The sequence below is a fragment of the Bombina bombina genome, chromosome 3, assembly GCF_027579735.1.
Source record: "Bombina bombina isolate aBomBom1 chromosome 3, aBomBom1.pri, whole genome shotgun sequence".
Classification (NCBI taxonomy): Eukaryota; Metazoa; Chordata; class Amphibia; order Anura; family Bombinatoridae; genus Bombina; species Bombina bombina.
The window spans coordinates 764,433,603-764,505,691 of NC_069501.1; the positions used below are offsets into that span (position 1 = coordinate 764,433,603).

At 39.4% G+C, this 72,089-nt stretch overlaps 1 long non-coding RNA gene across 1 annotated transcript; it reads right to left on the minus strand.

The window, feature by feature from the left end:
* Nucleotides 1–11,696: 11,696 nt before the first annotated feature.
* Nucleotides 11,697–60,407, minus strand: LOC128653997 (uncharacterized). Its single transcript, XR_008401415.1, has 5 exons — nucleotides 60,351–60,407; nucleotides 59,874–60,025; nucleotides 45,619–45,808; nucleotides 16,795–17,098; nucleotides 11,697–12,174 (listed from the first exon to the last, which is right to left on the minus strand). It is a non-coding gene; the product is annotated as an uncharacterized LOC128653997 (long non-coding RNA).
* Nucleotides 60,408–72,089: the final 11,682 nt, after the last annotated feature.

Here is a 72,089-nt window from a genome sequence, read left to right on the forward strand (position 1 = left end):
CAGTAACACTCCTAGCAGTTTCAGTTCCCCAATTATACAGAGCTCTGTTATAAGCTATAATGAATTTTACATTTTCTTATGGAGTAGATCTGTGCAGCACAGGAGTCGCTGGGGGGCTGTGGGCACCACTGCTTGCACTTGCTCTATTGGAGCTTGTGGGGGCAATGCGGGGTATAGGGCACGGGATTGCACTATTTCTTGCTCCAGCACTAGATCTGGCTCACTATAGGGTGGTGGACTATGTGTGTCTTTCCTTTTCTTTACTCCCATGCTCGGCAATGGGAGGTTATAAGTGGGATCCTGTATCTTTGCCTTTTCCCCTTCTATCTGTTTTCTGAATCTATCCTCTAATGAGGTTTTCAGTGAGGCCAGTGGATGTTTTTCAACTTCTGCGTGCCATTTTAGATAGATATTCCATTCAGAGAGCTTGGGCTTATTCTTCTTCTGAGTGTTAAGTAACCTGTCCTGCAATGTGTGCAAATAATCTTAATTCCATCTAGCCTCAGGTAGTCAATGATGTGTTTTTCACTGTTAATATTTACCCATTTATCATGATAAGAATTAATTAATGGGCCACAATGTCGCTCCATATAGGCTGCAGGGGACCCTGAGGGCCACTTGGGTCCCTCTTCTGTTCCAGGACTACCCTTATTGTATTTCTGTCCCATCTTAATTGCTACTATAGTTTTACACACCAGAAGACCCAGTCTTCAGCTAGCACCTATTTTACGTATATGGTTTGTTTGCCACTTACAGATAGTTGCCTGGCCCAGTGTTACATGCAGAGAGGTAACATACTCATATGACAGGAGTTTTCAAACAAGATAATTAGACACAAATTAAGAATTAGCAAAAATATCCACTGTGGCCTATCTGACTGAAAAAGCCCCATTAAAAATAACCAGTTACCTCCATTATTTTACAGCAGGGACTCGATGAGCTCTGAAATTTATCATGTTACTTCAGGCTTTACCCACAGATGATTGGGTAATTTCAGGTTTACTCAGGTAATGCTAGGATTAGAAAAGGCAAAAAAGGGTAGCGGAGCACCAATCCAATATAGTAAAAAAAAATAATCTTTATTTGAAATCAGGATAAAACAGAAAAACGACAGGGTGCCATTGTCCAAAAGGAGTCAGCTCCTACAGCTGCTGACATGTTTCGGCTGTTGCCGTTATCAAAGCTGCTTGTCTGTGCAGGTGTAATCCTGCCCTTTAAAAGAAATGAACATTGACTCCTATTGGATAATGGTTAATTACACATTTGAAAATTAACCAGTTCCTTACTTCAGGATATAATGACAATAATAATGCCCTGTGACTAAGACAAATCTGAACAAAATATATATATACTACCTATAAATGCATAAGTCCCTAAATAAACATAATAGAAAAAGAACCTTAAGTGTTTAATTATGCAAATGTCTAAATGTACAATGAGCTCTATGAGACTTCTATAATGTACTGACACAAGTCTGGGAGAGTGCAGGGAAACCAAATATATAGGTAAATGTAGAAATGATAGTAAGCATCAATAACTGGGAAAGTTTCCACATACTCTTGGGTTAAACATGTCCCTGAAGATAAAATGTGGAAACACTATGTGTGCATCTATATGGCAGAGACAAAAACCAAAGCAGAAATGTACAGCAAAGAGCCTTTTATTTCTTGTTTTTAACTCTTACTATTATTGCAGAGCAGAAAGTGACTATGATTTCAGATAACTATATGATAATTCAAAGTTAACTGCAATTTCAAGCAGGAAGGAATTTATTACATTTATATTTAATTTTTTTTAAAAGTAAAAAGTTCATATGATCTGGGAAAACCAAATTAATTAAAATTTTTGTTAAATTTTAAATTTTCGAGTGAGGGGTTAATTTGAAGTAGAAAAGCTAAAGTACAGAGTCCCTCTGTGGTGAGCACAATTTATGTGCTTAATAAATTTGTATTTATAATTGTAAATGAGAGAATGTACAAATGAAAGAGTGGGAGGGGTTATTTTTCAGGTCCAATTTACTCCCAATGGTTAATTAAATCATACATGGAGTTAAGGCCTGAGGGGTATCGCAATTTAAATATCCAAAAAATCTCACGTTTGGACAAGATTTTGTCCCTGTCCACCCCTCTTGGTGATTTGGTAATTTGTTCAATGCAGGTCCAACGAAAAGTGTCAGAACTTTTACCATGTAAATTGGTAAAATGTTGGATCAAGGGGGTGGTAGCTGTGCCTGTCCTGATATTAGAGAGATGCTCTCTAATCCTTGACCTGACCTCTCTGGTCGTGAGGCCTACGTATTGTTTTGCACATGAAGTACAAGTGGCAAGGTAGATAGTATAGATGGACCTACAATTGAGACACATGTTTTTCGTGAATACCTGTCCTGTTACCGTGGAGCAAAAAGTGCTCCCTAACTCCACCTTTTCACAAGCCACACAGTCTCTGAAATGACATTTAAACATGCCCTTCTGGGTCAGCCAGGAAGACGTCTCTAGAACCCTGTTAGTGGAAATTCTGGTAGGGGCTACCATATTCCCTATGGTTTTACTGCGCCGGTATGTGAAATGGCATGATTTCACGGATAGATTGGCTAAATCCTCATCCGCCTTCAGCATGTCAAAGTGTTTTTTGATAATTTCACAAACCTGCGGGTATTGTTCAGAATGATCAGTAACAAAGAAAAGATCATCCTTTATGGCTCCCTTGTTGTTACATTTATTTTTACCTTTTGGTTTCAAAAGATTTTTCCTATCTATGGTTTTTACCTCTTCAAATGCTGAGGCTATCAGATCTTTCTTATACCCCCTGCATAAGAGTCTTTGAGAGAGTTGAGCGGCTTCCTTCTCAAAGAGTGCCGGTTCTGAACAGTTACGTTTTAAACGAATGAATTGGCCCTTGATAATGCCTCTAAATACGGCTTTGGGGTGGCAACTGTTGGCATGTAACAGGGTGTTGCCTGAAATTGGCTTTCTGTATACCGTGGTGCACACCCTCTCCCCTGCAACACCTGAAAGAGTGACATCCAGGTAGTTAATGGTTGTCCGATTGGATTCTGAGGTGAAACTCAGTCCCAAATCATTGATGTTCAGAAGCTCCACAAAATCCAACAGTTCACTATCAGTGCCCCTCCAAATGAACAGGAGGTCATCAATGAACCTCCTGTAAAAAACTATATTCGAGCAGAGGGGGTTCCCACCTCCAAATATGTGGTCCTGCTCCCACCAACCCATGAAAAGGTTGGCGTAGGAGGGGGCAAACTTGGCCCCCATTGCAGTCCCACAAATCTGGAGGTAGAACACCCCCTCAAACTCAAAATAGTTATGTGAAAGCAAGAACTCGGTCACTTGTGTCACATACTCGCAGTAATCTGGATCTTCACCAAAGTACTTGTTTAAATAGTACCTTACTGTTTGTAACCCTTTGTTGTGGGGTATAGATGAGTATAATGATTTCATGTCTACCGTGAGCCAAATATATTCCTCCCTCCACTCTAAGTCTTCCAGCAATTTTAGGACATGCATAGTGTCCCTTAGGTAGCTCCAAAGTTCTAATACCATCGGTTGTAGAATTTTATCTAACCACTCTGAGGTATGTTCAAGGAGCGAACCTATGCCGCTGACAATTGGTCGGCCAGTCACATTTTCCAAGGACTTGTGAACCTTGGGCAATAGATTGAAGACTGGAATGGTGGGGTTAGTTACTAGAAGATAATCAGCAGTATCCTCATCTATGAAACCTCCCTCAACACCATCATCCACAAGGCTCATGAGCTTTTTTTTAAAAAACACTTGCACTTCATGTGCAAAACAATACGTAGGCCTCACGACCAGAGAGGTCAGGTCAAGAATTAGAGAGCATCTCTCGAATATCAGGACAGGCACAGCTACCACCCCCTTGATCCAACATTTTACCAATTTACATGGTAAAAGTTCTGACACTTTTCGTTGGACCTGCATTGAACAAATTACCAAATCACCAAGAGGGGTGGACAGGGACAAAATCTTGTCCAAACGTGAGATTTTTTGGATATTTAAATTGCGATACCCCTCAGGCCTTAACTCCATTTATGATTTAATTAACCATTGGGAGTAAATTGGACCTGAAAAATAACCCCTCCCACTCTTTCATTTGTACATTCTCTCATTTACAATTATAAATACAAATTTATTAAGCACATAAATTGTGCTCACCACAGAGGGACTCTGTACTTTAGCTTTTCTACTTCAAATTAACCCCTCACTCGAAAATTTAAAATTTAACAAAAATTTTAATTAATTTGGTTTTCCCAGATCATATGAACTTTTTACTTTTAATTTTTTTTAAATATAAATGTAATAAATTCCTTCCTGCTTGAAATTGCAGTTAACTTTGAATTATCATATAGTTATCTGAAATCATAGTCACTTTCTGCTCTGCAATAATAGTAAGAGTTAAAAACAAGAAATAAAAGGCTCTTTGCTGTACATTTCTGCTTTGGTTTTTGTCTCTGCCATATAGATGCACACTTAGGCCTAGATTTGGAGTTCGGCGGTAGCCGTCAAAACCAGCGTTAGAGGCTCCTAACGCTGGTTTTGGCCGCCCGCTGGTATTTGGAGCCAGTCATTAAAGGGTCTAACGCTCACTTTTCAGCCGCGACTTTTCCATACCGCAGATCCCCCTACGCCATTTGCGTAGCCTATCTTTTCAATGGGATCTTTCTAACGCTGGTATTTAGAGTCGTTTCTGAAGTGAGCGTTAGAGCTCTAACGACAAGATTCCAGCCGCCTGAAAATAGCAGGAGTTAAGAGCTTTTTGGCTAACGCCGATTCATAAAGCTCTTAACTACTGTACCCTAAAGTACACTAACACCCATAAACTACCTATGTACCCCTAAACCGAGGTCCCCCCACACCGCCGCCACTCGATTAAAATTTTTAACCCCTAATCTGCCGACCGCCACCTACGTTATATTTATGTACCCCTAATCTGCTGCCCCTAACCCCGCCGACCCCTGTATTACATTTATTAACCCCTAACTTGCCCCCCACAACGTCGCCGCCAGCTACTTAAAATAATTAACCCCTAATCTTCCGACCGCAAATCGCCGCCACCTACGTTATCCCTATGTACCCCTAATCTGCTGCCCCTAACATCGCCGACCCCTATATTATATTTATTAACCCCTAATCTGCCCCCCTCAACGTCGCCGACACCTGCCTACACTTATTAACCCCTAATCTGCCGAGCGGACCTGAGCGCTACTATAATAAATGTATTAACCCCTAATCCGCCTCACTAACCCTATCATAAATAGTATTAACCCCTAATCTGCCCTCCCTAACATCGCCGACACCTAACTTCAATTATTAACCCCTAATCTGCCGACCGGAGCTCACCGCTATTCTAATAAATGTATTAACCCCTAAAGCTAAGTCTAACCCTAACACTAACACCCCCCTAAGTTAAATATAATTTAAATCTAACGAAATAAATTAACTCTTATTAAATAAATTATTCCTATTTAAAGCTAAATACTTACCTGTAAAATAAATCCTAATATAGCTACAATATAAATTATAATTATATTATAGCTATTTTAGGATTAATATTTATTTTACAGGCAACTTTGTAATTATTTTAACCAGGTACAATAGCTATTAAATAGTTAAGAACTATTTAATAGTTACCTAGTTAAAATAATAACAAATTTACCTGTAAAATAAATCCTAACCTAAGTTATAATTAAACCTAACACTACCCTATCAATAAAATAATTAAATAAACTACCTACAATTACCTACAATTAACCTAACACTACACTATCAATAAATTAATTAAACACAATTCCTACAAATAAATACAATTAAATAAACTAGCTAAAGTACAAAAAATAAAAAAGAACTAAGTTACAGAAAATAAAAAAATATTTACAAACATAAGAAAAATATTACAACAATTTTAAACTAATTACACCTACTCTAAGCCCCCTAATAAAATAACAAAGCCCCCCAAAATAAAAAATTCCCTACCCTATTCTAAATTAAAAAAGTTACAAGCTCTTTTACCTTACCAGCCCTGAACAGGGCCCTTTGCGGGGCATGCCCCAAGAATTTCAGCTCTTTTGCCTGTAAAAAAAAACATACAATACCCCCCCCCCAACATTACAACCCACCACCCACATACCCCTAATCTAACCCAAACCCCCTTAAAGAAACCTAACACTAAGCCCCTGAAGATCTTCCTACCTTGTCTTCACCATACCAGGTTCACCGATCCGTCCTGGCTCCAACATCTTCATCCAACCCAAGCGGGGGTTGGAGATCCATAATCCGGTCCAGAAGAGGCTCCAAAGTCTTCCTCCTATCCGGCAAGAAGAGGACATCCGGACCGGCAAACATCTTCTCCAAGCGGCATCTTCGATCTTCTTCCATCCGGAGCGAAGCGGCAGGATCCTGAAGACATCCAGCGCGGAACATCCATCCGGACCGACGACTGAACGACGAATGACTGTTCCTTTAAGGGACGTCATCCAAGATGGCGTCCCTCGAATTCCGATTGGCTGATAGGATTCTATCAGCCAATCGGAATTAAGGTAGGAATTTTCTGATTGGCTGATGGAATCAGCCAATCAGAATCAAGTTCAATCCGATTGGCTGATCCAATCAGCCAATCAGATTGAGCTCGCATTCTATTGGCTGTTCCGAAACGCGTAAGATTGGAGTTCACCTTGTATCCAGAAAGCCTACCTTGCAATAAAACCTTTTCCTGACACCTGGACTCAGCTCTCCTTCTTCCTCATTTTGTTTACATTTATTAACCCCTAACTTGCCCCCCACAACGTCGCCGCCAGCTACTTAAAATAATTAACCCCTAATCTTCCGACCGCAAATCGCCGCCACCTACGTTATCCCTATGTACCCCTAATCTGCTGCCCCTAACATCGCCGACCCCTATATTATATTTATTAACCCCTAATCTGCCCCCCTCAACGTCGCCGACACCTGCCTACACTTATTAACCCCTAATCTGCCGAGCGGACCTGAGCGCTACTATAATAAATGTATTAACCCCTAATCCGCCTCACTAACCCTATCATAAATAGTATTAACCCCTAATCTGCCCTCCCTAACATCGCCGACACCTAACTTCAATTATTAACCCCTAATCTGCCGACCGGAGCTCACCGCTATTCTAATAAATGTATTAACCCCTAAAGCTAAGTCTAACCCTAACACTAACACCCCCCTAAGTTAAATATAATTTAAATCTAACGAAATAAATTAACTCTTATTAAATAAATTATTCCTATTTAAAGCTAAATACTTACCTGTAAAATAAATCCTAATATAGCTACAATATAAATTATAATTATATTATAGCTATTTTAGGATTAATATTTATTTTACAGGCAACTTTGTAATTATTTTAACCAGGTACAATAGCTATTAAATAGTTAAGAACTATTTAATAGTTACCTAGTTAAAATAATAACAAATTTACCTGTAAAATAAATCCTAACCTAAGTTATAATTAAACCTAACACTACCCTATCAATAAAATAATTAAATAAACTACCTACAATTACCTACAATTAACCTAACACTACACTATCAATAAATTAATTAAACACAATTCCTACAAATAAATACAATTAAATAAACTAGCTAAAGTACAAAAAATAAAAAAGAACTAAGTTACAGAAAATAAAAAAATATTTACAAACATAAGAAAAATATTACAACAATTTTAAACTAATTACACCTACTCTAAGCCCCCTAATAAAATAACAAAGCCCCCCAAAATAAAAAATTCCCTACCCTATTCTAAATTAAAAAAGTTACAAGCTCTTTTACCTTACCAGCCCTGAACAGGGCCCTTTGCGGGGCATGCCCCAAGAATTTCAGCTCTTTTGCCTGTAAAAAAAAACATACAATACCCCTCCCCCAACATTACAACCCACCACCCACATACCCCTAATCTAACCCAAACCCCCTTAAAGAAACCTAACACTAAGCCCCTGAAGATCTTCCTACCTTGTCTTCACCATACCAGGTTCACCGATCCGTCCTGGCTCCAACATCTTCATCCAACCCAAGCGGGGGTTGGAGATCCATAATCCGGTCCAGAAGAGGCTCCAAAGTCTTCCTCCTATCCGGCAAGAAGAGGACATCCGGACCGGCAAACATCTTCTCCAAGCGGCATCTTCGATCTTCTTCCATCCGGAGCGAAGCGGCAGGATCCTGAAGACATCCAGCGCGGAACATCCATCCGGACCGACGACTGAACGACGAATGACTGTTCCTTTAAGGGACGTCATCCAAGATGGCGTCCCTCGAATTCCGATTGGCTGATAGGATTCTATCAGCCAATCGGAATTAAGGTAGGAATTTTCTGATTGGCTGATGGAATCAGCCAATCAGAATCAAGTTCAATCCGATTGGCTGATCCAATCAGCCAATCAGATTGAGCTCGCATTCTATTGGCTGTTCCGATCAGCCAATAGAATGCGAGCTCAATCTGATTGGCTGATTGGATCGGCCAATCGGATTGAACTAGATTCTGATTGGCTGATTCCATCAGCCAATCAGAAAATTCCTACCTTAATTCCGATTGGCTGATAGAATCCTATCAGCCAATCGGAATTCGAGGGACGCCATCTTGGATGACGTCCCTTAAAGGAACAGTCATTCGTCGTTCAGTCGTCGGTCCGGATGGATGTTCCGCGCTGGATGTCTTCAGGATCCTGCCGCTTCGCTCCGGATGGAAGAAGATCGAAGATGCCGCTTGGAGAAGATGTTTGCCGGTCCGGATGTCCTCTTCTTGCCGGATAGGAGGAAGACTTTGGAGCCTCTTCTGGACCGGATTATGGATCGCCAACCCCCGCTTGGGTTGGATGAAGATGTTGGAGCCAGGACGGATCGGTGAACCTGGTATGGTGAAGACAAGGTAGGAAGATCTTCAGGGGCTTAGTGTTAGGTTTCTTTAAGGGGGTTTGGGTTAGATTAGGGGTATGTGGGTGGTGGGTTGTAATGTTGGGGGGGGGGTATTGTATGTTTTTTTTTACAGGCAAAAGAGCTGAAATTCTTGGGGCATGCCCCGCAAAGGGCCCTGTTCAGGGCTGGTAAGGTAAAAGAGCTTGTAACTTTTTTAATTTAGAATAGGGTAGGGAATTTTTTATTTTGGGGGGCTTTGTTATTTTATTAGGGGGCTTAGAGTAGGTGTAATTAGTTTAAAATTGTTGTAATATTTTTCTTATGTTTGTAAATATTTTTTTATTTTCTGTAACTTAGTTCTTTTTTATTTTTTGTACTTTAGCTAGTTTATTTAATTGTATTTATTTGTAGGAATTGTGTTTAATTAATTTATTGATAGTGTAGTGTTAGGTTAATTGTAGGTAGTTTATTTAATTATTTTATTGATAGGGTAGTGTTAGGTTTAATTATAACTTAGGTTAGGATTTATTTTACAGGTAAATTTGTTATTATTTTAACTAGGTAACTATTAAATAGTTCTTAACTATTTAATAGCTATTGTACCTGGTTAAAATAATTACAAAGTTGCCTGTAAAATAAATATTAATCCTAAAATAGCTATAATATAATTATAATTTATATTGTAGCTATATTAGGGTTTATTTTACAGGTAAGTATTTAGCTTTAAATAGAAATAAGTTATTTAATAAGAGTTAATTTATTTCGTTAGATAAATATTATATTTAACTTAGGGGGGTGTTAGTGTTAGGGTTAGACTTAGCTTTAGGGGTTAATCCATTTATTAGAATAGCGGTGAGCTCTGATCGGAAGATTAGGGGTTAATAATTGAAGTTAGGTGTCGGCGATGTTAGGGAGGGCAGATTAGGGGTTAATACTATTTATGATAGGGTTAGTGAGGCGGATTAGGGGTTAATAACTTTATTATAGTAGCGCTCAGGTCCGCTCGGCAGATTAGGGGTTAATAAGTGTAGGCAGGTGTCGGCGACGTTGTGGGGGGCAGGTTAGGGGTTAATAAATATAATCTAGGGGTCGGCGGTGTTAGGGGTAGCAGATTAGGGGTACATAGGGATAACGTAGGTGGCGGCGGTTTACGGAGCGGCAGATTAGGGGTTTAAAAAAATATGCAGGGGTCAGCGATAGCGGGGGCGGCAGATTAGGGGTTAATAAGTGTAAGGTTAGGGGTGTTTAGACTCGGGGTACATGTTAGAGTGTTAGGTGCAGACGTAGGAAGTGTTTCCCCATAGGAAACAATGGGGCTGCGTTAGGAGCTGAACGCTGCTTTTTTGCAGGTGTTAGGTTTTTTTTCAGCTCAAACAGCCCCATTGTTTCCTATGGGAGAATCGTGCACGAGCACGTTTTTGAGGCCGGCCGCGTCCGTAAGCAACTCTGGTATCGAGAGTTGCATTTGCGGTAAAAATGCTCTACGCTCCTTTTTTGGAGCCTAACGCAGCATTTGTTTGAACTCTCGATACCAGAGTTAATTTTATGGTGCGGCCAGAAAAAAGCCCGCGGAGCGTTAACAGCCCTTTTACCGCCGAACTCCAAATCTAGGCCATAGTGTTTCCACATTTTATCTTCAGGGACATGTTTAACCCAAGAGTATGTGGAAACTTTCCCAGTTATTGATGCTTACTATCATGTCTACATTTACCTATATATTTGGTTTCCCTGCACTCTCCCAGACTTGTGTCAGTACATTATAGAAGTCTCATAGAGCTCATTGTACATTTAGACATTTGCATAATTAAACACTTAAGGTTCTTTTTCTATTATGTTTATTTAGGGACTTATGCATTTATAGGTAGTATATATATATTTTTTGTTCAGATTTGTCTTAGTCACAGGGCATTATTATTGTCATTATATCCTGAAGTAAGGAACTGGTTAATTTTCAAATGTGTAATTAACCATTATCCAATAGGAGTCAATGTTCATTTCTTTTAAAGGGCAGGATTACACCTGCACAGACAAGCAGCTTTGATAACGGCAACAGCCGAAACATGTCAGCAGCTGTAGGAGCTGATTCCTTTTGGATAGTGGCACCCTGTCGTTTTTCTGTTTTATCCTGATTTCAAATAAAGATTTTTTTTTTTACTATATTGGATTGGTGCTCCGCTACCCTTTTTTGCCTTTTCTGTTCTTATTGACCTACAAGCGTGGTAGCACCTCCAGAGGAGAATAATCCTCACTTTCCCTGTCTAACTGTTGCACCGGGAACTACCCGCAGCTACAATCAAGCTTCATCACTTCCTGTCCAGAGAGGACGTGTACAAGGACCACGCCCCCCTCACTCTCGAGGACGTCTGAGGAGGGTTTGTTTGGGTTTTGCAGCCTTATGCCAGGACCGGAGTAGCAGACATTGGGACTTGCACCTTCTATCTACCCGGAGAATAAGAGGGCAGGCTTGAAGCTCCCACACCCCAGGACCGGACGACTACGGCAGTGAGTGAGGGGAGACAGCACACTCCACTTGGTGGAGTTCAGCACTGAGGAGCGGGTGAGTCCGGCAGCAATAAGGTGTTGCTTACTTTGAACTTTCCATTATTTACCGTCCATGCACATTGTGGGTAACATTAGAGAGAATACCTTTTGCGCTTACATTTCATAATGCTAGGATTACCCAATTACTTACTTTGCCCACAACACCTATATCTATAACTATATATATATATATATATATATATATATATATATAAAATGAAAGCAAGATAAATTACACAAAAGCGCACTAGAAGAAAGTCTTTTTTTAGAACAAAGTATATGTCCAAGGTTGCAGTCCCACTCAGTTATATACACTTTACTGTGATCAAACTGTGAGAGAGTGATAGGTGAGAGCCAATGTATACTCAACTGTGATCAAGCCATGAGAAAGGGATGAATGAAAGCCAATATGCTTACCAAAATTAACCTCAATCCTATGAGGTAATTGTGGCATTCAGTGAGAAATCAGGACCAAAATTATGTCCCTCCCGCCGGTCTTGTCGTAGTTGCGTCTTGTCTGATGGTGAGAAGAGAGTCCCTTGTTGCAAGTCAACTCTCCCATGAGATATCTTCAGCTCCAGAAACCCACATTATTTGCTTCAACAATGTTGGACATTTACAGGTCCAGTGAGTGCGGATCCTCCTTTTACAATATGCTTATAGAGGTGTGAACGCAAGTCCCTGCTGTTTCTTCTTTTACATATCGGTATAGATATATACTCTACAAAAAAAAAATCATATATATAAAGAAATATGTATTTAAGAACAAATAGAACACATTTTGCTATGCGCAGAACACTGTAATGTTAAATATTCAAATTTCATGTTAGGTTAGCGTACATTAGTAAAATGCAATCAGGGGGTTTTTTTTTGGCTTTTTTTCCACTTTTCATATTGACCTTCTTTATTGTGCACAAGTGAAGGTATGTTAACATCACTGTGAAAGCCTCCTCAAAATGTCTGTCAAATGTAGGTTTTTTTATTTTATATTCTTACACATTTAGAGCTAGATTACAAGTGGAGCCTTAATTTAACATGCGCCTGTTAATCAATTATAAGGAGTTAAAATGAGGGGATTTGGGGTGTTAGAAAAAAAAAAGGCAGTAAAAAATGCCTTTATATAGCGGTCTATGGGGACTGTTTAAACTGAAAATATATATGTTTATGATTATAGACATTACTTATTAACCCCTAATCTGCCGCTCCGGACATCGCCGCCACCTACATTATATTTATGAACCCCTAATCTGCTGCCCCCAACATCGCCGACACCTACATTATATTTATTAACCCCTAATCTCCCTCCCCCGATGTCGCCGCAACCTACCTACATTTATTAACCCCTAATCTACCGCCCCCAATGTCACTGCCACTATACTAAATTTATTAACCCCTAAACCTAAGTATAACCCTAACTCTAACACCCCTTAAATTAAATATAATTTTAAAAAAATCTAAATACAATTACTATCATTAACTAAATTATTCCTATTTAAAACTAAATACTTACCTGTAAAATAAACCCTAAGCTAGCTACAATATAACTAATAGTTACATTGTATCTATCTTAGGGTTTATTTTTATTTTATAGGCAAGTTTGTATTTATTTTAACTAGGTAGAATAGTTACTAAATAGTTATTAACTATTTAATTGTAAATGAGAGAATGTACAAATGAAAGAGTGGGAGGGGTTATTTTTCAGGTCCAATTTACTCCCAATGGTTAATTAAATCATACATGGAGTTAAGGCCTGAGGGGTATCGCAATTTAAATATCCAAAAAATCTCACGTTTGGACAAGATTTTGTCCCTGTCCACCCCTCTTGGTGATTTGGTAATTTGTTCAATGCAGGTCCAACGAAAAGTGTCAGAACTTTTACCATGTAAATTGGTAAAATGTTGGATCAAGGGGGTGGTAGCTGTGCCTGTCCTGATATTAGAGAGATGCTCTCTAATTCTTGACCTGACCTCTCTGGTCGTGAGGCCTACGTATTGTTTTGCACATGAAGTGCAAGTGGCAAGGTAGATAGTATAGATGGACCTACAATTGAGACACATGTTTTTCGTGAATACCTGTCCTGTTACCGTGGAGCAAAAAGTGCTCCCTAACTCCACCTTTTCACAAGCCACACAGTCTCTGAAATGACATTTAAACATGCTTTTCTGGGTCAGCCAGGAAGACGTCTCTAGAACCCTGTTAGTGGAAATTCTGGTAGGGGCTACCATATTCCCTATGGTTTTACTGCGCCGGTATGTGAAATGGCATGATTTCACGGATAGATTGGCTAAATCCTTATCCGCCTTCAGCATGTCAAAGTGTTTTTTGATAATTTCACAAACCTGCGGGTATTGTTCAGAATGATGAGTAACAAAGAAAAGATCATCCTTTATGGCTCCCTTGTTGTTACATTTATTTTTACCTTTTGGTTTCAAAAGATTTTTTCTATTTATGGTTTTTACCTCTTCAAATGCTGAGGCTATCAGATCTTTCTTATACCCCCTGCATAAGAGTCTTTGAGAGAGTTGAGCGGCTTCCTTCTCAAAGAGTGCCGGTTCTGAACAGTTACGTTTTAAACGAATGAATTGGCCCTTGATAATGCCTCTAAATACGGCTTTGGGGTGGCAACTGTTGGCATGTAACAGGGTGTTGCCTGAAATTGGCTTTCTGTATACCGTGGTGCACACCCTCTCCCCTGCAACACCTGAAAGAGTGACATCCAGGTAGTTAATGGTTGTCCGATTGGATTCTGAGGTGAAACTCAGTCCCAAATCATTGATGTTCAGAAGCTCCACAAAATCCAACAGTTCACTATCAGTGCCCCTCCAAATGAACAGGAGGTCATCAATGAACCTCCTGTAAAAAACTATATTCGAGCAGAGGGGGTTCCCACCTCCAAATATGTGGTCCTGCTCCCACCAACCCATGAAAAGGTTGGCGTAGGAGGGGGCAAACTTGGCCCCCATTGCAGTCCCACAAATCTGGAGGTAGAACACCCCCTCAAACTCGAAATAGTTATGTGAAAGCAAGAACTCGGTCACTTGTGTCACATACTCGCAGTAATCTGGATCTTCACCAAAGTACTTGTTTAAATAGTACCTTACTGCTTGTAACCCTTTGTTGTGGTGTATAGATGAGTATAATGATTTCACGTCTACCGTGAGCCAAATATATTCCTCCCTCCACTCTAAGTCTTCCAGCAATTTTAGGACATGCATAGTGTCCCTTAGGTAGCTCCAAAGTTCTAATACCATCGGTTGTAGAATTTTATCTAACCACTCTGAGGTATGTTCAAGGAGCGAACCTATGCCGCTGACAATTGGTCGGCCAGTCACATTGTCCAAGGACTTGTGAACCTTGGGCAATAGATAGAAGACTGGAATGGTGGGGTTAGTTACTAGAAGATAATCAGCAGTATCCTCATCTATGAAACCTCCCTCAACACCATCATCCACAAGGCTCATGAGCTTTTTTTAAAAAAACACTTGCACTTCATGTGCAAAACAATACGTAGGCCTCACGACCAGAGAGGTCAGGTCAAGAATTAGAGAGCATCTCTCTAATATCAGGACAGGCACAGCTACCACCCCCTTGATCCAACATTTTACCAATTTACATGGTAAAAGTTCTGACACTTTTCGTTGGACCTGCATTGAACAAATTACCAAATCACCAAGAGGGGTGGACAGGGACAAAATCTTGTCCAAACGTGAGATTTTTTGGATATTTAAATTGCGATACCCCTCAGGCCTTAACTCCATGTGTGATTTAATTAACCATTGGGAGTAAATTGGACCTGAAAAATAACCCCTCCCACTATTTCATTTGTACATTCTCTCATTTACAATTATAAATACAAATTTATTAAGCACATAAATTGTGCTCACCACAGAGGGACTCTGTACTTTAGCTTTTCTACTTCAAATTAACCCCTCACTCGAAAATTTAAAATTTAACAAAAATTTTAATTAATTTGGTTTTCCCAGATCATATGAACTTTTTACTTTTAATTTTTTTTAAATATAAATGTAATAAATTCCTTCCTGCTTGAAATTGCAGTTAACTTTGAATTATCATATAGTTATCTGAAATCATAGTCACTTTCTGCTCTGCAATAATAGTAAGAGTTAAAAACAAGAAATAAAAGGCTCTTTGCTGTACATTTCTGCTTTGGTTTTTGTCTCTGCCATATAGATGCACACATAGTGTTTCCACATTTTATCTTCAGGGACATGTTTAACCCAAGAGTATGTGGAAACTTTCCCAGTTATTGATGCTTACTATCATGTCTACATTTACCTATATATTTGGTTTCCCTGCACTCTCCCAGACTTGTGTCAGTACATTATAGAAGTCTCATAGAGCTCATTGTACATTTAGACATTTGCATAATTAAACACTTAAGGTTCTTTTTCTATTATGTTTATTTAGGGACTTATGCATTTATAGGTAGTATATATATATTTTTTGTTCAGATTTGTCTTAGTCACAGGGCATTATTATTGTCATTATATCCTGAAGTAAGGAACTGGTTAATTTTCAAATGTGTAATTAACCATTATCCAATAGGAGTCAATGTTCATTTCTTTTAAAGGGCAGGATTACACCTGCACAGACAAGCAGCTTTGATAACGGCAACAGCCGAAACATGTCAGCAGCTGTAGGAGCTGACTCCTTTTGGATAATGGCACCCTGTCGTTTTTCTGTTTTATCCTGATTTCAAATAAAGATTTTTTTTTTTTTTTACTATATTGGATTGGTGCTCCGCTACCCTTTTTTGCCTTTTCTGTTCTTATTGACCTACAAGCGTGGTAGCACCTCCAGAGGAGAATAATCCTCACTTTCCCTGTCTAACTGCTGCACCGGGAACTACCCGCAGCTACAATCAAGCTTCATCACTTCCTGTCCAGAGAGGACGTGTACAAGGACCACGCCCCCCTCACTCTCGAGGACGTCTGAGGAGGGTTTGTTTGGGTTTTGCAGCCTTATGCCAGGACCGGAGTAGCAGACATTGGGACTTGCACCTTCTATCTACCCGGAGAATAAGAGGGCAGGCTTGAAGCTCCCACACCCCAGGACCGGACGACTACGGCAGTGAGTGAGGGGAGACAGCACACTCCACTTAGTGGAGTTCAGCACTGAGGAGCGGGTGAGTCCGGCAGCAATAAGGTGTTGCTTACTTTGAACTTTCCATTATTTACCGTCCATGCACATTGTGGGTAACATTAGAGAGAATACCTTTTGCGCTTACATTTCATAATGCTAGGATTACCCAATTACTTACTTTGCCCACAATACCTATATCTATAACTAGAAAGGGATGAATGAAAGCCAATATGCTTACCGAAATTAACCTCAATCCTATGAGGTAATTGTGGCATTCAGTGAGAAATCAGGACCAAAATTATGTCCCTCCCGCCGGTCTTGTCGTAGTTGCGTCTTGTCTGATGGTGAGAAGAGAGTCCCTTGTTGCAAGTCAACTCTCCCATGAGATATCTTCAGCTCCAGAAACCCACATTATTTGCTTCAACAATGTTGGACATTTACAGGTCCAGTGAGTGCGGATCCTCCTTTTACAATATGCTTATAGAGGTGTGAACGCAAGTCCCTGCTGTTTCTTCTTTTACATATCGGTATAGATATATACTCTACAAAAAAAAAATCATATATATAAAGAAATATGTATTTAAGAACAAATAGAACATATTTTGCTATGCGCAGAACACTGTAATGTTAAATATTCAAATTTCATGTTAGGTTAGCGTACATTAGTAAAATGCTATCAGGGGGGTTTTTTTTGGCTTTTTTTCCACTTTTCATATTGACCTTCTTTATTGTGCACAAGTGAAGGTATGTTAACATCACTGTGAAAGCCTCCTCAAAATGTCTGTCAAATGTAGGTTTTTTTATTTTATATTCTTACACATTTAGAGCTAGATTACAAGTGGAGCCTTAATTTAACATGCGCCTGTTAATCAATTATAAGGAGTTAAAATGAGGGGATTTGGGGTGTTAGAAAAAAAAAAAGGCAGTAAAAATGCCTTTATATAGCGGTCTATGGGGACTGTTTAAACTGAAAATATATATGTTTATGATTATAGACATTACTTATTAACCCCTAATCTGCCGCTCCGGACATCGCCGCCACCTACATTATATTTATGAACCCCTAATCTGCTGCCCCCAACATCGCCGACACCTACATTATATTTATTAACCCCTAATCTCCCTCCCCGATGTCGCCGCAACCTACCTACATTTATTAACCCCTAGTCTACCGCCCCCAATGTCACCGCCACTATACTAAATTTATTAACCCCTAAACCTAAGTATAACCCTAACTCTAACACCCCTTAAATTAAATATAATTTTAAAAAAATCTAAATACAATTACTATCATTAACTAAATTATTCCTATTTAAAACTAAATACTTACCTGTAAAATAAACCCTAAGCTAGCTACAATATAACTAATAGTTACATTGTATCTATCTTAGGGTTTATTTTTATTTTATAGGCAAGTTTGTATTTATTTTAACTAGGTAGAATAGTTACTAAATAGTTATTAACTATTTAATAACTACCTAGCTAAAATAAATACAAATTCACCTGTAAAATAAAACCTAACCTAAGTTACAATAACACCTAACACTACAGTTAATTAAATAAATTACCTAGATTAAATACAATTAAATAAATTAAATTAAATTAGCTAAATCACAAAAAACCCCCACTAAATTACAGAAAATAAAAAACAAATTACAAGATCTTTAAACTAATTACACCTAATCTAAGAGCCCTATCAAAATAAAAAAGCCCCCCCAAAATAAAAAAAAACCCTAGACTAAACTAAACTACCAATAGCCCTTAAAAAAACCTAACACTAACCCCCGAAGATTCACTTACCGGGAGAAGTCTTCATCCAAGCTGCAAAATGTCCTTAACAAAGCCGGCAGAAGTGGTCCTCCAGACGGACAGAAGTGGTCCTCCAGACGGGCAGAAGTCTTCATCCAGACGGCATCTTCTATCTTCATCCTTCCGTTGCGGAGCGGGTCCATCTTCAAGACATCCGGCGCGGAGCATCCTCTTCAAACGACGTCTTCTTCGGAATAAATATCTCTTTAAGTGATGTCATCCAAGATGCCGTCCCTTAGATTCCGATTGGCTGATAGAATTCTTTCAGCCAATAGGAATTAAGGTAGATAAAATCCTATTGGCTGATGCAATCAGCCAATAGGATTTAGCTGGCATTCTATTGGCTGTTCCAATCAGCCAATAGAATGGGAGCTCAATCCTATTGGCTGATTGGATGAAGACTTCTACCCATCTGGAGGACCACTTCTGCCGGCTTCGTTAAGGACATCTTGCCGCTTGGAGGAAGACTTCTCCCAGTAAATGAATCTTCTGGGATTAGTGTTAGGATTTTTTAAAGGTGCATTGAGTGGGTTTATTTTTTAGGTTAGGGCTTTGGCCCACAATAGAGCTAAATGCCCTTTTAAGGTCTTTTCAGGGCAATGGGGAGCTTAGGTTTTTTTAGTTAGGTTTTTATTTGGGGGGTTGGTGGGTGGTGGGTTTTACTGTTGGGGGGGTTGTTTGTATTTTTTTTTTTACAGGTAAAAGAGCTGATTTCTTTGGGGCAATGCCCCGCAAAAGGCCCTTTTAAGGGCTATTGGTAGTTTTTTGGGGGCTTTTTTATTTTGATAGGGCTCTTAGATTAGGTGTAATTAGTTTAAAGATCTTGTAATTAGTTTTTTATTTTCTGTAATTTAGTGGGGGTCTTTTGTGATTTAGCTAATTTAATTTATTTAATTGTATTTAATGTAGGGAATTTATTTAATTGCAGTGTAGTGTTAGGTGTTATTGTAACTTAGGTTAGGATTTATTTTACAGGTAAATTTGTATTTATTTTAGCTAGGTAGTTATTAAATAGTTAATAACTATTTAGTAACTATTCTACCTAGTTAAAATAAATACAAACTTGCCTGTAAAATAAAAATAAACCCTAAGATAGCTACAATGTAACTATTAGTTATATTGTAGCTATCTTAGGGTTTATTTTACAGGTAAGTATTTAGTTTTAAATAGGAATAATTTAGGTAATGATAGTAATTTTATTTAGATTTATTTCAATTATATTTAAGTTAGGGGGTGTTAGGGTTAGGACTAGACTTAGGTTTAAAGGGTTAATAAATTTAGAATAGTGGCGGCAACTTTGGGGATGGCAGATTAGGGGTTAATAAGTATAATGTAGGTTGCGGCGATGTTAGGGGTGGCAGATTAGGGGTTAATTATATTTAACTATTGTTTGCAAGGCGGGAGTGCTGCGGTTTAGGGGTTAATATGTTTATTATAGTGGCGGCGATGTCTGGAGCGGCAGATTAGGGGTTAATATTTTTATTTTAGTGTTTGCAATGCGGGAGGGCCTGGGTTTAGGGGTTAATAGGTAGTTTATGGCTGTTAGTGTACTTTTTAGCACTTTAGTTATGAGTTTTATGCTATAGTGTTGTAGTGTAAAAGTCGTAACTACTGACTTTAAAAAGCATTAGGAATCTTGACGGGGTAGTGTGTACCGCTCACTTTTTGGCCTCCCAGGACAAACTCGTAATACCAGCACTATGGAAATCCCATAGAAAAAAGGGTTTACGAACTTTACGTAAGTTGGTTTGCGGTAAGGCGAAAAAAGTGTGCGGTGCCCCTAAATAGCAGCGGTAGTGAAAAAGCAGCGTTAGGACCTGTTAACGCTGCTTTTTCAGCTTAGCGCAAAACTCGTAATCTAGCCGTAGTCTTTTTGTAAGACGGTCATATGTGGATTTGAACTTGCGTCTCATATTTCTCCCCTGCATAAAAGAATCAATAGACCACTAGGCTATACACCTTCTTTAAACTGCCTTGTTACAAAATGAAAAGATAAGAATTATTTTAAATTAAAAAAACATTTTTAACAGAATGAAGCCAAACCTTATCAATGCAACAGTTGATCTTCCATTTAGATAACTTATCATATAAACTTATAATGCTCAAATTTCGATTTACAAGTTTATATTACTAAAATTCATTAACAAAAAATTATTTAGATTACATATGGAATTGAAACCTATATACACTTCCTCTACCTCTCTTATATGATTAAAAAGTTATACTTAAATGGTATTCAATTTTACTGAGGGAATCTATAGCCTAAGTTTATGAATGTAGAGAGTGATACTTACAAGTACTACATGGAAATTATTAAGAAGTAAGGTTTCTATTAGGGTCAGACCTACAAACAACAATAAAATGTGTATGACAAACCTAAAATTACATCAAAACATCTGCAACTGTATAAAGTATGTATGGTACACATACATATTATTTAAAATAAATAAGAACATTATAAGACTAAATTTATTTATATCATATATCGTGAAATATATTTAACTCAAGTTCAGAATTTAGACCTGAGGTAAGGAGGGTTTCATACTCATATATTAGTTTGGCTTCATTCATAAGAATAATTTTTTCAAAGTCTGTCAGTCAGATCTAACTTTTTTAACACCCCAAAGTATCTTATCTTTACTGTTTCTACCAAGAACCCCTCTGAAATGTTTGTACAGGACAATATAAGTATTACCTTTCTCAAGTTGCCAAATATGCTCTCTAATTCTGGGCTAGATTACAAGTGAGGCACTAACTGTTTTGCACAAACAATATCGCCTTTATGTGAGTTTTTTTAATTGCGCTGATTTTACAAGTTGAGCGAAATCACAATTTACGCTTCAATCCTTACCATGATCTCAGAGCTGTGGCTATTTTCCAAAACATAAAAGTTGCACAAAAAACTTCAAAAATACATTAAAAAGTACACTCATATTAACACTCTAATACAAATTTTGAAAATAAAATATATTGCACAAAAATGTTATAAGGGCTCAAAGATATGCGATCTTGCCAAAGGACTTTATTTATGTGTACATATATGTTAATGTATTTATAATTGTATAGTTTTATTGACATACAAATATACACATATAAACGCATAAAAATATATGTTCACACTTATAGACATACATATATAAGTGTATAAGAACCCTTTACCATTAACTAGATGAAAACATGCTAAAACATATTTATGCAATATTCATATTTAATAAAGATTTTAACTACGTATTTACTGTAAATATTTGACATTTGCTAATGTGAATATGCTATATTGTTTGCGCAATGAGTGTTAGTTATTTTTTTTAACAATTTTTCTCCATTAACTTCCATGGGGAATGCGAAAATGCAATCATGTTTGTGTGATCTCAGGTGTAAGATTTTTGCTCTATCCGGGTTACCGTTTGCGTAAAATAACTTTAATTTAACTTGCAATACAAACGCAACCCGACAAGAGCAAAAAAGCTAGCAGAGTTTTCGCAATTGGGAAAAAAAAATACTGCCTCACTTGTAATTTAACCCTCTGTCCTTTAACAGCCTACTCATTTGACCCAGATACTGGAGATGGCACAAACACATATATAATATCCTTATCTGTGCATCTTTTAATATTTCTCATTCTAAAAGTCCTATTTGTTTTAGTTACTTGTACTGTCTTTGTTTTTTCACTTGGCAGGATTTTCAGTCAGAACATGGGAACAAAACTTTTATTTTCTCCCCTTGTACATTAACCTGTGTCTTGTTTTCATTTTTATGTTTGAACACACTCGGGGAGTTACACATGGATTCAAATAATGTTAACGGTCTGTAGATTTGCCTGTTTTTATTGTGTGAGGTGATGTAGTGATTAAGTTGAAAGTATTTGAACCAAGGTGTGAAATAGCTTCCATAATGTTCCTGTAATTCAGCTTTAGGTTTGAGTGTACTGTTTTTTTAAAATAGAATAACTCGGGGTTGCATCCTGTAATGTCATCATTTTCACATAAGGGCTAGTAGGGGATATATGAAATTCCGGGTTATTTCTTAGTGGTGTCACTGGTAAAGGGATGATTGAGATATTAGGGAATTATTGTAGCTGTTAAGGGGTTTAGGGATCTATGTACTGTATATGAGGGAGCCAGCAACTAGCTCATAGCTGTGTTTTTTGTGCTAAATCATGTTCTATTTGTATCCACTCCTTATGGTTAGTGTGTTTGCATCAGTCTATAACCCGTGAAAGTGTTCCTGCTGTGTGATAGTATTGGAGATTTGGCATACCTAGGCCCTCTTTAGATTTAGGTCTGTAAATAATTGGTTTGGAAATTCTAGGGTGTTTATTATTTCAAGATACGTATTTTGTGTGCTTTGAAGCTTATTGAGGAATGTTTTAGGTAGTTCAATTGTTTCTGTTGTTTCTGTTTGGAATATGTACAATATTTATCGGTGAATGGTCATTTTTACAGCATGTAGTCTGCCTAACTGAGTTTCAAATAGAATGTAGCTCTTGTATATTTTTCAACAGTGGTTGATAGTTTGCATTGAATAATTGTTGTGGGTTTCTAGTTATTTGTATACCCAAATATTTTAATGAGTTCTTCTGACGTTTATATGAGTATTTTGTTGTTATTTGGTTAATAATTGTTTCTGGTGTTTCTATACCCATAAATTCTTATTTTAAAAGCGTTTATTTAAAAAATCAAGAAATTGCTATATATTTGAAACTCAGTATTTAGTTCTTTAATGGATATCAACGTGTTAGTAATGGTCATGAATATATCATCGGCATATAGAGAGATTTTATATTCTTTCTCATTTATTTTAATGCCGAAAAATTTTTGTTGTTTCTTTTTTTTTTTTTAAATATATTTTTTTATTGAGGTTTCCACAATATACATAGATTATATGAGCAACAGCTCAACATTGCATTATACAGTTAGGTTATGAAACAAGATGGAGAGATAAACCTCTAAGAGCAAACAATATAGGTCAACAATATATGTAACATAGGCAGCATATTGGCTCGCATCTACATGAGAAATCTATGTTCAATCTATGCTGCAGGATGAACTTAAGTTAATAGGTAATACTCTACAAACAAAGTTACATAGAAAGACTATGGACAATGTGTTACCCAACGTTGAGTTGTATTAATAGTAACCTCATTTTTAATATATAATAGAGTATGGTAGCTAAGGCTCAGGTAAAATAAAAATTGTCTGGTATAATGGAGAAGGCTGACGTATTAGCAGATTAGTAGGAACCTATCTCGTGATTTCTAAGGAATAATAGTTAATATACAGTTTCCTCATATTAAGTTTATTGCGTATAGATAGTGAGCTTAGCTAGTTAGCAAGAAAATGGGTGGGGGATGCAGCGGGCAAGAGCCGCTTAAAATAAGGTAAGGGGGAGGGTGGGGATGGGGGGGCGGAGCTATATAAAATGTTACACTCCTGGGCATGTTTAGGTCTCTGAGGTTTTTTTTTTTTTTTTTTTCTTTTTTAGTTACGCTATAAGTAAGGGTGAAAGTGAGGGTGAAAAACAGTGAGATATCTTGGATTCTTTCACAATAGAAGCACTAAGGGTGCATGGTATATACAGATTTAGCAATACATAGTTTGTACCTATGTAAGATGCAATGGAGTCTGACACCATAGGATAGGCTAAGTAGCATGTACAACTTAAATTTACCTTTGCGATTTCTTTAGGAATATACTCACACCACTAAGATGTAATAGTAAATAGAATAGAAGGAGCTAAGTTATCCTAAAACTGTACCTACAGCCCTGCCTCGGCCGCTGGCAAAGCGCAGGTATTAAAAGTAGAAAATAGGACTCCTTCAAACATATATACTGTACATAGTTATGACTACGGGAGTCTAGTTATCCATACATATATAATCATGAGGCCTCTTGACAACCAATACAACTGGCAGCTGAATATTAAATGTGCTAAATAATTTGTAAAGCTATATGTGATTGAGATAAGTGCAAGACTAGCTAATAAGTACTATCAACTACTATTTCAGTAAGTGGACTAACCGTAATATTTGGGTGGGCATTAGAACTGATCCAGTTAGAGTAAATATATATACCCACACATATATGCACATATTAACATATACACACACGCACATATGTAAGGTAATAATCATCAGTTAGTCTGCTTTCTCTGAAACATATATAGGTATACATCTAAGCCTGTCACAGATAGATATAAAAATAAAACTTGGGAACACATAGATCTGAGGTGGTCAGCAGGGATACTGACAACCTGGTATACCCATTACTCATTTTCAAAACTGAGTGCAGATTATATATATAATATCCAATATTAACTTAGTAAGTTAGCCTTATGTATAGAATAATGCTAAGTATGGAGTGCATACAGCAGACATTTTATAAAAGATTTTGGACTCTAGCAAATACTGTATTTCTGCATATAACAATTTGAATGATAACTCCTGACTGGAAACGGTATTTCTATTATATAGTAATTAAAAATAGGTATCTTATAACATCAATAGTTAAGTGTAGGTAGATATAAAATACATCATAACGGTGTACAATAGGGCATGTCTATTATTACCCCAACATGTTAGCGCATAGAAAACAGTGATGATAAAACTAAAAGTCAAAGGTGACAATGTGAACATAAGATTGATATACAGCATAGTTGGTTGCTTTTGACTTAATATTTGTCACACAAGTCCACTCATTCTTCCCAGCGTGGGCTACAAATTAGAAGTAGTTATCAAAGTCTTATAAGTTGACATATAAACATAAAGTCCAGTATTCCCCAAACTAAGTACAGTGGCCTGAGAACAAAATCAGATAATATCTTATGATGAGGGAGGTTAGATCCACAAAAGGTGGGAGCTATCAGATACAGTTACTGTGAGTATATAGGACAAGCTGGGTAGTGAGAAGGGGTAAGTAAGACCAGAGGGGAACCGTATTAACCAGGCCATCTAACAATGTTAACTATGTAGAAGTCAACATAGCCAACGACCCCACCGCTTCAACCCACACCTCTCTTTAGACCTTTACTGCCGATGAGCCTTAGTGCAGGTTGCGGTCCTAGCTCCTGATTCTCTGAAGGGAGCAAGAATGTATTTATTAGATCCTGTTTGTGCCAGAGTAGATAATGGTGCGCAGTTAATAACTGGAGTCCATGCATAGGGTAAGCGGTGACAGACTTGCAACCTGTCAATGGGATGAATATACATTTCAGATCTCCCGGTGGCTGTCCAGGGCTGGTTGAATGGAGTTGGGGTGTTATGAAGTGTGGACTCGTGAATGGCGTGAATGGCGTCAGATCTGCAGCACATGAGATCTGTGTGAGCTGGGCTACATTGAGCGGTGTCTGGAGATCCCTATCTATCTCAAGCGGGCCCTTAGTATAGTTAGGTTCCACAGCTGATTTAGCAACAGTCGAGGCCATTCTAGCATCAGTGTACTCACTCTCAGTGGGAGGATGTGCATCGCATGTAAGTGGCAAGGATATACTCGCCTCATTTCTAAGTGAGACCGGAGTGAAGTGGCACTTCACCTCTCTGAAACCTGCAATTGTAGTCGGTAGAGTAGCATGTGGAGAGGACTCAGTGCGGGCCTGTAGTGCCTCCGGCAGTGGGATGGGTGCTCTTACATTGTACCGGGAGGTCTTAGTATTCTCAATACAATCCAGAGAAGTCGCCATCTTGGATATCGGGTCTATCTCTTCCTCCCTCAGTTCCTTAATCGTAGATAGTAGGTCGTAAAAACAACAATCCATCCTCTCCTCAAAAGTTTCGAGTAATGCCAGCAACTGTTCATATAGATCTGCCATAACCAAACGGCCGGTTGTCAAATCTGCCTCGTGGTTTTAACAGGCGACGTGCTCCCCAGTCAGTGCTGTAGCCAATATTCACGGTTTCGCTGAATGAGGCTGTTATAGGGTTACTTTCTTCCCTTCTCAAGCAAAGAGCCCAAACTAAATAAAAAAAAAGGGAAATTATACGTTCTACTAGGCTTAATATTTGTTAATTTTACAGGAGCCCATGGATTACACGTCTTGCCTCGTCTGATGTTAGCTCCGCCCCATTTTTTGTTGTTTCTGATCCTAGCTGCTAGGTCTTCCATGGCCAAGGCAAATAAAAGTGGGGATAACGGGCATCCCTGTCTTGTGAAGGGGCATGATAGCAAGTGATTTAATTTTATTTTAGCATTTGGAGTGCTATACAAAGGCATTATTTTCAAAATAAAGGATTCCGGAAACCAAATTTGATTAATATCTTTTTAAAGGGACAGTCAACTTCAGAATTGTTGTTGTTTTAAAAGATAGATAATCCCTTAATTACCCATTTCCCAGTTTTACATAACCAACACATTTATAATAATATACTTTTTTACCTCTGTAATTACCTTGTATTTAAGTATCTGAAGACTGCCCCCTTATTTCAGCTCTTTTGACAGACTTGTATTTTAGCCAATCAGTGCTCACTCCTCTGTATATTCACGTGCATGAGCTCAATGTTATCTATATGACACAGATGGCCTAACACCCTCTAGTGGTCAAAATACATTCAGCTTAGAGACGGCCTTCAAGGTCTAAGAAATTAGCATATGAACCTCCTAGGTTTAGCTTTCAACTAAGAATACCAAGAGAACAAAGTAAAATTGATGATAAAATAAAGAAAGTTGTTTAAATTGACATGCCCTATTTGAATCATGAAAGTTTTTTTTTGGACTTGACTACCCCTTTAAGGAAGTTCCAGTTTAATCAGTTGAAAGCTTTCTCCACGTCTATGGACGCGAAGATTGTTGAAGTGTTAGTTTTTACTGTATATTCTATCAGATTGATGATTTTTATAGTATTATCCCGGGCCTCTCTACAAGGGGTGAAGCCTACTTGATAAAAGTGTATCAATTGAGGGAGTAAGTTGTTCAAACGGGATGCCATAATCTTTGCAAAGATTTTTGCGTCTATATTCAATAGGAAGATGGGGCAAATATTTGAGGAGTATCTGGTTCTTACCTGGTTTGGGCAGAACTACAATGTGCGTTTCTAGCATTGAAGGTGGGAAAGGGTTAGAGGATGAGATATTATTGTTTAAAGTAAGTAAATAAGGTATAAGGATTGGGGCAAAGAGCTGATAATATTTAGCAGAGAATCCATCAGGACCTGGGCTTTTTCCAGGTGTTAGGTCTTTGATAGCTGCTGCGATTTACATTGGTGTTATTGGGGATTCTAGCGATCCACTCTGTACTGAAGTGAGTGTAGGGAGATTGCAAGAAGTTAAATATGTTTGGAGAGAATCGCTATTATCTGTATCTTGGCTTATGGGATTGTTGTAGATATGATATAATTTAGAATAGTATTGGTGGAATTGATCTAGTATTTCTGGGGGTTGTTTGAGCTATGGTGTTTTGTTGAGTTTTAAGTTCATGAATGAATGACTTTAGCTGTCCCTGCTTTGTTCCCTTCATGATAAAACCTCTGCTTCAATTTTAGGGATGAATTTTGATATTGTATGTCAAGATAAGTGTCCAATTGAGTGTTTTGAAAACATGAAGTAGAATTTAATATCACAGAAGCCGATAAACTTGCAGGCCTACACATAAAGGTGATTCAAATAAGTAGACTGTTACAGTTACATAGATCATTTACACATACCTAGATTAAACCATATTTACATCATTATTTACAAACATATATTACAAATTTCATGGTACATGGACCCTTCTTTGCTTCTTCATATTGTACTTTCCTATCTATATTTATTAGACCTCTAATTCTTTTAGTGTCGGGTTCATCCCTTTTCTGTCAAGTTAATTACCTATATTTAATTATTTTACTATCATAGGGACCTGGAGCCAAATTGGTGTGTTTTATTCTGGTATATTTAGAAAATAATAAGAATAAGAATAATGTTTCTATAATATCTTATGTTATGTATTATACTAATAGACTATGTCCCCCTTCATTCAACCACAAATGTATAGTGAAATTATAGAAACTGCCAAATATATATATAAAACTTTAACTTTTGTTGTTACCAAGAGCTACTCTCTGCATCCTTTTAAAGCTCATGTTCACATCTTTTTACATCAAAATGAATAAAAATGTACCATAGTGTAATACAATTTGGGACAACAGCAAAACTGGCAAGCTCTTACTCACATGATACAGAGTTATTATAGGTCTAAGATATCCCAGGCAAAACGTACCAAAGATAGTTTATTTCATCCAACATAACATATAAAACAATTTTAAAAGTCACATAGGGGGACATAAGCAGAGATAAGAAGGCTAAAGGTATGGGAGAATTGAGTATATCCAGCAAGTATCTGCCATCATTAGTCTCTAATTTAAGATGTGTTGCCTGATTATGTAACCACATCACTTTCATGATGCAGAACTAAGATCACAAGAATTATGTATTCTACTTTGATGGACTATTGTAGAGCATTTTAAACCAATGTCCAAAGGGGCAAATGGGATATGCTTTTTGGGAATGAGAGAAGCATATTTTTTATATTTTATTTTTTTAAAAACCAGGTGGAAACTGATGATTTTTGGGAATAAAATTATATAGCAAGGTATTTGCTGAATAAAGTAACTGATTTGAATAATTTTTAGGCATCAAATTCTTTTTTATTTTTAAGGAAATATTTTATATATCTTGTTTTATTGTTTGTAGATTTATATGTTCATCACAGTGATTTTTGTAGAGTTGTATAACCATGCTTCATTACATATTTATGGTACCAAAATTCCCTGTAATTACTGTGTTAGGCTGTTGTTTTACTAAAATCCTTATCATTACAAACTGCTAGTAAATTTTATTTAAAAACTAGAAATTCTATTTTCTTATGATTGGTTTGTTCTTATATTAATGGCTTACAAAAACAAGTTTTGATTATTATTTGCAAAATATGTAACATATTTGTTTATATATTTATAAATGGACATAATCAAATGGAATGCATTTAATAGTTAGACTCCCCCAGTATAATTATATTTATTTTAATTGATGTGTGTAATAGAAAGAATATCTATTGATTTATTTATTTTCAACATCAAGTATTAATAGTAACTATTCTGTACACTATTATGTACACTACTTTTGGTCCTCATGTTGTCAATTATAATGTGAGCTTGCATTAGCATTGCTGGGAAGCATTGTGCTCATGAGAGCACGGCTCTTCCATAAGCTCCAATGGGAGCTTCGTTCTCATACTGTGAGACACGGCATGAGAACTAGCTTAGAGAAGGGGGTTGCTCGGGCAGCGATGGCAGCAAATTGTAAATATATATGTATATGAGTATAAATATATGTATATGAATATATACATATATATTTATGTGTTTATATGTGTATATACACATATTAACACATATATATATATATATATATATATGTATGTAAGCATATACATATATATTTACATGGAACACTCAGATATCATAGACCGCAATGTAAAGGCACTTTTCAGTGATGTTTTTTTTTCTAACATCCCACAGCCGCCGACTTTAGCCCCCAAAAACTGCTAAGTGTATTTTTTTATTTTATTTTTAAATGCTACTACTTTTTTTTTTTTTTTTTTAAAAGAAAACTAACACTTAAAGGGACAGTATACTGTAAAATAGTTTTTCCCTTAATGTGTTTACAATTGCTTTTTATACCAACTGCAGAGTAAAAAATGTATGAAAATTAGCCTTTTAAGGTTTATTTCTGTATATTAAAGCTCTGATTTTGTGTTTTGAAGCCACAACCTAATAAAATAGGTTGAGCTTGTAGGTATAATCAGATCTCATTACTGTATCACATTGTGCACATATACCTGCTTCTTTATCTTATATCTGTCCTTTAAACAATCACCAAAACTTTGAGAGAACAATGGAAAATCAACATTTTATTACCTTCTCTCTGCTTTATCACACTGAGAGTGTAATTTCTTCTGCTGGCTGTGTTTACAAAGCTTATCTATAGCTTGGTACGCGCGGCCACAAACTTTCAGAATAGGTGGGGATACCACATGCTAAATTAACAATTTCAAATGCCAATATAAGGGTAAAGGAGCTACTTGTAAACAATTTAATACACTCCAGCAGGTAAAGTGGATCATTGGGAACAAATTAAAGGGGAGAAATTTTTTGAGTAAACTGTCCCTTTAAGTTTTGGAGCATTTGGGGGACATTTATAAAATTAACCAGAGATCTGATCTCTGGTTAATTTTATAATCGCCACTTGTAATGGCAGGTTATTTATCATGCACTTGCAAACTGGCAAATTTGCCCATTTGTGGGTGGAAGATAAATTAGCACTCCACTTGTAATCTAGCCCTTAATCAGATATTAAATTCAGTATTTAATGCCCAGTAAAAGGTTTTATCATGCATAATGAAAAACTTTGCAATACAGTTTTATTATTTAAGAGAAAAAAGATGATCCAAGGCTTTGTCCAGGAAAAGGGAAAAACGTTGCACTCAAGTTCAAAACATAAAATGTAGAAAAAAGCCTTTATTATATAAACATAGGATAAAACAGGTCACAAAATTATCAGTGGGCACAGAAACAACCCAGAGGGGGAGGGAGAGGCTATTCACAGAGGAAAGAGGAAACAGATGTACAGTTTCAGAGGTACCCAGTGAGAGAGAACAGGAATACCAGGGGGCACAGGTATCAGTGAATGACTTTTTGGTAATTAATTTATCCTCCTATCAGATAACCGATGTTGAGAGAAAAGTCCTAGGATATGGTCTTAACTTTGTCCCATCCAGGGACTTTGATCTATTCCAGACTATATTGGATGTAAATAAAATGGTAAGGGACCTTACCCTGTGGAAATTCTTCTCAACATCTACTGATAGCGCACCTGATACTTCATTTACACATGATCAAGAGAGGAGTCAAGCTGACTTATCGTTCAGTGATGCCTGTGCTCTGACAGACCTAGAAGATTTGGGTGGTACACAGGAGGCGAGATTAACCACCTCGCAAACCAACTACCATCAATACAATTTGAAATCTAGGTCAAACTTTTATCCGTTGCAAACTAGGGGTAAAGGCCTAGAAGTTTTTCACAATAGAGTCATTGAAGATCTCACTGCACTGGATAAATCCAGCAAATCAGACCGTTACTCTAATTTGTCAAGACTAGAAAGAGAGGCAGTAGTGACCCTACAGAATAATAAGGAGGTGGTCATACGTCAGTCTGACAAAGGGGGCAGTGTGGTTTTGCTGGATAAAGACATGTACATTAAGGAGGCCTTAAGACAACTTGAAGATCCTGAGGTCTATATGGAACTAGCCAGGGATCCCACAATGCAGTATAGAGCTATTCTTAGGGACCTTTTGGATGATGGGGTGGAGATGGGCATTTTTGATGAACAGACATATGACTGTCTAATGGTCGATAGTCCTGTGGTGCCCATCTTCCACCTCTTTCCAAAGGTCCATAAGAGCCTAGTGGATGTACAAGGTAGGCCAATAGTGGCAGGGATTGGCTCCTTATTGGAACCTCTCTCCAAATGGGTGGACCAATTCCTTCAACCCCTAGTTCAAAAGTTGCCAAGTTTTGTTAAAGACACAACTCATGTGCTCTCTAAACTTGAAGACGTGATTTGGGAGTCAGCATACAGCTGGATTACTATCGACGCTGTGTCCTTGTACTCCTCTATTCCCCACGAATGTGGCCTAAAAGCAGTATCTTACTTTTTGAGAATGGAGACTGACCTCTCCTTGGAGCATAGGGAGTTCGTTCTGAGAGCGGTTCATTTTCTACTCCAGCATAACTTTTTTATGTTCGAAGGAAAATTTTACCTCCAGAGACGTGGAACCGCTATGGGGGCCAAGTTTGCCCCCTCCTATGCCAACCTATTTATGGGTTGGTGGGAGCGGTTCCATGTCTTTGGAGGTAATAGAGACAATACTCGGTATATTGTTAAATATCTTCGCTATATAGATGACCTGTTGGTCATCTGGTCAGGCAATAAAGATCAAGTAAAATCGCTGGTTGACACTTTCAACACTAATAATGTGGGCCTGAGTTTCACCTTTGAGTGGAATCAGACCAGTGTCAACTATTTGGATGTGACCCTCAGTTCTGATGCTCTAACCAGGGGGGTGTCCTCATCTCTTTATAGGAAGCCTATTTCTGGGAACACGCTGTTGCATGCCAGAAGCAGTCATCCTCGGCATGTCTTCAAAGGCATTGCTAAAGTCCAATTCATGCGGATTAAAAGAAATTGTTCCCGGGAAGAGGATTTCCTTAGGGAGAGTGAGGAACTAAAATCTAGATTGAAGGACAGGGGGTACCCTAAGAATTTGATACACAGGGCCTTCTCTGAGGTGTCGGCTATGGACAGAAAAAGTGTCCATGGTCGGCAAAAAGAAAACAAATCGATGCATCATCCTTCTTCTAGGTTCAAACCTACCCTGGTTACGGCCTTTTCTAATCAGTTCAATAAAGTTTGCAAGGTAATTGAGAAGAACCTGCCTATTCTCCGTGGTGACACGGTTCTAAGGAAAATTATGGATGATGGCTGTAACTTTATTTACAAAAGGAATCTAACCTTGGGTAACATCTTGTCTCCTAGTATGCTGCCACAGAAAGATAGTGGCAGCTCCTGGCTGAAGGTAAAGGGAACTTACAAGTGTGGTAAAAGAACATGTAGGTCATGTGACCACATGTATGTTTCCAAAACATTTACCTCAGCCCGAACGTCAGAAGTGTTTGACACTAGAGGTTGCATTAAGTGTGGCAGCAAATATGTCATATACCTCATTGAGTGCACTGAGTGTAACAAACAATACGTGGGCAGAACCACTAGACCTGTGGGCAAGCGAATTAGGGAGCATCTCTCTTATGTCTCACAGGAAAGGGCTGTCTCTGCTTTATCTAAGCATTTTTTGGAAGTTCATTCGGGAGACGTTGGAACCCTCAGGTGGCAGGCTATAGAACAAGTGTCCAGACCACCAAGAGGGGGCAATTTGTTCCATATTCTCTCTAGACAGGAGATTTATTGGATACATAGGCTTGGTAGCCTGTTGCCTGAGGGTTTCAATTCCGAATTTGACATCATCAATTTTTGGCATAGATAGTGGCTATGCTTTACTATCTTATTTAGTTATTTAACTTGCATAGAGTTGCCTATATTAGTCTACTGTGGGTGCTACTGTTAGCTTTAGATTATGTGGAAATATTTCTTCAGGTTATATTATGTATTTAATTTATGAGTAACCACCTATTTCATATAGTACTTTAGTAATTTAAAATATGTATTTTTATTACTTTTGTACTTTATTTTTATGGAAGTCTCATTATTTGATTATTTAGTTATGTATCTGACAAAATTTATTTTCACTATCACACTATGTATGTGCATTCCCACTTGTATATAAATATCTGTATAGGATAACTCTGCCGATATTCTTAGTAACATTTTAGCATATTGCTCTTGTTACTTATGTGTTTAACTTATTTCCCTATATAATTGTTCTATTTATACCCATGTACATATATTATGTATTATATATATATGTTAATTCCTTCATCTGCACTGCTTTGAGATACTAGTTTGTTTTTAACCTGGTTTTATTTTTTCACCACTCCCACTGGGGGAGTGGTTAACAGGTATATCAGGTGCTCTGTGTTGAACACCTGTTATCAGTCTATGACTACGGCCACTCTGAGCCAAAACCGGTCAGACCTTTTGTACCAGATCTCTATGCAGAGATCATTTTGTGACCTGTTTTATCCTATGTTTATATAATAAAGGCTTTTTTCTACATTTTATGTTTTGAACTTGAGTGCAACGTTTTTCCCTTTTCCTGGACAAAGCCTTGGATCATGTTTTTTCTCTTACATTTCTGTGGAGTACTGGGACTCCACTTCCGTTTGGCTTTCTCCAGGCCGATTTGGGCTCCAGCTGACCCTGCTGACTCACACTGATTGGAGGAGGAGTGTGCTACTGTGAGAGGCTGAGCAGTGTTTATCCGGCAATAAGCTGTTTGTGCTGCACCCGGCGTTGAGGACTACAACCTGAAACTACCACTCTCCAGATCCCCGGTATTGTGAGTACATATCTACAGTATTGGCTCTGTTGTTTTTTGCCCCTGGACTGTTGTCTTATTTGGCTTTTTGGAGCTTGGGACCCGGCAGTATCCTATCCGCTTACCGCTAACAGCTTTACAGCACACATAATAACTGCCAGGATGTTTTAATATATATATCTATCTTCCTGTTGATATCTTACGGTAGCAGTTAACTTTGGAGGTTTTACTGCATGTGATTTCTTTATACTCTCACCCCTACGCTATCGATTGCAGAAGTGGGAAGCTGACAGTGAGTGAAAAAGTAACTGACATAGAGATCTCTGTCTTGGGACATGCAGTTACCAATTGACTTTATACAATGAGCGCTGCTTTAACAGTTATCAGAAAATATCTCTTTGCCTATGAGCTCTAAGTCTGTGAAAATTATACAGAAAGCATCTCTATCCTGGGTCTATTTGGGGACTATCTTGGATGTGTTTATACATTGAGGATCCTATAACACTGCATGCCGCGAAGGTGGCAGCCTCCCTTAGCACACTATACACACCTGATCTCTTTATCTGTGAGCACAGTCAGTTGCTCAATTCCTCCTTTTGTTACATTACACCCTGACCTAGAGTTCAGCTCACTTCTTCTATGAGAGTCAGAGGGTTTTAACCTATATAAGCTATTTCGTGTGGGATTACACTCAGTTCTTCAAATATTTACATTATTAAAGCATTAACCAGTTAAAGTAGCTGTTGGCACTTTTTCCTGATTTATGGACAACATGTCACAATCAGATTTATTTTTTTCTCTTAATGAGACAGATGAAGAGAATTGGGATTCATTGGAATTGAAAGATGTGTTTGAAAGTGATACACCTAACACTGTTTTGGGAGATTTATTTTATGATCTAGAGAATCTAAAGAAAAAAGAACAAAAACTCAAGTGGGACAAATGGATTCTATCTAAATATATTAACATGACAATGATTCCAAGAGGTCTAAGGATTAACAAATTTCCTACATATGATGTAAAAGACCCTGGTTTTATAGAAAGATGGAACCAAGCTTTAACAGACTGCTCACTTAAACTTATATCCTTGTTAATTGAATACAAGGATTTACTATTGGCAGAGGTTAAGAATAAGATAACTGCTTTACAGGGTGATATGAATAAATATAAATTGTGTAATATCTATCCAGAATATGATGCTATACTCAAGAATGTTATGGAAGAATCTAAGAAATTAATTATCCATATTAAGCATTCTAAATACATACGTGACCAAAAAGATTATAGCAATGGTACGGTTTACATCTGGCGTAAAAGGCAGAGAGGTAGAGCTTGGTCACAAACTACTAATAAATCTATGGCGCAGAGTGGGGGACAGGCTACTCCATCTTATAAACCTAATAAGGTGAATAAGAAATCCAACAGAGTGATTGGATCTAAACAGGTTATATTCTATGACTCAGAGCCTGAGCATACCGATGAAGATAGATTTGCATCTAGTTTTGATGATGAGACAGGCTCAGCCTCTGAGGGAGAGATATCTGAATTATTGGAGAATACTGTACAAAACTCTTTGCCTAAAAGCATTCTGAAAGAGCCTAAGGGGCTGATATGGGAACCATCCCTAAGAGGGGTGGGAGAGGTAGGCAGAGAAGAGGTCGGTCTCATTATTCCCAACCTAGTATTACTAGGGAGTCTATGACCAGTGAAATGGGACCCAATACACAGGTTTTTCAGTGGGCACAGAAACAACCCAGAGGGGGAGGGAGAGGCTATTCACAGAGGAAAGAGGAAACAGATGTACAGTTTCAGAGGTACCCAGTGAGAGAGAACAGGAATACCAGGGGGCACAGGTATCAGTGAATGACTTTTCGGTAATTAATTTATCCTCCTATCAGATAACCGATGTTGAGAGAAAAGTCCTAGGATATGGTCTTAACTTTGTCCCATCCAGGGACTTTGATCTATTCCAGACTATATTGGATGTAAATAAAATGGTAAGGGACCTTACCCTGAGGAAGTTCTTCTCAACATCTACTGATAGCGCACCTGATACTTCATTTACACATGATCAAGAGAGGAGTCAAGCTGACTTATCGTTCAGTGATGCCTGTGCTCTGACAGACCTAGAAGATTTGGGTGGTACACAGGAGGCGAGATTAACCACCTCGCAAACCAACTACCATCAATACAATTTGAAATCTAGGTCAAACTTTTATCCGTTGCAAACTAGGGGTAAAGGCCTAGAAGTTTTTCACAAAAGAGTCATTGAAGATCTCACTGCACTGGATAAATCCAGCAAATCAGACCGTTACTCTAATTTGTCAAGACTAGAAAGAGAGGCAGTAGCGACCCTACAGAATAATAAGGAGGTGGTCATACGTCAGTCTGACAAAGGGGGCAGTGTGGTTTTGCTGGATAAAGACATGTACATTAAGGAGGCCTTAAGACAACTTGAAGATCCTGAGGCCTATATGGAACTAGCCAGGGATCCCACAATGCAGTATAGAGCTATTCTTAGGGACCTTTTGGATGATGGGGTGGAGATGGGCATTTTTGATGAACAGACATATGACTGTCTAATGGTCGATAGTCCTGTGGTGCCCATCTTCCACCTCTTTCCAAAGGTCCATAAGAGCCTAGTGGATGTACAAGGTAGGCCAATAGTGGCAGGGATTGGCTCCTTATTGGAACCTCTCTCCAAGTGGGTGGACCAATTCCTTCAACCCCTAGTTCAAAAGTTGCCAAGTTTTGTTAAAGACACAACTCATGTGCTCTCTAAACTTGAAGACGTGATTTGGGAGTCAGGATACAGCTGGATTACTATCGACGCTGTGTCCTTGTACTCCTCTATTCCCCACGAATGTGGCCTAAAAGCAGTATCTTACTTTTTGAGAATGGAGACTGACCTCTCCTTGGAGCATAGGGAGTTCGTGCTGAGAGCGGTTCATTTTCTACTCCAGCATAACTTTTTTATGTTCGAAGGAAAATTTTACCTCCAGAGACGTGGAACCGCTATGGGGGCCAAGTTTGCCCCCTCCTATGCCAACCTATTTATGGGTTGGTGGGAGCGGTTCCATGTCTTTGGAGGTAATAGAGACAATACTCGGTATATTGTTAAATATCTTCGCTATATAGATGACCTGTTGGTCATCTGGTCAGGCAATAAAGATCAAGTAAAATCGCTGGTTGACACGTTCAACACTAATAATGTGGGCCTGAGTTTCACCTTTGAGTGGAATCAGACCAGTGTCAACTATTTGGATGTGACCCTCAGTTCTGATGCTCTAACCAGGGGGGTGTCCTCATCTCTTTATAGGAAGCCTATTTCTGGGAACACGCTGTTGCATGCCAGAAGCAGTCATCCTCGGCATGTCTTCAAAGGCATTGCTAAAGGCCAATTCATGCGGATTAAAAGAAATTGTTCCCGGGAAGAGGATTTCCTTAGGGAGAGTGAGGAACTAAAATTTAGATTGAAGGACAGGGGGTACCCTAAGAATTTGATACACAGGGCCTTCTCTGAGGTGTCGGCTATGGACAGAAAAAGTGTCCATGGTCGGCAAAAAGAAAACAAATCGATGCATCATCCTTCTTCTAGGTTCAAACCTACCCTGGTTACGGCCTTTTCTAATCAGTTCAATAAAGTTTGCAAGGTAATTGAGAAGAACCTGCCTATTCTCCGTGGTGACACGGTTCTAAGGAAAATTATGGATGATGGCTGTAACTTTATTTACAAAAGGAATCTAACCTTGGGTAACATCTTGTCTCCTAGTATGCTGCCACAGAAAGATAGTGGCAGCTCCTGGCTGAAGGTAAAGGGAACTTACAAGTGTGGTAAAAGAACATGTAAGTCATGTGACCACATGTATGTTTCCAAAACATTTACCTCAGCCCGAACGTCAGAAGTGTTTGACACTAGAGGTTGCATTAAGTGTGGCAGCAAATATGTCATATACCTCATTGAGTGCACTGAGTGTAACAAACAATACGTGGGCAGAACCACTAGACCTGTGGGCAAGCGAATTAGGGAGCATCTCTCTTATGTCTCACAGGAAAGGGCTGTCTCTGCTTTATCTAAGCATTTTTTGGAAGTTCATTCGGGAGACGTTGGAACCCTCAGGTGGCAGGCTATAGAACAAGTGTCCAGACCACCAAGAGGGGGCAATTTGTTCCATATTCTCTCTAGACAGGAGATTTATTGGATACATAGGCTTGGTAGTCTGTTGCCTGAGGGTTTCAATTCCGAATTTGACATCATCAATTTTTGGCATAGATAGTGGCTATGCTTTACTATCTTATTTAGTTATTTTACTTGCATAGAGTTGCCTATATCAGTCTACTGTGGGTGCTACTGTTAGCTTTAGATTATGTGGAAATATTTCTTCAGGTTATATTATGTATTTAATTTATGAGTAACCACCTATTTCATATAGTACTTTAGTAATTTAAAATATGTATTTTTATTACTTTTGTACTTTATTTTTATGGAAGTCTCATTATTTGATTATTTAGTTATGTATCTGACAAAATTTATTTTCACTATCACACTATGTATGTGCATTCCCACTTGTATATAAATATCTGTATAGGATAACTCTGCCGATATTCTTAGTAACATTTTAGCATATTGCTCTTGTTACTTATGTGTTTAACTTATTTCCCTATATAATTGTTCTATTTATACCCATGTACATATATTATGTATTATATATATATGTTAATTCCTTCATCTGCACTGCTTTGAGATACTAGTTTGTTTTTAACCTGGTTTTATTTTTTCACCACTCCCACTGGGGGAGTGGTTAACAGGTATATCAGGTGCTCTGTGTTGAACACCTGTTATCAGTCTATGACTACGGCCACTCTGAGCCAAAACCGGTCAGACCTTTTGTACCAGATCTCTATGCAGAGATCATTTTGTGACCTGTTTTATCCTATGTTTATATAATAAAGGCTTTTTTCTACATTTTATGTTTTGAACTTGAGTGCAACGTTTTTCCCTTTTCCTGGACAAAGCCTTGGATCATCTTTTTTCTCTTACATTTCTGTGGAGTACTGGGACTCCACTTCCGTTTGGCTTTCTCCGGGCCGATTTGGGCTCCAGCTGACCCTGCTGACTCACACTGATTGGAGGAGGAGTGTGCTACTGTGAGAGGCTGAGCAGTGTTTATCCGGCAATAAGCTGTTTGTGCTGCACCCGGCGTTGAGGACTACAACCTGAAACTACCACTCTCCAGATCCCCGGTATTGTGAGTACATATCTACAGTATTGGCTCTGTTGTTTTTTGCCCCTGGACTGTTGTCTTATTTGGCTTTTTGGAGCTTGGGACCGGCAGTATCCTATCCGCTTACCGCTAACAGCTTTATAGCACACATAATAGCTGCCAGGATGTTTTAATATATATATCTATCTTCCTGTTGATATCTTACGGTAGCGGTTAACTTTGGAGGTTTTACTGCATGTGATTTCTTTATACTCTAACCCCTACGCTATTGATTGCAGAAGTGGGAAGCTGACAGTGAGTGAAAAAGTAACTGACATAGAGATCTCTGTCTTGGGACATGCAGTTACCAATTGACTTTATACAATGAGCGCTGCTTTAACAGTTATCAGAAAATGTCTCTTTGCCTATGAGCTCTAAGTCTGTGCAAATTATACAGAAAGCATCTCTATCCTGGGTCTATTTGGGGACTATCTTGGATGTGTTTATACATTGAGGATCCTATAACACTGCATGCCGCGAAGGTGGCAGCCTCCCTTAGCACACTATACACACCTGAACTCTTTATCTGTGAGCACAGTCAGTTGCTCAATTCCTCCTTTAGTTTTATTATTTGTTTTCTTTTCTAAAGGCTATTTTTTCCCACCGCCTCATATGCTACACAGTGATTGCTTAAAATGTTCCTAACTATGCAAATGTAGCTAACAAAATTATAGCTTCAAATTATTTTAGAGTTTAGCGTTGCTGTAATAGAGACTACAGTAATACAGTTGGTAGTGTCAGCTATGGATTTGCTCAATAACAATAGTAGGTCAAACAGGAATTCAAGGTCATGAAGAATCCTGAAAATCACACGGCTAATGAATGAGTTATTGTGATTATAATAAAGAAAAGTGATCGGGGAAAAGAGTAAAGCCCTTGAAATCTGATTAACAGAGCAAAATATGATCAGCAGCACAATCAAGATTTCAATTATAGGTCCCAATTTATTATGTGGGAAGCCTGTGTCCTATCATTGCTCTTATCTTTCTGTATCTGTTAAGATGTATATGTTCTTCCATTGCATTTGCAATGTGTAAGGAATTATCATAGCAATGAAAATTTCAGAAGAATGGAAATGGATCATGCTAAACTTATTTTCCCATTCAATCAGATTAAATGACTTTGAAGTTTATATTAAGCTTGAAATGTAACCCTTTAACTGCTGAGCCATTTTCAACCATGTGCTGAGCTGCTTTGCAGTTTTCAGATGCTGCTAACATTTAGGCCCTATAGTAGGTCATTTTTCAGTTAGAAACCCACACATATAATATATTTTTTTTCAGTAGACCCTGCATATTGAAACTATACGATTATTTTTGTATACTTTATATCATGATGTGTAAGAAACCGAAAACAAAAAGTGTGAAAAAATGATTTTTTTTAATTAAAATTGTATTAAACAAGGTTATAAACATTATTGTGTGTGTCTTTTTTTTCTCTCTTAACTCTATATTAAAAAAAGGGGCTATCCTCATATAAATAAGGGGCTTTTGGTATATGTATGTAACTTTGATCTGCACACAGGGGCTCCCATGAACTTCTATGCAAATAAATGCACATTTATTAACACCAGGTGATCACTATTACCACATTGATCACCAGGCTAACAAAACTTATAATGGGGCTTTATTTCTAAAATAAGGGTCTTGTGGGTCTCTATTCCTTTTTGATTGCATGTTATAAGGACATTCAAATATTTAATATATTAAAACAAGTGGGGTTTTTTTGTTTTTTAATATGCTTAAACTTTAACCACCAAGACACACATAATTTTAAATTTCAAACGGTGAGTCTTGGGGGGTTTCTAGGGCTTAAGGGAGCTGAGATCAAGGGGTTGGAATATCAACCCCTCCATCCAGCACCCTGAAGCCCTGATATTCTTCATACCACTTCCGGGTTTGGTAACATTACAACGCACATCTGTGGTGATATCACTGGCATCCCTGAATTCCCCAGGTGATGTCAGAGCCCTACACCACCAGGAATGCAATGTAATTCAGATTTAAAGTTGTTTAATTAAGGCTAGAAGATGATCCTTAAAGGCATATGAAACCCAAAATGTTTTCATTCAGATACAGTATACTTCTGTTATAAAATGTACTTTGTTCCTCTCAATATCCTTTGCTAAAAAGTGGGTAGGTTGGTTTAGGAACATGCAAATGTCTGCAACACTTAATAATAATAATAATAATAATATTATTATTATTATTATTATCGGTTATTGTAGAGCGCTAACAGATTCCGCAGTGCTACGGTATGGTAAAAATGCTTTTAACAATGTTATACCTTCGCAAAAGTAGTGTTTGTTGTCATACAGTTTTCCTCCAACAAATTTAATAGAACAATTTGGGATTTCTTTAATTCACTATTATTAGATATTTCTGTGGAAACCTCTTCAATACTATATTTTTATGATGAAGCCTGACATATTCAAAATATATCGTTATTAATATTGATGATTAATAATCTTTAAGAGTTTTTTAAAATCACGGAAAAAGATACAGGGATTTACATTTTTAAATTCTGTTGGATGAACAAGTATTCAGTAAAATTATTATATACTTAAAAATAACATGACACAAAATCCTATCATTAGAGGTCATACATAGTGTGTGGTGATAATACTAAAGTTAGTGTGAACAACACATACCCCTATTATGTATTCATAACCATATTACACAAAATTTAACCTCCTACAATTATACAATAGGGCTTTGAATTTTATACAAAATAGCTAATGTCCAATTCTATGCCCATGCCAACGGGGATTCTTGTTTTTAATTTAAATATCCAGTAGAGCTCTTTTTTTATCCAAAATTTTGGATTTATTTCCTCCTCTGATTGGCATTTTTGCCTTAGTTGGAAAAAAAAAAACTCTTAAAGATGATTAATCATCAATATTAATAACAATATATTTTGTGTAAAATCTAATTGCATTTATTGAACTGTATAAATATTTTGTTTTATCTGTGCAGTTGGTGTACATAATAGGGACATATATATATATATATATATATATATATATTGGGCAATTCTTTTTGCGCTTTATGTCTAATAAAAGTATGGGCAAGTGTGAGGGCATTTGTTGCCCTATATAAAGATGTCCATTATGTACACTAATTAAATCTATGATTAAGTGCCACTAGGGGGTGCAAAGCGCGTCAGACTGCCTCTTGTTCCACCTGTCTGCCTTGGTATGTGCCTTCAATAAACATTAAAAAATATATTTTGGGGATCCGTTGTGCAGCCGTATCTTGTTTGTTGGCTATTCCATTGGGGTTTTGGTTCCCGCCCCTCCGACTTGCACCTTGTCTGTTTGTGACGCTACCGTCTGGCTGTTTCCCTTTGATGACGACAGCATCTTGCAAACAGTAACCCCATCAGGATGCTGGCTGTTGCGGCTTGTGACTCAATTTGAACAATAAGTACACATCCCTGTTTGCATTGCTTTGTGGGGGATTCCATTCTATATGTCTAACCCAGTATATCTTAAAAACCACTGTGTGTTGTATAGACCTCCACAAAATAAAAAAGCCAGTTCAATCACACAAGTATGCTTCAATTACAATATGGGGGTATGGTCGTTATATTAAAATTATTGATGTGGTTCCATTGGTCATCACCATACACTTAAGGCTCCATGAACTAAGCAGGGGAAGATATCCTTGTGCAATGATAACTGTACAGTTTATAGTTTAACATTAATGATAATTTGTTAATTATTAAAATTAAGTATTTTGTTCGACAACAGAAAATGTTTCTGACCTTCTGATATTGTAAACTAGATACATATTTATTATACTTTAATTAGCCAGCAGATCTTAAAATATCTTCTCAGAGACATAACTTTGTAGTTTCACCATACTAAATAAAGATAATTGCTTTTAAAAGACACATAAATCCCTAAGTAATTGGACACTCTTTCCTGTTTAAATTAAGTCTATCCAGTGTAACATTTACCAAAAAATATTTTCGGATGTTAAAAAGGACAGCAGAAGTATTAAAAAAATAATCCAGCAACATGTTGGTTGTTGATGTTATACAAATTTGCATATATATAGCATGGTTCTGACCACTAATATGAAAATGAGAAAAAAGGTTGGCAGAAGGTATATTGCTACATACATAGAGGCCATATATTATAATCAAACAAGACTGATTTTTAAACATGGACTGCTCAGTTATTCTGTCTTTTCTACTCTAGTCCCACCCCATGTTGCTAAATTTATAAGTAAACCAAAATCTAATTGCTTATTTCCCACCACAACTACTAAAATTAAATTAGCTACTTTAAATCACATTAATTGCCAAAATTAAAATAAAGTTTCTGACAACTCATAAAAAAAAAGAAGTAATGGGCATATATTAGTATACAGGAACAGTATATAAGTATTACGGAACAGTGCTATTATTTTTTAAGGCTTTATATCTCAAGATCTAATGAGCATGTTTTCCCCCAAATAAAAGGACAAACTAAAGTCTGTTAGCAAAGCTTATGAAATTATTTATCTACAAATATTCCCTTAAACTTTAATAAAAAATGTTTTAGAATAAGGACTTAATAAGCTTAGATATTAGACTATACACAAAGCTAGCAGAAAAAAAAAACTATACCAGGGGCCTGATTTTAGGGCATGGCGTGAAATTAGAGTGCATAATTTACAGGTGCGGAACTTCCTGAATTCTCTAAGATAAAGGGTTGAACCCATAGATATTATAACTGACTTTCATAGAAATATAATAAATGTTTCTGGAATACAGAATCTAACTACTTAGGGGCCTATTTATCAAAGGGCTTGAGGACCTGATCCGATACTGCGGATCAGGTCCGCAAGACCTCGCTAAATGCGGAGAGCAATACGCTCTCCGCATTTAACATTGCACCAGCAGCTCACAAGAGCTGCTGGTGCAACGCCGCCCCCTGCTGACTCGCGGCCAATTGGCCACCAGCAGGGAGGTGTCAATCAACCCGATCGTATTCGATCGGGTTGATTTCCGGCGATTCCTGTCCGCCTGCTCAGAGCAGGCGGACAGGGTTATGAAGCAGCGGTCTTTAGACCGCTGCTTCATAAGTTGTGTTTCTGGCGAGTCTTCAGACTCCGTACGGAGCTTGTTAAATGGGCCTGTTAGAGTCAAGTTAACAAGGGAGTATTTGACATTGACATAAATTCTGGAGCAAATGTAAATGTTTTCTTTACAGTTTAAGTTATATATGCTTCTTGTTTAGCACACATTACTTTTCTGTCAGTTAAATACATTTATGTTATATTTTGAGCAAACAAAAGTGAGACCTGCAGCTGTAAAATGCCTAGAGAATGTACCCAGGGAACTCCTCTATCCAGCCAATCCAAGCACATCCAGAATTTGTAAAATAAGAATACTAAATACATTGTTGTATTCAAAATCCAAACACAATAAAATACAAAAAAGAAAGTAGAAGGCTTCAATGTAAAACAGTTTAAGGACAAAATCTAAAATCTTAAAGTGATGGTAAACTCTCCCCTTTATAAAATCAGATCTGGAATGTAAGCGCTATTTTAGATGGGGTTTTATTCATCATGTGCAATGAAGATGCGCTATAACTTAGTTATTAATATAGATATGAAATTCAAATACCCCACGTTACACCACCCACTTCAAAAGTCAATTTTCCTGTCAGCTAAATGATTGAATTACACTCCAATCAATGCTCTAGCTACAACAAAAGTGCCATATGGGGAGAGCGCTGATTGGACAACAATTCAATCTGTTAGCTCACAGAAAAGTTTACTTTTAAAGTGGGCGGAGGACAATGCAGTATTTGAATTTCATATCTATATTAATAACTAATTTATACTGCATCTTCATTACAGCTAATGGAAGTGGAGGGCCCTCTAGTGGGCCTGTAGCAAAATTAAGGGATAGCTGACTTGAAGTCTGGAGGATTCTAGAAGTGTGTGTATGCTACAATGTTGCAAATGTGTGGGAGGGTGTACCTCTTGCCTTTATAGGGTCCTGTTCCAGTGGATTCGGCCTCTTCCTGCCTCCAGACTTCGAGGAGAACTTTCTTCTGTGCTGGATATCTTGAACTTTAGGCCCCAGGGATCATGAAGCGTGCCAGGCGTACTTCTTTGCCTCCCAGGAGGTACAGGGATGCGGTGGTGGAGCCTTCAAGAAGAAAGAGACCTGCAGGAGAAAATGAGGAGTCAGACCTGGATGATGTGGTACCCCCTACCCCCCAAGTTAGGGTTCCCAGTAGGCCCTCCATTGCTACTAGACAGAGGGTTAGGAGGGAGCTCAGTTACACCCCTTCTAGCAGGGCGGGGGCGGGGGCAAGCACCAGGGCTAGGGGAAGAGGAGCAGGGAGAGCGGTTCCCAGTGTTGATTCTGCCCAGGTTTCTGCTAGGACTGGGCCTGAGGTAGGGGGAGCTGGGGAGCATGGAGCAGACATTGGGGCCCTTATGCAGCAGCTCCCGGCGCTTCCGCCGGGCGCTCTGGCCACTGTCTTGGCCCTTGCCCAGTCTCTGGCCTCTGGCCGGGGGTCGGGCGGCATAGTGCAGGGCCTGGATGGTGCCGGAGGGTCTGGGGTTATTGCCGGTGGCTGCCGCGGCCGGGCGGGCTTGAGGCCTTCTAGCAGCATGGGGCGTGGCCACGCCCCCGCACGTAACGTGCGTCGCGTCTCCTCCCCCTCTGACGGATCTTCTTCTGGGGAGGAGCGCGGTCGCACGCGCACACAACGCCGCCCTGCTGACCAGCCGGAGGAGCCTTCCGGAGCAGCCCCTAGTAAGTTGGGGAGACTCCGGGTGGCGACGACGGCCGCAGGGGGCAGGGGGGCGGGTACCGGGCAGGTGGTGAGTGTGGCTGCAGGCGAGGAGCATAGGCGGCAGGTGAGAGGCTCATGTGTTAGAGGCGCAGATGACGCCATCACGGCAGATGGGGACCCCATGGGTCACAGGCAGCAGGTTATACCTCCAATAGAAGCGGAGGTTGTGGTGCTGAGGGGTAGTGGCTCGAATGGTGCTGTTGCCGGTATGAACAGGGATCTTATCATGAGAGATCAGCCACAGAGTCAGGAGCAAAGTGTGAGAGTTTGCAGGGGACAAAGTTTAGGTGCAAATGATGCCCCCTACTTTCAAGAAGCGGTACGTCCGCAACAGGCCCCTGAGCAGCAGAGGGAGCAGATAGCTAATAGACAAGGCAATGAAAATGTGACTCTTGGGTCAGGTACTATAGGTAATGTAAATGCTTCTAGGCAGGGCCAGTTGAGGGGTGTGAATGCACGTGTGGACAGTGCGCAGATCGCTGCTGAGGTACAGCGCGAGGTGAGAGAATGCGTTAGTCAGGCATTGGGTGTTCAGGAGGATTTGATTAGAAGGGCGGTGGCTGCAGCACTTGGGGTGCAAGAGAGGGCTAGGGGTGTCGAAAAGGAGGGTGCGGCCCCATCTGGGGCCCTCTTCGTCACTCAGAGTACTCCCCAGTCTGTTTTGTCTCCTCAGGTGTCATCAGGTGCTGAACGCAGAATGGAGGCTGGTACAAGCGGCCATTGCATGGCAAATGGAGGAGCTGTGGGACTTGCTAGCATTTCAGAAGGCGGACAACCACAGCCATCGGAAGGAGTGTCGCAGCAGCTGTCTCAAGCTGGTGAGTGCACAATCACTGATATTACACACACTAACATGGGGTCTTCCTCTAGTGACTCAGGTTCTGATAGCGAGGCAGGGCTGGGTTTAGTGGGAAAGGGCCAACAACAAATGTTTAGAATGATTAAAAAATTAGTGGCAGCGCAGGTGCAGGCGAAGGCAGGCACGCAGGGTGTCGTGGAGAACAATTCCTTAGCGCAAGCGGGAGTTGCGCCGGCGGGGCAGGTGGCATCAAGAAAAGTGGCGGTGCATGGGGATTCCTACCCATGCCTAGTCCACTCACTTTACGGCCATTTGAAGGCTAAAGTGATTAAAAAGATCCAAGAGGGTAGATATGTGAATATCTACGAACTCACTCCGGAAGCCTGTAGAGCTAAGGAGAGGGCGGCCGAGGGCTCGGGCCCCAAGAAAGTTAGGCGCCAGGAAACTTATGAGGAATGGCAGGCTGGATATAGGGTGTTGGCGTCCTGCTATGTTGATAGGTGGCCGACTCAGGGGCATAACCTTTTTAAATATCAAGACACTATTGGTGATATTTACAAAAGGTTCAGGGAAGGTGCTTGGCGGGACTACGATGTGGCGTTTCGCAAGAAAATGGTGGGTAACCCCATCTTACACTTCGGGACGCAAGATATGCACCTGTGGTCTAAGTTGGGGCGCGAGAGGTCTACTTCGCCAACCGGGGCGGCGAAGCCTGGGACGCAGCGGTCCTTTCCGCGCCCGAAGAGGCGGGGGAGGGAGTGCTGGAAATTCCAGGACAAGCAGTGTGACAGGGGAGCAAATTGCTCCTTTCGGCACATCTGCAAGTTTTGCAGCGGACCCCACCCGGGTGCAGAATGCGCGAATAGAAGGGGAGCCGGTGCACCCTCCCCGATTAGTAGAGGGGGACCTGGGGGCAAGGGCCCCAACTCCACTTAGGTACGAGAGGATGGCGCCGTGGCTGGCGCTGTATCCTGACGGCGAGGCAGCGGCAGTCCTGTCGTCGGGATTGAGGGTGGGGTTTAGGATACCGATTACATCGCAAGTAACTGGGTCCTCCGTCCACCGTAACCTAAAGTCAGCTTATGAGTTCCCGCACGTAGTGAGGGAGAAGCTGGATAAGGAACTGAGGCTGGGGAGGGTGGTCGGCCCATTTCGGGAACGACCAATCGCGGATCTAGTAGTCTCTCCACTGGGGGTAGTTCCCAAGCGGGAGAAGGGGAAGTACAGGCTCATTCACCACTTGTCTTATCCCAAGGGGGCGTCAGTGAACGATGCGATAGATCCGGACCTCAGTTCCGTGCATTATCAGTCCTTTGACGAGGCACTGGAGGTGGTTCGCTCTCGGGGTCGCGGGGCCTTGATGGCCAAGCTGGACATTGAGTCCGCCTTCCGCTTGCTCCCACTTCATCCTTCCTCATTCCGGCTGATGGGGATGAAGTTTGAGGGTGAATTTTTTGTTGACAGGTGTTTGCCCATGGGCTGCTCCTTGTCATGTGCCCTTTTTGAATGCTTCAGCTCCTTCCTGCACTGGGTAGTGCAGAGGGCGTCTGGGGGCGGGGCCGTGGCTCACTACCTGGATGATTTCCTGCTGGTAGGGGGTCCAGATACTGATGAATGTGCGGCATTGATGCGGGTGATGCAGGATATTACAGCAGAGTTTGGAGTGCCGCTCGCGCACGAAAAAACGCAGGGACCATGTACCTGCCTGACGTTCCTAGGCATAGAGATCGACACTGTTGCCTCCCTATGCCGGCTCCCAAAAGATAAAGTCGACCGCCTACTTGGGGCGGTTCAATCAGCATGTCGCGCGGAGCATATCTCCATTACTGAGCTGCAATCCCTTCTGGGGTTGCTTAACTTTGCGGGGAGGGCGATCCCCATGGGGAGGGTCTTCAACCGCAGGTTAGAAGCTCAATTGAAGGGGCCTCGGACGCTTAGCCACAAGCGTCGGGTGACAGAGGAGATGAGGGACGACCTGAGAGTTTGGGAGAGGTTCCTTGTTCATTTTAACGGGGTCTGCCTTTGGAGAGATGGGCCCATTTCCAATCAAGCCTTGCATCTGTTCACGGATGCCGCGGGCGGGTTTGGCTATGGAGCCTATTTAGACGGAGACTGGAGTGCGGAGCCATGGCCAGAGGGCTGGGCTGCCGCGGGTCTCACGCGTAACCTTACGATGCTAGAACTCTTCCCTATTGTGGTAGCAATAGAACTATGGGGAGAGAGGCTGTCAAATCGGTCAGTAATCTTCTGGTCAGACAATATGAGCGTGGTATATGCCATAAACAGGTTGTCAGCAACCTCACCGGTGGTGGTGACCTACCTACGGCACCTCGTCTTGCGGTGTTTGCAGCTTAATGTTCGCTTCACAGCACGGCACGTCCCAGGGGTGAGCAATGTGATAGCAGATGCCCTTTCCAGATTTCAATGGGATCAGTTTAGAAGGGTAGCCCCGAGGGCGGCAGCTGAGGGTCTAACGTGCCCTCTTTTCCTTTGGCAGCTGGCGGGGGTTGGGAGTCCATCCTCCCCATGATCAGGGCATCGCTGGCTCCTAAGACGTGGGCTGCGTATTCGGCGCATTGGAGGGCATGGGAGCGTTTCAGCTTGCAGAAGGGCTTCTTGTTGTGTCAGGCGTCTCAGGTACACGTTCTAGAATGGCTTGCGTGCTTGAAGCTTGAGGGTATGTCCAGATTGTCAGCTTTGAGCAGGTTAGCGGCATTGTCCTTTTTCAATAAAGCCTTAGGTTTCAGGGATTATACAGGTACTTTTCTAGTAAGGCAGATCTTGAAGGGATGGGGCCGGTTGGCCCCACCCGCAAAGGATCGGAGGGAGCCGATCACGACGGAAAGATTGCGCTCGTTGGTGGTAAATCTGGGGGCAGTGTGCAGTTCAGCCTACGAGGCGGTCTTGTTTCGGGCTGCTTTCGCACTGGCATTTGCGGGGGCGCTGAGGATAGGCGAAGTGGTCGCCTCCTCCACAAGAGGGGAGGTAGGCGGTATTAAAGTGGGGCACGTAAGGACCACGGACGATTGCGTGCTCTTGCTCATTCCCAGATCCAAAACTGATCAGGATGGGAAAGGGGCCTGGTTGCCTTTAGCCAGACACGAATACACAGAGTGCTGCCCGGTATCGAGCGTGGCGGATTATTGCCGTGTACGGCTGGTCGGAGGACTACAGTTTCTCGTGCACGAGGACGGTAGTTCACTTTCAGCTTTCCAGTTCCACAAAGTGCTTGCCAAAGTGGCAGCGGCAGCGGGATTGGATCCATCTAAGATTGCGCCGCATTCATTCCGCATCGGGGCAGCGACTAGTGCTGCGGCCTTGGGGTCGTCGCAGGCGGTCATTAAGAAAATGGGGCGTTGGAAGTCTGAGCGATATAGGGGCTATATTCGCCCATTGCATGCTTAGTGATGAGGGTGTGTAAGGTGTGTAACCTCTTGATTCCTTCCCGACTTGGTGGGGAGTGGGGGGGGTGAGAAAGGGGTATTGCCAGTGGTTTGTCACCATTTCATTGTCCCCATCCATGTTGTTATAGGTACAGGAAAGACCCCGGTGCGCGTGTGGATTATTGGGCACTCCTTTATCCACTGGGCGGCTATCAGGGCGCATCATTCCCCGGGAGGGCAGCAGCTAGGATTGGCAGCATCCAGGGCTAACATTCGCTGGCTCGGGCGCAGGGGTCTTAATTGGAGGGAGCTTCCCGCTCTGTTACAGGATGCACATAGGAGGTGGGGAAAGCCTCAAGTGATTGTTGTGCATCTGGGCGGAAATGACTTGGGATCCATTCCCGTGTTGGATTTAATACGGATTATGGTTGCGGACATTAAGTGGGTGTGCACATGGCTTCAGGATGTGCGGATAGGTTGGTCTAACGTGGTTGCACGGCTGCGTTGGCGTCACATTGTGACACAGAGGGCAGCGTACAATGTCCGCAAGAAAGTTAATAGGGAAGTGGGGAGAGCGGTCACGGCCGTGGGAGGTTTCGTCATTAGGCATGACACTATTACGGCCGACAAGAAGGCCCTTTACCGACCGGATGGGGTTCACCTGGCGGACGTCGGGTTGGACATTTTCCTGGCTAACCTTAAGACAGCCATCTCATCGGTTGTTTAAAATGAACATTTATTAGGGCATTAGTTAGTTTCAAAGTTCTGTGCTATGGTTGGCATCCGACCGTTGTTAACACAGTTGAATTTGGTTGTATGTTATATTGTTATACTGTTATTTAAGGGCTATGTTGGTTAAGTGTGGCGGCAAGAGGCGTCTTTTGTGGCGGTCGGGCAAGGCCCTCGGAGCGGGTGCAGTGTGAGCAGAGTGACGGCCCGAACACAGGGAGAGGTGTCGCCCACTAAGTGCCGGCTTAGGGGTTCCTCTCCCCCCTTTTAAAGAGCTGCAGGCCGAAGAGCTCTACATAACAAAATCTCTCTCACTGTGCCAATGAGCGTGCGCAACCCCTGTGCCACGCTGCAGACATCGGAGGGGCCTTGTCCGTCAATAAGTAGGGGTTAGTTAGCTAGAAGAAGATGCCGCCACCAACTGGAATGAACTTGCTACAAGTTCAGGGATAGGTTGATTTGAGCTGCCTAATTATTGGCTAGATTAGGCAGAATTCAATTTGTTTAATAAACGCGACCGTGACCGGTCTTTTCCCCAAAGCAGTTGTGTTGTGTTTTTATTGAAAACGTAGGACGTAATAGGAGGTTTATCCCTTATGGAAGTGGAGGGCCCTCTAGTGGGCCTGTATCAAAATTAAGGGATAGCTGACTTGAAGTCTGGAGGATTCTAGAAGTGTGTGTATGCTACAATGTTGCAAATGTGTGGGAGGGTGTACCTCTTGCCTTTATAGGGTCCTGTTCCAGTGGATTCGGCCTCTTCCTGCCTCCAGACTTCGAGGAGAACTTTCCCCGCCCGTCCCTGGATGAAGGTATGTGGCGGCAAGTTAGGTTAAGGGTAAGTCAGTCCTCGGCGGGGGTAGGTTTAGTTGAACCAGCCCCATAAGCCCGAGGTTGTAATTTAGTCATCCACCTCTCTCATACGTGTTGGACGATTCGTTTGGAGAGGATACCTTACTGGGTTGGTGAAATTGTGCCCTAGCTGGCGGTCGGGCAAGGCCCTGGGAGCGGGCGCAGTGTGAGCAGAGTGACGGCCCGAACACAGGGAGAGGTGTCGCCCACTAAGTGCCGGCTTAGGGGTTCCTCTCCCCCCTTTTAAAGAGCTGCAGGCCGAAGAGCTCTACATAACAAAATCTCTCTCACTGTGCCAATGAGCGTGCGCAACCCCTGTGCCACGCTGCAGACATCGGAGGGGCCTTGTCCGTCAATAAGTAGGGGTTAGTTAGCTAGAAGAAGATGCCGCCACCAACTGGAATGAACTTGCTACAAGTTCAGGGATAGGTTGATTTGAGCTGCCTAATTATTGGCTAGATTAGGCAGAATTCAATTTGTTTAATAAACGCGACCGTGACCGGTCTTTTCCCCAAAGCAGTTGTGTTGTGTTTTTATTGAAAACGTAGGACGTAATAGGAGGTTTATCCCTTATGAATTAAACTTCATCTAAAATAGCGCTTACATTCCAGATCTGATTTTATAAAGGGGAGAGTTTACCATCACTTTAAGTAAATTAAAATACAAAAACAAAAATATAGAAATTATTTTTTGAAGTACTATATTGTACCGTGCTTGTCTTTCCTTCAAATGGAGAAATGCATGGAATGTTCATTAGAGAAATATAGCAAAAAATGCCATTCTAAATTCTTCTGGGGGATCTCACAGTTCTCCAGAACCATTTTATATAATCTCATCTGAGCAGTGAGGTTAGAGAATTGGACCCCAGGTTTCCCTTTACGTCAATAAGCAGCTAAAAAAAAATATATTGGCATAGGGGAATATTATTTTTTAACTCAAGCATTATTGACCTTTCAAAAGTTCAGTGTTTTAATAATTGCCAGTCTGAGGTAAACTGTTAAGTTTCAGACTCTTTTATTGAGCCATTCAAGACTTATAGGCATTTGAAAAAACACTATTTAAGATAGAATACTTTCTGCATTGGAAACAAATAGAAATATTGCATTTCATATTAAAATTCAACTCAAGTGCATTGTGTTTTTGAAGCATACTAATCACTGCATTTAAAAGGAAGTGGAGCTTCTGATATGCATTTATTTAGTCCCACTCATTGCAAACATTTAACACATTAAAAGAATGTGCACACAAATGGCATATTTGAACATTCACTCCACTTTAACCACCCATCAGTATGTAATAAGTAATTACAATTTTCTGCATAAATGAAGGTTAAAATGAAAGGTAAATTATTCTATGACTAAAATCATTTAATTTGTACAATTCGGGATGATTTTTTTTTCTTGTCATTGCTTCAGTTTAGTACAACCAGGAAAATGATTGGAAATGTCAATTTGAGAATAGTAGTTGTAAAATAAAGCATTTTTGAAAATGCTATAATAAACAAAAGAATAAAAGTAAACCTCTTGAAGGCAAAATACACACATACCTTATGTACATATGAAAATCTAGCACTAAATTATATGTGTTTATTTATTTTGTAGAATTCAGGAAATACAATTAGATACTACTAGCTGCAAACTATTTAACTGTGTGTGTGTGTGTGTTTATATGTTTGTGTGTATGTGTTATAATAATCAAAGTATTATTATCCAGATAACTGCCACACTGCAATTTTCTTTCCAATAAAATGAAAGTAATTAAACACAAAACGGTCAATTCCAATCCTTCCAATTCCATTTATATGTGTTTATTCATCTCCTAATCCATGTTTTTCAAGTTTTAAGTGATAACAACATTTCTATATTGGGAAAAGTTCATATTGGATCCTAGCAAATAGCAGGAACATCACCCATATGATGCACTTAAAGCAATGGCTACAGCGATCACAATGCTCACAACTACGGGGTTTGCAACAAAATGGACACATCAAATTCAACACACAAACGGTAATGATAATGTGCAAAACTGGCCTATTCAACATGCTTCACAGTATTCCAAGATGATTTGGACTAATTCTATTATCTTGCGCTAATACAATGAACACGGACACCATTTCAGATGTATATATCAATATATTACTGTGTGAGAACTGTTAAAATTCCCATTTTAGAAGATGGGATAAGTTGTGACCACTTTCTTCCAATGGAAATTAATATCTTGCTAAATTGAGCTTACTAAAGTAAAACTGTGCTGTTTTTGTTACCCTAAATTGTTACCCTAAATCATAATTATTTTCTTTAAAATAGACTCCATTAATTTCCTTAATATTGAAGTTAAACTGAAAGGCCTAGGTCTTCCCTACTGTTCTTTTTGAAGAGAGACACTGCATTAGCTATTCTCCAATTATCCAGGAAAACTCCTGTCAATAGTGTTTGATTAAACATATCAGCAAATGGGTCACTAAAACTGATTTCATTTCTTTTGAAAACCCTTGGACTAATATTATCTAGACCCACAGACTTTTTATGTTCATCTTTGATAATGCCAAAAAACCCTCATCATCTGTAGAAAGATTAGCACTAAGCACATTTCCATTTTTTTTTTTTTTTATATAGATATTGTATTTTATTTTCAAAATTAGAGATACAACAGTGTGCCAATAGCACACAACAACCCAAAAAGGAAAAAAGACATACATATACCAAGTGAATAACAATCAGTGTTTACCTATATCAACTCCATTCAGGAGTTATATATTAGCACAATAGGTTAAAATGCTGTACCAAAAGGGAAATGGGGCAGGTAGACAAGAGAGGAGGAGAGAATAATGGAAAATTATTGTTACACAGGGATGATGAAGGGTCTGAAAAGGTGGTGTAATTGAGTGAGAAGCCCAGTGAGGGGGGCCAGGAGGATGGAATGGGGAGGCCTCCTTAGGTATCTAGGTTAGGAAGCCACTGGGTGTTAAACATGGCTTGCCAGTCTGCCCAGATCATTTCAAAGAGGTCTGAATTTTCTAGGGAATAAAATAAATTTTTCTCCATAGAATAAATATATGCCGGACTTCCGGTGGGTGAACCTAGAAGATGGCAGCTGGATCTTTTAGCTCTGCAGAAACCTGCATTTAATATCTGCAAATTTGCCTCTTTCTTTGCCATCTGCAACTCCCTTGGCAGGCAAGCTGTCCGGGAACCTTTGGCAGATAGAAGCCTTTCATCCGCTTCTTCCCTGGAAGTCAGTTTATTAAAAGAAGACCCTTAAGGGATTGCTAAACAATGGCCGCGGCAAGGGACATGGCTCTTCAAATATGTTCTGTCTTCCTGCCTAAGTTTGAACAGCTGTGTATAAGCTATGGAAAGTTAAGAGATGCTATTTGTGCAACGGAAAATTCGAACCCCATAAAACCTGATGCCACACATGGGACTACACTACTGCTACTGGTAAGAGATTTGTAGCCTGTGAGAGCAACCACTCAAGACCAACAATCGTCAGACTGCGGCTCGCAGTGGGGCACCACGTGGATCACCGCTGCGCTCCCGGAGGTAACTCGTGCTGAGATTATATACAGCAGAGCGGGACCTTACCCGGGGGAATATCCTCTGGGTCTCCTTGGTGTGGGGTGTGCTGCGGGGCAGGAGGAGAGCCCGATAATATCATTGCCGGCTCACTTGATCGATGCTATAACCACAGGAGTCACTCACAACCCGGACTGTGCAGTGCTGGCTAGGTGGGAACTTCCTGATGTGGGGTCCTTGCCTGTGCTGCGGTACATGGATCCACATTTAGCCACAAGACGTAACATCTATCCCTTTGCTGGAAAGCAGCATGGCGGCTGGTACCCCCCACAGGCAATCTGGGCTCCACTGACCTGCAACGGCTCAAATCCACCTCGTGCTGGAGTCGGGTAAACTAATAACTCTGTCTGGCTTGTCTGTGTGGGATTCATGATCAGTCTATATCGGCAGCCAATCGAGAGAGTATTGGTTGAAGTTTTATGCTCAAATTGATCCTGTTTTTTGTACCGTAGCTCCCCACGCACTTTGATCAATTCTCTTCCTGTAATATTGCCGACTGTACACATTCTACTGGGGTACCTATGGACCCCAGAACAATGCGATGGTAGCTGGCTGATCTACAATCTAATATATACCTGCTAAGAGCCTTGTTGCCTATCGACCCCAATTTACACAACTTTATTTTGAACTTCTTGTTTAATAAAGCCCAGCGTGTCCTGCATGGCTGCAGGAACAACTACCTGTTAGAACTCTGCCAAATCATTAATATCTGTCAATGTACACATTTCTGTCTTTTCTTATTGTATATCAGCACTTGCTCCTCATGTAGCTGGGATATTCAACTGCCAGTGGGAGATGGCTCATGCTATGTCCTAACGGGGTACCATGAAACACTGAAAACCGGGTCAAACAAGTACAGTTGAATTCTATGGATCTTGATTATTAATATCGATGTTCTGCAGAGACAATGTCTTGTATCTTGATTATTAATATCGATGTTTTGCAGAGGCAATGTCTTGTAACCCTAATTAGCACTATAGGACCTAGTGGACATAGTTTAGTCTGGACAATACTAGGTAAGAAGGGTAATGTCTATTTTACATTCTTTAGTTTAGTGTAGTTAAGTATTATTTTAATCATATCAAGTTAGGTAAGGGCAGCATAGGGTATCTCTGGTAACGATGAAGCGAGTATTTGGAGAATTCAGCTGAGAAAATACACACGCCATATAACATGTAACCTGTAGTTTTTTGGGGGTTTTTTGGGGTTTTTTTCTGGAAAGTCTGAGAACTTTGACAGTCACTTCCCACTTAAATTCACTAATATCACTTCCAGGTCTGTCATAGTTATGTACGTTTCCTTATGGCTTTCCAGTGCATCAGACCTGCCATTTTAGAACACAGTATAACATAATATCTATACAGCTTCCCCTATCCTCTCCAACCGCCCCAGACATTCTGCATTTTGGCCCGAAGAGTTTAGTTTAGCTTAAATACCTGCTGAATCCTTTGGGGATCTGTTTTGTCCCTGGTTTGTTTAGTTTTTGTGTGTGTTATGTGTTGTATTGTTATTTTTTGGTCTATGTTAATAATTTAAAAATAAGAGGTACGGGTGCAATAGGAGATAAAGATCAATGAATGTCACTCTAACTTTACTCACAGAGACCAATTCATATTAGAACATGGCTGTAACTGCATTATGATTGTGTTTGAAGACTTGACTGACATGCTATAGCAAGGCAACGAAAATGGGGTATCTTGTCCCTTTAAAGCGCTATCTACTAGAATGCTGGCTATGCTGAACAAGCTCAATTTTCCATATGCATGGTTGAACAATAGCTTACTCAGACTGAAATTAATTTGCAATGTAAGAATGCATTACTTTATGATCTAGAACATATTTAAACTTTTACCAGTCCAACCACCAGAGGTTAATGTCCCACAGTTATCTGCTAATTAATAGTAGCCCGGTGACAGCAGTAAATCATATAGTGCACTAATTTGTAATATATAATCCTGGTGGTTCTTGTCAGCGTATGTGTATGCTTTATTTTAATACGCATTCTCAACAGAATATTAGTATCCAACATGTTATGTTCACTCCACATTACTGTCTACATTGTCATTGTAAGTAAGCATGTAATTGTAAACATTTGATCTGTTGAACCTGTGCTTTCTTGATAAAAAGAATTAAAAAAAAAAAAAAAAGAATAAATATATGCCATAACTTTAACAATATCTAGCCAGGAGGGGAGGTGTAAGCAGGGCCGGTGCTAGGATTTTTGGCTACATAGGCAAAGACACATTTTGCCGCCCCCCCCCCCCCAAAAAAAAATAAAAAAATTGATATACCCTGTGTAATAGATATTTCTGCATGACATAAATGTGCAGGTAACAACATTTACCTACACACGCACATACTCATACAATTTTACACATGCATACATATTTTCACACACACACTTACACATATTTACAGATACATACATACACACACACACATACATATTTACACATACATACACACTCACATTTACATATACATACACACACACACACACACACACATATTTACAAATACATACACACACACATATTTACAAATACATACGTACACATTTTTACACATACACATATTTACATATACACACATATTTACATATACATACACATATTTACATATACATACACATACATCTACACATACTTACACACACATATTTACACATACATACACATACATCTACACATACTTACACACACATATTTACACATACACACATTTACACATACACACACACAAATATTTACATATACATACACACATATTTATACATACACATTTACACATACACACACACATTTACACATACACACACACATTTACACATACATACACACACATACACACACACATTTACACATACACACACACATTTACACATACACACACACATTTACACATACACACACACATTTATACATACACACACACATTTACACATACACACACACATTTACACATACATACACACACATATTTATACATACACACACATATTTATACATACACACACACACATATTTACACATACATACACACACATAAATACACACATTTACACATACATACACACACATATATTTACACATACATACACATTCATACACACACATTTAAACATACATAAACACACATATTTGCAGCAGCATAAGTATCATGTCACTCTGAATTCACGTCTTATATCCCCAAGTTGAGCTGAGACACAGCCAAGCAAAACTCTCTCCCTACCCATCCCCCTCTCCTGTTTACACACACACACATACATATTTACACATACATACACACTCACACACACACACATATTTACAAATACATACACACACACATATTTACAAATACATACGTACACATTTTTACACATACACATATTTACATATACACACATATTTACATATACACACACATATTTACATATACATACACATATTTACATATACATACACATACATCTACACATACTTACACACACATATTTACACATACATACACATACATCTACACATACTTACACACACATATTTACACATACACACATTTACACATACACACACACAAATATTTACATATACATACACACATATTTATACATACACACATTTACACATACACACACACATTTACACATACACACACACATTTACACATACATACACACACATACACACACACATTTACATATACACACACACACATTTACACATACACACACACATTTACACACACATTTACACATACACACACACATTTATACATACACACACACATTTACACATACATACACACACATATTTATACATACACACACATATTTACACATACATACACACACATATTTACACATACATACACACACATATTTACACATACATAAATACACACATTTACACATACATACACACACATATATTTACACATACATACACATTCATACACACACATTTAAACATACATAAACACACATATTTACAGCAGCATAAGTATCATGTCACTCTGAATTCACGTCTTATATCCCCAAGTTGAGCTGAGACACAGCCAAGCAAAACTCTCTCCCTACCCATCCCCCTCTCCTGTTTGCCTCCCCTCTGCTTACTGTGAGGGGCTTGTGTCCGATTTCCCAGTTACATTGTGACCTCCCTCTGCAGGAACAGCTCCCTGGCTTATAAATCTTGTTTAACGAGCAGAGCACAGTATCTCTCTGCACGGAGCTAGGACTGCATTAAGCAGATACTCCCACAAATGGCACTAAGGGTTAAACACAGTGCTTTTAGGACATTAACATATATATACACACAACAGCCCTGCATAAATCAGAAAAAATATATATATTTAAAAAAACAAAGCAAGCCTGTCCTTTAAAAGCAAGTGTTTATTTAAGCAAATGGTTCAGAACATGCAACATGGAAAATAGCTCAGACAGTGGAGTAAAAGTAAACTTGTAGTTAACTGTCTGAGCTATTTTCCGTGGTGCAGTTTCTGAGCCTGTTTGCTTAAATAAACACTTGCTTTTGCTTGCAGGACAGGCTTTGTTTTTTCTATACGCTTTACTTTAATACAGGTTTTGCTTTACCTGTGACTGTCTGCTGCCATGCCAAATCAGAACTGCTGAGTGCTGAGCTACTTGAAGTTCCAGCCAGGACAGCGCAACTCCTGCTCCAGCAGCTCCACCCCCTCATCCTTTCCCTACAGAAGCCCGCGCGCACTGAACAGATGCAGCCTGTGCGCGCGGGAAACATTTGAATTCAGCAAATATTTTTAAAAATTTAACTTAGCTACACATATGTATTAGCACGGCACCCCAATTTCTCAATTTGCCCTAAGAAAATTTAAGGTTATCTATCTAGACTGGGGGCGGACCGCAACGCAATCTGCAAATGTAAAAAAAAAAAAAATTTTTTTGCTGCTGCAAGTTGTCAGTTGTCACCGGCATTTTGCGCCCACATACTGTGGCGCCCTAAGGCCATTGCCTAACTTGCCTTTATGCAAGCGCCGGCCCTGGGTGTAAGTTTTTCCATGATCTGACAATGGATAGTTTTATAGCTGAGAAGAGGTATATATATATAAATATCCTTGGTGCTTGGGTAGTTTGCAAAAGCCTAAATGAAATAAGGTCACTTCTGGAGACTTAGAAAGGGAGATCCCTATTCTGGTTAGGACTGAAACAAGTTTTCCAAAGCGGTTTAAGTTTCGAGCAGCTCCACCAAACATGTTTCATATCGCCTATCTGGTCACAATCCCTCCAACATTTGGGAGAAGCTAATCTGGCCGTAAAATAATACCAGTGCGTGAGTAATTTAAAATATGGCTCATATATGGTAATAAAAAACTAATAAAATAACTTGCTCAAAAAAGAGACAAGATATTTAAAACCTATGGCACTGCATAAAAATGCTGCTAAAATTGGTATATAGAAAATTGGATAAAATATGATGTAACTTATAGTATATAAAAGACTATTTAATAGAAATTTCTTAGAAACACTTTGGTCTCAATGGTAACACATACACAAGTTACTAAAATGTACAAAGAATATATTTATTAGACATAAAAATAGAAGTAAAAAATAAACTAGTGGTTAATAAATAGTATGTAGGTGTCGGCGATGTTGGGGGCAGCAGATTAGGGTTAATACATATAATGTAGGTGGCGGCAGTGTCCGGAGTGGCAGATTAGGGGTTAATAAGTATAATGTAGGTGTCGGCGATGTCGTGGGCGGCAGATTAGGGCTTAATAATTGTAAAATTAGTGGTGTTTAGACTTGGGGTTAATGTTAGGGTGTTAGATGTAGACATAATTTTTATTTCCCCATAGGAATCAATGGGGCTGCGTTAGTGAGTTTTACGCTGCTTTTTTGCAGGTGTTAGACTTTTTCTCAGCCAGCTTTCCCCGTTGATTCTTATGGGGAAATCGTGCACGAGCACGTACGACCAGCTCACCACTGACTTAAGCAGCGCTGGTATTAGAATGCGGTAATGAGCAAAATTTTGCTCAACGCTCACTTCTCGTCTTTAAACTACGGGTTTCTGAAAACTCGTAATACAAGCGCTGCATGTAAGTGAGCGGTGAGACAAAACTGCTCATTAGCACTGCATAGCCTCTAACGCAAAACTCGTAATCTAGGCCTTAGTTTATTAAAAGAATTACTGGAAATAATAAGCAATATTTGAATAAATCAAATCAATAAGCATACATCATTACAATGATTTAATGATTATCAGGTTAAAACTAATGAAAATAATCTCTAAATTATTTTATCTGCAGTAGCTTGTGTGTATAATAAAGAAACAAAAAAGTTTTGTTATTTAAATTCTCAGCATAGCTGGCAAGAATCAGGTAAACTCATACGGCTAGATTTAGAGTTGGGCGGTAGCCGTGAAAACCAGCGTTAGAGGTTCCTAACGCTGGTTTTTACTGCCCTCTGGTATTTGGAATCAGTCAGGAAAGGGTCTAACGCTCACTTTGCAGCCGCGACTTTTCCATACCGCAGATCCCCTTACTTCAATTGCGTATCCTATCTTTTCAATGGGATCTTTCTAACGCTGGTATTTGAGTCGTGGCTGAAGTGAGCGTTAGAAATCTAACGACAAAACTCCAGCCGCAGAAAAAAACCAGGAGTTAAGAGCTTTCTGGGCTAATGCCGGTTTATAAAGCTCTTAACTACTGTGCTCTAAAGTACACTAACACCCATAAACTACCTATGTACCCCTAAACCGAGGTCCCCCCACATCGCCGCCACTCTATTAAATTTTTTAACCCCTAATCTTCCGCTCCGTACACCGCCGCCAGCTAAGTTATCCCTATGTACCCCTAATCTGCTGCCCCTAATACCGACGACACCTATATTATATTTATTAAACCCTAATCTGCCGCCCCCAACGTCGCCGCCACCTACCTACACTTATTAACCCCTAATCTGCTGAGCGGACCTCACCGCTACTATAATAAAGTTATTAACCCCTAATCCGCCTCACTCCCGCCTCAATAATACTATAATAAATAGTATTAACACTTAATCTGCCCTCCCTAACATCGCCGATACCTAACTTCAAGCATTAACTCCTAATCTGCCGACCGGAGCTCGCCGCTACTATAATAAATTTTTTAACCCCTAAAGCTAAGTCTAACCCTAACACTAACACCCCCCTAAGTTAAATATAATTTAAATCTAACGAAATAAATTAACTCTTATTAAATAAATTATTCCTATTTAAAGCTAAATACTTACCTGTAAAATAAACCCTAATATAGCTACAATATAAATTATAATTATATTGTAGCTATTTTAGGATTAATATTTATTTTACAGGCAACTTTGTAATTATATTAACCAGGTACAATAGCTATTAAATAGTTAATAACTATTTAATAGTTACCTAGTTAAAATAATTACAAAATTACCTGTAAAATAAATCCTAACCTAAGTTACAATTAAACCTAACACTACACTATCAATAAATTAATTAAATACAATACCTACAAATAAATACAATTAAATAAACAAGAACTAAGTTACAAAAAATAAAAAAATATTTACAAACATTAGAAAAATATTACAACAATTTTAAACTAATTACACCTACTCTAAGCCCCCTAATAAAATAACAAAGCCCCCCAAAATAAAAAAATGCCCTACCCTATTCTAAATTAAAAAAGTTCAAAGCTCTTTTACCTTACCAGCCCTGAAAAGAGCCCTTTGCGGGGCATGCCCCAAAGAATTCAGCTCTTTTGCCTGTAAAAAAAAAAAATACAATACCCCCCCCCAACATTACAACCCACCACCCACATACCCCTAATCTAACCCAAACCCCCCTTAAAGGGACAGTATACACTCATTTTCATATAACTGCATGTAATAGACACTACTATAAAGAATAAGATGCACAGATACCGAAAATCCAGTATAAAACTGTTTAAGAACTTACTTAGAAGCTTTCAGTTTAGCTTTGTTGAAAAGGTAGCTGGAAAGCCCACTGCAAGTGGGAAATAAGACACTCCCCCCCTCCCCCTTCTTTTGCATATGAAAAGACCCTTTACACAAACAGAAGCAAGCTGGAGAAGGTATACATCAGTACTCACATAAAACTTTGGGGCTTAGTTAGGAGTCTGAAAATCTGAGCAATGTTATTTAAAAATAAGCAAAACTAAACATTTTTTAAAAAAAAACAAACTTCATGGGCTATATAAATATATCATCTACAAAACATTTAGCAAAGAAAAAATGAGTGTATAATGTCCCTTTAAATAAACCTAACACTAAGCCCCTGAAGATCTCCCTACCTTGTCTTCACCTCACCGGGTTCAGCGATCGGTCCAGAAGAGGGTCCGAAGTCTTGATCCAAGCGGCGGCTGAAGAACTCCATCATCGGGCTGAAATTGGAAGTCCATCATCTTGATGAAGTCTTCTTTCAAGCCGCATCTTCAATCTTCTTTCTTCCGGAGCGGAGCCATCTTCTTCCCAGCCGACGTGGATCCAACCTCTTCAAGCGACGCCTACTTGCCGAATGACGGTTCCTTTAAATGATGTCATCCAAGATGGCGTCCTTCGAATTCCGATTGGCTGATAGGATTCTATCAGCCAATCGGAATTAAGGTAGGAATATTCTGATTGGCTGATGGAATCAGCCAATCAGATTCAAGTTCAATCCGACTGGCTGATCCAATCAGCCAATCAGATTGAGCCCGCATTCTATTGGCTGTTCTGATCAGCCAATAGAATGCGAGCTCAATCTGATTGGCTGATTGGATCAACCAATCGGATTGAACTTGAATCTGATTGGCTGATTCCATCAGCCAATCAGAATATTCCTACCTTAATTCTGATTGGCTGATAGAATCCTATCAGCCAATCGGAATTCGAGGGACGCCATCTTGGATGACGTCATTTAAAGGAACTGTCATTCGGCTAGTAGGCGTCGTTTGAAGAGGATGGATCCGCGTTGGTTGGGAAGAAGATGGCTCCGCTCCGGAAGAAAGAAGATTGAAGATGCCGCTTGATAGAAGACTTCATTCCGATGATGGACTTCCGACTTCAGCCCGATCATAGAGTTCTTCAGCCGCCGCTTGGATCAAGACTTCGGACCCTCTTCTAGACCGATCGCTGAACCCGGTGAGGTGAAGACAAGGTAGGGAGATCTTCAGGGGCTTAGTGTTAGGTTTATTTAAGGGGGGTTTGGGTTAGATTAGGGGTATGTGGGTGGTGGGTTTCAATGTTGGGGGGGTATTGTATGTTTTTTTTTACAGGCAAAAGAGCTGAATTATTTGGGGCATGCCCCAGAAAAGGTCCTTTTAAGGGCTGGTAAGGTAAAAGAGCTTTGAACTTTTTTAATTTAGAATAGGGTAGGGCATTTTTTTTTATTTTGGGGGTCTTTGTTATTTTATTAGGGGGCTTAGAGTAGGTGTAATTAGTTTAAAATTGTTGTAATATTTTTCTAATGTTTGTAAATATTTTTTTATTTTTTGTAACTTAGTTCTTTTTTATTTTTTGTACTTTAGTTAGTTTATTTAATTGTAGTTATTTGTAGGTATTGTATTTAATTAATTTATTGATAGTGTAGTGTTAGTTTTAATTGTAGATAATTGTAGGTATTTTATTTGTTATTTTATTAGGGGGCTTAGAGTAGGTGTAATTAGTTTAAAATTGTTGTAATATTTTTCTAATGTTTGTAAATATTTTTTTATTTTTTGTAACTTAGTTCTTTTTTATTTTTTGTACTTTAGTTAGTTTATTTAATTGTAGTTATTTGTAGGTATTGTATTTAATTAATTTATTGATAGTGTAGTGTTAGTTTTAATTGTAGATAATTGTAGGTATTTTATTTAATTAATTTATTGATAGTGTAGTGTTAGGTTTAATTGTAACTTAGGTTAGGATTTATTTTCCAGGTAATTTTGTAATTATTTTAACTAGGTAACAATTAAATAGTTATTAACTATTTAATAGCTATTGTACCTGGTTAATATAATTACAAAGTTGCCTGTAAAATAAATATTAATCCTAAAATAGCTACAATATAATTATAATTTATATTGTAGCTATATTAGGGTTTATTTTACAGGTAAGTATTTAGCTTTAAATAGGAATAATTTATTTAATAATAGTTAATTTATTTCGTTAGATTTAAATTATATTTAGCTTAGGGGGGTGTTAGTGTTAGGGTTAGACTTAGCTTTAGGGGTTAAAAATTTATTAGAATAGCGGTGAGCTCCGGTCGGCAGATTAGGGGTTAATGCTTGAAGTTAGGTGTCGGCGATGTTAGGGAGGGCAGATTAGGGGTTAATACTATTTATTATAGGGTTATTGAGGCGGGAGTGAGGCGGATTAGGGGTTAATAACTTTATTATAATAGCGGCGCGGTCCGGTTGGCAGATTAGGGCGTAATAAGTGTAGGCAGGTGGAGGCGATGTTGAGGGGGGCAGATTAGGGGTTAATAAATATTATGTAGGTGTCGGCGGTATTAGGGGCAGCAGATTAGGGGTACATAGGGATAACGTAGGTGGCGGCGGCGTGCGGACGGCAGATTAGGGGTTAAAAAAATTTAATAGAGTGGCGGCGATGTGGGGGGACCTCGGTTTAGGGGTACATAGGTAGTTTATGGGTGTTAGTGTACTTTAGAGCACAGTAGTTAAGAGCTTTATAAACCAGCGTTAGCCCAGAAAGCTCTTAACTACTGTTTTTTTTCTGCGGCTGGAGTTTTGTCGTTAGATTTCTAACGCTCACTTCAGCCACGACTCTAAATACCAGCGTTAGAAAGATCCCATTGAAAAGATAGGATACGCAATTGAGGTAAGGGGATCTGCGGTATGGAAAAGTCGCGGCTGGAAAGTGAGCGTTAGACCCTTTCCTGACTGACTCCAAATACCAGAGGGCGGTAAAAACCAGCGTTAGGAGCCTCTAAAGCTGGTTTTGACGGCTACCGCCCAACTCTAAATCTAGCCGTAAGAAAATTATATTATTACCAGATTCCTGATTGACCCAGTGTTATTGTCGACAGATAAGACCAGGTTAACAGGAATTACCTAAAAAAATATTTGTGACATATAAAGTGCAAACCAGAACTGATTAACTCACCTGATTCAATAATAAAACTTTGAATATAAATCTAAAGAGCATAAACCATATTAACAAAACTGTTATGTGGGTTTGTTTCATACTTATCAACATTGTGGGATCCTTCCCTGGGGTTTAGTGTAAATAGACCCTCTTAGGTTACCCCTGGACTCTCTCTTGCCATTATCCTGACTTGTCTATCTGGTCAGCTTAGCCTCCTATCTCCTCTGGATAGGATGTGGTCATCATGCATGCTCAGTGTGGCCCCTTGTGCCGTCTGCTTGTGTCCCCTTGTCCCCCTTTTGTCGGTGAGTGTATATTTTATGGAAAATGCTTAACTCCACCCCAACTGATAAGGTTAGGTTCACATAAATGATTAGCTAACACTAATGACAGATTAATTAACATTTTTATTAATAAGCTAAGATTTAGAAGTTAGAATATTTTTCCCTCTGAAAATGGCACTCGTCACTAAGCAATAAAAGACAAATATGTATTTTGTAAATATATTCTGAAAAACAAGTCAGTATCTCTATTTGATCATTAAACAAGGTTGAACCCCACTAATGTTTATAGAAAAAGAGACTTACTGGATCCATGTATGACAAACATGGGGATATTTGTGGATATTTATACCAGTAATATAATGATAGGAATCATGCAGTTTTGTCAGGGACCTAGAATATCATAGTAACTAAACGTAAATTATTTTGATAAAGTACAAAAACTTCACAGTAAGCAATTATATACTGACAAGCAACACTAGCTAAAAGCTACATATTAATACTGATAAATAATATATATATATATGTGTATGTGTACCTGAATCTATAAGTAAATACACATGGTCAATTTTACCCCTATATTATATAGCACAGAAATATGTGATAAATATGCAATATCAAAATGTTGATATCAAAATGTTGTCTCTCTAAAATATTTACTCTTTTGCCAATCTCCGCAATGTCCTTTCTAAGCTCTGCTGAGCTACATTGGATTTCAGCAGTGATAGATTTTGTTTGCGCCGCTAGCATTTTTTTCATAATGGCTTCAGTACTATAGTGTTGCAAGTGGGCAGCTGACTTGAACTAGATTGAGATCCCTCGTCTTGTGATTCTTCGTCGCTCACTTCTCTTCTAGATGGGTCTGGGTCTTTAGACTGTTGGGAGAAGTGGTCAAATATGATCTTTTTAACAGTTGCCAGAGTTCTGGGATGCCATCTTGAAGTATGTGGCGTTTTTGGTAAAGTTGGAGTCAACTTTGAGATGTAACAATAGAGCCTCAGTCAGTCTCACCTATACTTCATGAAGATATAACCTATGCCTGACTGCCTGTACAAATCTAGTATATATAAAAAACATAAATGCGAGCGGGGCTGACCTCAGCTTACTCATTGGGATTACACCACTACCATCATGAACAGTGGTGCGTCTAGAGTCAACAAACACCAACAATTAAAATTTAGCATTGCAACTCATTGGGTTGCTGCGGACCATCCCATACCTCAAAGGAATAGGGGATACAACCCGAGGGAAGGGAAAAAGGAGAGGGGAAGTGACCAACCCAGACTAGCTGGGCCAGAAAGGAGGAGGTGTGATAGGGCCGCAGCAAACAGTCACAAAGTTGGGCTCACCAAAAATTCACAATGGGAGAGCAAAGCAATCAACCAAACAATACAGTATTTTGTTTTACACTAACAGCAACAGAATCTAAACATATATGACCAATACAATGTGGAAGCCAGCTCTCTCCCTCACCTCTGGGTTAAGGGATATGACCCGAAGGAAGGGGAAAATGAAAGAGGAAAATGACCTCCCTGGACAAGCCAGGAATGAAAGGGGGAGGTGAGGGGGGGAACAAATACCTCTAAAGAAGTATGGGCTTAGTCTAGGACAGCAAATACAATGACACTGGTTATAATAAAGCAGCAACAGTTGAGGGTTAAATAGTAATCAGCAACCACGTTGTCTGTGATATAATAAGGCAGTCTTCACATAAACAGCGAAAATCCTGGTAGATGAAAGGATTGGCACTAATATGAGGTAAGGGGATCTTACCAATTGAGGTAAGGGGATCTGCGGTATGGAAAAGTCGCGGCTGGAAAGTGAGCGTTAGACCCTTTCCTGACTGACTCCAAATACCAGAGGGCGGTAAAAACCAGCGTTAGGAGCCTCTAAAGCTGGTTTTGACGGCTACCGCCCAACTCTAAATCTAGCCGTAAGAAAATTATATTATTACCAGATTCCTGATTGACCCAGTGTTATTGTCGACAGATAAGACCAGGTTAACAGGAATTACCTAAAAAAATATTTGTGACATATAAAGTGCAAACCAGAACTGATTAACTCACCTGATTCAATAATAAAACTTTGAATATAAATCTAAAGAGCATAAACCATATTAACAAAACTGTTATGTGGGTTTGTTTCATACTTATCAACATTGTGGGATCCTTCCCTGGGGTTTAGTGTAAATAGACCCTCTTAGGTTACCCCTGGACTCTCTCTTGCCATTATCCTGACTTGTCTATCTGGTCAGCTTAGCCTCCTATCTCCTCTGGATAGGATGTGGTCATCATGCATGCTCAGTGTGGCCCCTTGTGCCGTCTGCTTGTGTCCCCTTGTCCCCCTTTTGTCGGTGAGTGTATATTTTATGGAAAATGCTTAACTCCACCCCAACTGATAAGGTTAGGTTCACATAAATGATTAGCTAACACTAATGACAGATTAATTAACATTTTTATTAATAAGCTAAGATTTAGAAGTTAGAATATTTTTCCCTCTGAAAATGGCACTCGTCACTAAGCAATAAAAGACAAATATGTATTTTGTAAATATATTCTGAAAAACAAGTCAGTATCTCTATTTGATCATTAAACAAGGTTGAACCCCACTAATGTTTATAGAAAAAGAGACTTACTGGATCCATGTATGACAAACATGGGGATATTTGTGGATATTTATACCAGTAATATAATGATAGGAATCATGCAGTTTTGTCAGGGACCTAGAATATCATAGTAACTAAACGTAAATTATTTTGATAAAGTACAAAAACTTCACAGTAAGCAATTATATACTGACAAGCAACACTAGCTAAAAGCTACATATTAATACTGATAAATAATATATATATATATGTGTATGTGTACCTGAATCTATAAGTAAATACACATGGTCAATTTTACCCCTATATTATATAGCACAGAAATATGTGATAAATATGCAATATCAAAATGTTGATATCAAAATGTTGTCTCTCTAAAATATTTACTCTTTTGCCAATCTCCGCAATGTCCTTTCTAAGCTCTGCTGAGCTACATTGGATTTCAGCAGTGATAGATTTTGTTTGCGCCGCTAGCATTTTTTTCATAATGGCTTCAGTACTATAGTGTTGCAAGTGGGCAGCTGACTTGAACTAGATTGAGATCCCTCGTCTTGTGATTCTTCGTCGCTCACTTCTCTTCTAGATGGGTCTGGGTCTTTAGACTGTTGGGAGAAGTGGTCAAATATGATCTTTTTAACAGTTGCCAGAGTTCTGGGATGCCATCTTGAAGTATGTGGCGTTTTTGGTAAAGTTGGAGTCAACTTTGAGATGTAACAATAGAGCCTCAGTCAGTCTCACCTATACTTCATGAAGATATAACCTATGCCTGACTGCCTGTACAAATCTAGTATATATAAAAAACATAAATGCGAGCGGGGCTGACCTCAGCTTACTCATTGGGATTACACCACTACCATCATGAACAGTGGTGCGTCTAGAGTCAACAAACACCAACAATTAAAATTTAGCATTGCAACTCATTGGGTTGCTGCGGACCATCCCATACCTCAAAGGAATAGGGGATACAACCCGAGGGAAGGGAAAAAGGAGAGGGGAAGTGACCAACCCAGACTAGCTGGGCCAGAAAGGAGGAGGTGTGATAGGGCCGCAGCAAACAGTCACAAAGTTGGGCTCACCAAAAATTCACAATGGGAGAGCAAAGCAATCAACCAAACAATACAGTATTTTGTTTTACACTAACAGCAACAGAATCTAAACATATATGACCAATACAATGTGGAAGCCAGCTCTCTCCCTCACCTCTGGGTTAAGGGATATGACCCGAAGGAAGGGGAAAATGAAAGAGGAAAATGACCTCCCTGGACAAGCCAGGAATGAAAGGGGGAGGTGAGGGGGGGAACAAATACCTCTAAAGAAGTATGGGCTTAGTCTAGGACAGCAAATACAATGACACTGGTTATAATAAAGCAGCAACAGTTGAGGGTTAAATAGTAATCAGCAACCACGTTGTCTGTGATATAATAAGGCAGTCTTCACATAAACAGCGAAAATCCTGGTAGATGAAAGGATTGGCACTAATATGGGTAAATCCACAAATATTACAACAGCGCAGTGCAAAAACAGATCTTGGGGTATACAGGCAGCTTCAGAAGAGTCTCAGTTTTATTGTGGCTTCAGAATAAAGTCTTAAATTAGGATAAAGTCCTGTGTATATTAGGGTACAGGCTGAAAGGTATTTAGTTTAGTCTCTCCAATAGAAAGTTTTCTCTGATCAGTAATCTACCCAGGTCAGCTGGGCAGGCCAGGGTTTAATGGGAATAGGAGGGATGGGGAGGACGAGCTGGGTTGGCAAACTAGATAGGGTGAGCTAGTAGTATAAGGGTGAGGAATGGGACAAACAGGACTTTGTGTGCTTGGTAAAAGCAGTAGACATGTGCAATTCGGTTCGGTTCCATTCGGAAATTCGGAAAATTCGGAAAATTCAGAGATTCGGATCGAACCGAATATCCGAATTAAAATACTGCCAAATTTACCGAATAAATCCGAATTAGTTTGGATTTATTCGGTAAATTTGGATGGACATGGATTACACTAGTATTGTACAGTATATTAGGTTATATCACTCTGCTATGGGTTACACCTAATATACAGTACATAATACTAGTCTAATACACAGCACACATACTTAAATTCCGAATTTCCGAACCGAACTGAACCGAATCGAACCAAATCCAGTCAAATTTTTTCGAATACGAATGAATCAGAAACGAATGCGAAACGAATTCATTCGAAGTTTTCCAAATTCGAATCGATCCGAAACGAAATTCGAAAACCTCCGAACCGAACCGAACCAAATTTTTCGATCATGCACATATCTAAAAAGCAGGTAAAATTCAGTTCAGCTGGGGCAGCAGTATTCACATAGGTGGGGAGAATTATGCTTATAGTTAATCCAACAGCAAACCCCTTTTATTC